At 52.8% G+C, this 68,210-nt stretch overlaps 4 protein-coding genes and 4 non-coding genes across 10 annotated transcripts; 2 read left to right on the top strand and 6 right to left on the bottom strand.

Annotated features, from left to right (window-relative positions):
- Nucleotides 1–1,462: 1,462 nt before the first annotated feature.
- NEK8 (NIMA related kinase 8) lies at nucleotides 1,463–10,554 on the bottom strand. Of its 2 annotated transcripts, none has more exons than XM_038759645.1 (15): nucleotides 10,473–10,554; nucleotides 8,585–8,790; nucleotides 7,470–7,702; nucleotides 6,593–6,724; nucleotides 6,300–6,508; nucleotides 6,001–6,080; nucleotides 5,669–5,850; nucleotides 5,396–5,546; nucleotides 5,037–5,113; nucleotides 4,601–4,718; nucleotides 4,346–4,496; nucleotides 3,983–4,146; nucleotides 3,709–3,867; nucleotides 3,450–3,608; nucleotides 1,463–3,041 (listed from the first exon to the last, which is right to left on the bottom strand). In XM_038759645.1, exons 1-15 carry the CDS (start codon nucleotides 10,517–10,519, stop codon nucleotides 3,013–3,015), a joined length of 2,097 nt encoding a protein of 698 aa, XP_038615573.1. In that variant the 5' UTR covers nucleotides 10,520–10,554; the 3' UTR covers nucleotides 1,463–3,012. The 2 variants fall into 2 exon arrangements, with proteins under 2 accessions (XP_038615573.1, XP_038615574.1); XM_038759646.1 differs by lacking the exon at nucleotides 10,473–10,554 and adding an exon at nucleotides 10,248–10,317.
- An 18,382-nt stretch (nucleotides 10,555–28,936) lies between these two features.
- TLCD1 (TLC domain containing 1) lies at nucleotides 28,937–35,737 on the top strand. Its single transcript, XM_038759738.1, has 4 exons — nucleotides 28,937–29,243; nucleotides 33,687–33,769; nucleotides 34,844–34,926; nucleotides 35,187–35,737. Exons 1-4 carry the CDS (start codon nucleotides 29,008–29,010, stop codon nucleotides 35,574–35,576), a joined length of 792 nt encoding a protein of 263 aa, XP_038615666.1. The 5' UTR covers nucleotides 28,937–29,007; the 3' UTR covers nucleotides 35,577–35,737.
- A 791-nt stretch (nucleotides 35,738–36,528) lies between these two features.
- On the bottom strand, nucleotides 36,529–44,315 carry RPL23A (ribosomal protein L23a). Its single transcript, XM_038759736.1, has 5 exons — nucleotides 44,221–44,315; nucleotides 40,894–41,077; nucleotides 38,116–38,292; nucleotides 37,272–37,341; nucleotides 36,529–36,593 (listed from the first exon to the last, which is right to left on the bottom strand). Exons 1-5 carry the CDS (start codon nucleotides 44,243–44,245, stop codon nucleotides 36,579–36,581), a joined length of 471 nt encoding a protein of 156 aa, XP_038615664.1. The 5' UTR covers nucleotides 44,246–44,315; the 3' UTR covers nucleotides 36,529–36,578.
- Nucleotides 37,106–37,175, bottom strand: LOC119939891. Its single transcript, XR_005454845.1, has one exon. It is a non-coding gene; the product is annotated as a small nucleolar RNA Z17 (small nucleolar RNA).
- On the bottom strand, nucleotides 37,432–37,496 carry LOC119939887. The gene has a single exon (XR_005454841.1). It is a non-coding gene; the product is annotated as a small nucleolar RNA SNORD42 (small nucleolar RNA).
- Nucleotides 38,393–38,461, bottom strand: LOC119939890. The gene has a single exon (XR_005454844.1). It is a non-coding gene; the product is annotated as a small nucleolar RNA Z17 (small nucleolar RNA).
- On the bottom strand, nucleotides 41,165–41,229 carry LOC119939888. The gene has a single exon (XR_005454842.1). It is a non-coding gene; the product is annotated as a small nucleolar RNA SNORD42 (small nucleolar RNA).
- Nucleotides 44,316–52,213: 7,898 nt separating the features above from the next.
- Nucleotides 52,214–60,667, top strand: RAB34 (RAB34, member RAS oncogene family). 2 transcript variants are annotated; one of them, XM_038759282.1, is made up of 11 exons: nucleotides 52,214–52,275; nucleotides 54,990–55,138; nucleotides 55,526–55,617; nucleotides 56,376–56,441; nucleotides 57,845–57,946; nucleotides 58,439–58,503; nucleotides 58,629–58,680; nucleotides 58,961–59,042; nucleotides 59,136–59,226; nucleotides 59,573–59,680; nucleotides 59,801–60,667. In XM_038759282.1, exons 2-11 carry the CDS (start codon nucleotides 55,085–55,087, stop codon nucleotides 59,866–59,868), a joined length of 780 nt encoding a protein of 259 aa, XP_038615210.1. In that variant the 5' UTR covers nucleotides 52,214–52,275; nucleotides 54,990–55,084; the 3' UTR covers nucleotides 59,869–60,667. The 2 variants fall into 2 exon arrangements, with proteins under 2 accessions (XP_038615210.1, XP_038615209.1); XM_038759281.1 differs by having other exon boundaries at nucleotides 56,373–56,441.
- Nucleotides 60,668–68,210: the final 7,543 nt, after the last annotated feature.

The raw sequence follows: 68,210 nt of genomic DNA, 5'->3' as shown, positions 1-68,210 counted from the left end.
CACTCTGTGGGCACTGCCCGGGCCCAGGCCGGGCTCTGAGGACCTTGCCCTGCTGTCGCCCCACCTCCAGGCCGAGAGCAGGCCTTCTCATTTACCCCACGCGCTGCTCTCGAGGCCCAGGCCTCCTCCTAGAGAGGGAGGCAGGCGGGAGAGACGGGTGCCCCGCCAACCACGCCAGGACTCCCGGGGGGATTGGGTTGACCCAGCCGGCTGGCAGAGGTGGGAGCGAGAGCCCCCTGGGTGAGCGGGACCCGGTGGTAAACGTACTGGCCCACCCACCCAGCGGCAGGGCGGTGCCTCCGGGCCCAGGGACCGAGGCCAGCAGGGACCCAGCCGGGTGCCTACTCTGGGCCCGGTGAGCCCCGCGGGTCTGGCCGCGTGGCAGACACCATGGCAGCGAGTGCCCCAGGGACCCCTCTTCTCAGAGCTGGCCCGGGGCGGGCGAGCAGCAATGGGGGAAAGGCGGCGGGTGGGGCCGGGCACGGTGCCAGGGGAGCGCTCAGCCCCGGGCCGCCCAGTTGCACCCACATTCCTCCGGGGCTGCCTGGCAACCAGGGCCCAAGGGCATCTGTGGCCACGGGCCTGTGCCCTTTTCCCCCACATACCCCCAGCCTGGACAGATGACAGGGTTGTACCCTCAGTTACCTCATCTGCATCTTATGTTGCCAACTTCTACTTCCCAAGCGCTTAGTACAGTGCTCTGCACACAGTAAGCGCTCGATAAATACGATTGATGATGATGATGATGATAAATACAATTGAATGAGTGAATGAACCTGCAAAATGGGGATTAAGAGTGTGAGCCCCACGTGGGGCACACTTGATCACCTTGTATTCCCCCCCACTACCCAGCGCTTAGAACAGTGCTCAGCACATAGCAAGCGCTCAATAAATACGATTGAATGAATGAATGAATGAATGAATGAATCTGCAAAATGGGGATTAAGATTGTGAGCCCCACGTATTCCCCCCCAGCACTTAGAACAGTACTCTGCACATAGTAAACGCTTAACAAATGCCATCATTATTATTATTACCCGCTGCTGGGCCTGCCTCGGCCCCCTCCCCACGGCCGGCCGGTCCCCCAGGCTCTGGCCAACCCCACCCAGGGGGAGAGGGGAGGTAATAATAATAATAATAATGGCATTTGTTAAGCGCTTACTATGTGCAGAGCACTGTTCTAAGCGCTGGTGGGGATACAAGGTGATCAAGTTGCCCCACGTGGGGCTCACAGTCTAAATCCCCATTTTGCAGATGAGGTAACTGAGGCTCAGAGAAGTGAAGTGACTTGCCCCAGGTCACACAGCAGACATGTGGATGAGTCGGGATTCGAACCCATGACCCCTGACGCCAAAAGCCCGTGCTCTGGAGGGTGGTGGAAGGGGCTCGCCCTGCAGGGTGATCCCACACCTGTCTCCACTTCCTGGGGGGAAGGGAGGCCCAGAGGCAGCGACTGCGGCAATAATAGCAAAGGTATTTATTAAGTGCTTCCTTTGTGGGGGGCTGTACTGAGCACTGAGAAAGCAACGCCGAGTGGAAATCAGTCACTGGCCTGGGTCTGTTGGGGGGGCGGAGCGGTGCTCACAATCTTCTAGACTGTGAGCCCGCTGTTGGGTAGGGACCGTCCCTATATGTTGCCAACTTGGACTTCCCAAGCGCTTAGTCCAGTGCTCTGCACACAGTAAGCGCTCAATAAACGCGATTGAATCCAAGAATGTGGGCTGTGGACTTACACACAGGGTGAGATGAAACAATAAAACCGGGGAGAGGACAAACACAGAGTTCAGAGTCCAGCAGTCACAGCTGCGACCGTTACAGCGACCGCCTCAGCCCTGCTCAGCTGTGCCCGCCTGTCCAGGGAGGGCCAGCCCTGCCCGGCTCGTTTTGAGGTGTGGGGTGGCATTCCCGGGGTCCCCAGCCTAAGCCCCCCGGTTCCTTGGGGTCCCCTCTTTCCCCGGACCTCAGCCTTCAGCCGGACTGGTGCTGGGTCGGAGGGTCAGACCGTGGGGTAGAGAAGAGACGAGGAGAGTGGCGGAGGAAGAGACAGATCCCAATCCCCTGCCTTCTCCCCGCGTGGTCGAACCCCTGCTCCTTGGCCTCTCCGCTCTCACTCTCCCCCTCTAGACTGTAAGTTCACTGTGGGCAGGGAATGTTTCTGTTTATTGTTAGGGCTTCGTACAGTGCTCTGCACACAGTAAGCGCTCAATAGAGGCAATCGACAGTGACGGAACGGAAAAATGCCTCTGCCCCAGTGGCCCGCCGTCCCCTCCCGGGCTGGGGGCAGGGGGGCATCGCTGACCACCGTGCTACCCGGGAGGCTCAAGAGGAGGGGCTGAGGCCCTAAGGGGCAGGCCTGCCTGGCCTCCTCTGGGCCCGGACCACCTCCCCGTCCTATTCAGCCTGGCTCATCCAGAGTGGCGATGCCCGCCCGCCACCTCCGAGGGGGCCTTGGGACTGGAGCTGTGGGCGAGGGCCACGGGCCCAGGGGGCAGGGCTGCGCTCGCCTCCCCCATCCCACAGTCCCAGCGTGAGGAGTCCCTCCCCGGCCGCTTCCTGCCGTGGCCTTGCAGGTGGCTGGGAGCTACTGAGATTGCCGTCTCTTTCACCCAAGACACAGCTGCCTCGGGCCAGGCGGGGGTGGCCGGGCCGCCGGCCTGGCGTAGCGGGTTTGGCCCGGGCACGAGCCAGGAAGGGGAGCCGGGGGGCGCCAGGCTCCTGCGGGCAGGGGAGTGAGGGGATGAGTAACCGGGAAGGGAGAAGGGCCAGAGTTGAGGGGGAGCCAGGGGGGGATGCATAGGGCAGCTGGGCCCTCCCTGTGCCAACACTGTGCCCGAGGAGTGCCAGGAGCCCAGGCTGCTGGAGCCCACGGCTGCCCTCCCCGGTGCCCCAGGATATGGTCGGACCCCGCAGAGGGGGTTGCTCTAGGAGGAGGCTGGGGCCGGAAGCAGACAGAGAAGGAGATGAGGGGCAGGGTGAGTCAGTGGAGGCTGCGGGGGGCCTGGGTCGAGCTCCTCAGGGCGGGGCGGGCTCCTCCGTGGCAGCTGAAAAGAGCACAGAGCCTGGCTGAGCCCCGGGGCACCCAGGGCAGTGGAGAGGGGCTGTATGGCGGGGGTCCAGGGCTTCCCTCCCTGCCACCCGCTGCTGCTCGACTCGACAGTGCTCCCCGGAGGGCCGCCCGCCTGCCCGCCCGCCCTCCCGCCACCCCCACCTGCCGGCCTCCCGACCTTCAAAAGGGAGGCCTCGGGCCAGGCAAGCCAAGGCTTCTGCTGCCGCTTCCCAACTCATCTGAGCTTCGGGGCGGTGGGGTGGGGTGGGGGGCGTGAGGCGGGCAGAGCCTGGGCAGGGGGCCGGGGAGCTCTGCCCCTCGGCCGGCAGGGCCCACTCCCCACCCGGGGAGCTCCGGCCAAGCTGGCGCTGGGGGGCCGGAGGGATTCTGGGGGGGCACTCACGCCGGGTGGCCAGCAGGGTGTTTCCGTGGCAACAGGATACAGAGGTGACCACGTAAGGGTGGGGCTCATCCAGCCGCACCGGCCTGGGGACTCCGCTGTCCTCGTCCCTCCGGCCCAGCCGGCCCCGGGCCCCCTTGCCCCACGTGTACACCTCGCCGTCTGCCGGGACACGGGGCGTAAGCGGGAGGTGGCGGCTGGCACCCCCAGGGGGGAGGCGGGCACCCGAGGGGCCTTCCCCCGCCGTGGTCCCCGCTCTCACCCGCTCCGACGGCCACCGTGAAGGCATCCCCGCAGGCCACCATTGTCACCCGGATGCCCTGCAGCCCCCCGACCAGGCAGGGTGCCCGGCTGCCGTGGCGGGCCCCGGAGCCCAGCTGCCCGTGTTGGTTGCTGCCAAAAGTGTAGCACTGGCCAGAGGCTGGAGGGGCAGAGACGGAGAGGGGAGAGACAAGGAGGGATTGTTGGAGGGCTGGAGAGGCGGACCGGGCGTCTACTTCCCCTCCCGGGCCCGGGGCCCCGCTGGGCCGGCTCACCTGTGACGGCGGCGGAGTGGGCAGTGCCCACGTCGGCGCTCACCAGGGCTGCTAGGTTCAGGGGAGCGGAGCGGAGGGGTGTGAAGCTCAGAGCTTCCTCTACCTGGTCGCGGGGAGCGGGCTCTTCCCCGGGGGCTAGCGAGTCCAGGCCCAGCTTGTTATACCTGCAGGGAAGAGCGGCACCGAAGCGTCTGGGGGCGAGGAGGAAGCAGAGTGGAAAGGATCGGGAGCCCCAGGAGGCAGGTACTCCGGACCCCCCCGACCCGAGAGATGACAGTCACGCTAGGCTGCCGGACCGGCGGGCGGCTCCCCGGCCCGGGCTGTGGGGGCAGGGGCCCACGGCGGCCCGCCGGCTTCTCTCACCGATTGCTCCCACAGGCCAGGGCCTGGCCGGGCACCGTGAGGATCATGGAAGAGTCGATGCCACACAGGACCCGCTGGGCCTCCAGCTCGGGGGGCACAGGGACCGGCTGGGGGCAGCTGTGTGATTCCCGGGTGCCCAGGCCTAAGCGTCCTGTGGCGGGAGGAGGGAAGGGTGAGGCCCTGGCCCCGGGACTTGGGGAGCGAAGAGGAGGAGGAGGAGGAGGATGCAGGGGAGGATGGGGAGGGGAGTCTCACCGCTGTCGCCTCGGCCCCAGGCGAACACCTCTCGCTCTGCGGACAGGGCCAACACGTGGGACGCCCCGCAGGCCACCTGCACCATCTCGTAGCCCAGCAGGGCCTCCACGATCCTGGGCTGCGGACACGGAGACCCGAGGCAGACTCCCTTGGGAAAGCCCCTCTTTCCCCGCTCCGGGAAGGTCCCACCGGGACCGGGAAATCCCCCGGCGAGCACCGGGGCCTTTCAACACCCCCCCCGCCCCGTCCCCCACTGCCCCGTGGGGCCCGGCGGCAGGGGCCCTGGGCTTCCCCTTTGCATCAGGAGGCAGGTGCAGCCTAGCAGGGGCCGGGATTTCCCCGCAGCCCCTGTCCCGCCCTCCCTCCCCCAACCCGCAGGCAGGCAGGCAGCACCCCCCCGTTCCAAAGCCCCCACGCCCGGCCCCCGGGGTTGCACCTGGCCGACATCAGTGAAGTTGCCGTGGCCCAGGGAGCCGCTGCTGCCGCTGCCAAACGTCATGATGATGCCCCGGTCTGCGGCGGAGACGGGCCAGGGGAACCGACAGGGTCACTGGGGCGGCCCACCGGCCCGGTCACTGGTGCCGCCCACCCCCTGACACCCGGCAGGAGTCAAGCTCAGGCCTTCGTGTGGCGGGGGGTGGATGGGGATGGGCGTGCTGAGGGCCGGGGCCAAGGAGAGTGGGCAGCTGCCCCTCCGCCGCCCGGGGAAAGGAGAAACACGCAGCTGTGCCACCCGTGGACGCCCCCCCCCGTCCCCCATCCCCCGCCCTCATCCTTCGCCCCCCGGCTCCGCACCTGAGAGACAGGCCGCGAACAGGTCCCCGCAGGCCACATGCTTGATGGTGACGCCCGACTGGCCCTCCAGGAAGCGGGAGACGAACTGCGGCTGCAGTGGCTCCAGAGCGCCGGGCAACACGGGGCCCCCGCCGGACCCCACAGGGGCAGCCTAGGGCAGACACGGCCCCCTCAGCCCGCTGCCCATTGAGGGCAAGACGCGCAACTCCCCCCCGCCCCCCGCCCCGCATCTTCTAACAGCCCACCCGGCCCCTCTCCGGGCCCCTCACCCACCTCCCAGATGATGAGACGTCCTGACTTGGTGACCCCGGCTCTCTGGGTGCGTCCGGCCGCCACCTGCCCCACCTCGGTGTGGAGCAGGGGGAGACGCAGGGGGGTGCTGAGCCCCCCGCCCCAGGTGTACACGGAGCACAGCGGGGGAGGGATGGGCGGCCTGGCCGGCCCCCCGGGGGCACCTAGGAGGAGAGCGTGGGCAGCGCCCTGAGCCCTGGGGCCGACTCTGGGCCGCACCGGCGGGGCTGGGGCCCAGGGGCCCCATGCCATCCTGGGCAACCGCAGCGGCCCGGGGCCCCGGCCTCCCTCCCCCACTCAGGGTGGAGACTCACCCCTGGTCCTGGCACTGCCCACTCTGCTACCCCCACGGCCGTGGGCCACCGGGGGCACGGTGGCCAGGGGCTTCTCTGCCCTGTTGGGAAACGGGCAGGCCTCAGAGGCAGACTCCAGCTCTCGGCCCTCCTGCCCACCTCCAAGCCCCCTCCCGTTCCTCCGCCGCGCCCCTGCCACGCGGACCCGGGTTGCCCGTGTGCTCGGGTACGCGGGTAGGTGTGCTACCCTCCAAGGGGGCCGCCGGCAGCTCCCTCCGAGCCCCGAGTCCGCCCGGCCCCCCGCCCGGCGGCCCCCTCGCCTCCTCATCTTGACGCTGCCCACGTCGGTGTAGAGATTGAGCAGGGTGCGGACGCAGAGGGGCTGGGCCATGATCTCGCTGAGCTGGGGCCTCTGCGAGGGGTCCAGGCGGAGCAGGCTGAGCACAAGCTGGCGCAGCTCCGCGCTGTAGCGGTCCGACACGGGCGCGAAGGTGCCGCTCATGATCTTCAGCACCAGGGCCGGCAGGTTCTGCGGGCCGCAGGCGGGGAGGCGTCAGGGGGGGTGCCCCCGGGCGGACGCGGCTGCCGGGCCCACCGCCCCGCCCCGGCTCACCGCCGCCTCGAAGGCCCGCTTGAGGCTGGCCAGCTCGTAGAGGACACAGCCCAGGGCCCAGATGTCACTCTTCTGGTTGTAGGGTTTGCCCTCGCACAGCTCGGGGGAGATGTAGCACGGGGTGCCAACCACCTGGAGGCCAGAAAGGCGACAGGGCGGGTCGTCATGGGGCCGTCGGGAGAACCTCCGCCTCCTCGCCCCCGGCCCCCAGGGTAGGGTTGTGAGGGTTGGACGGGGAAGCAGCGTGGCTCGGTGGAAAGAGCCCGGGCTTTGGAGTCGGAGGTCATGGGTTCAAATCCCAGCTCTGCCAATTGTCAGCTGGGTGACTTTGGGCAAATCGCTTCATTTCTCCGTGCCTCAGTTACCTCATCTGTCAAATGGGGATGAAGACTGTGACCCCCCCCTGCCCCGTGGGACAACCTGATCGCCGTGTTACCTTCCCAGCGGTTAGAACGGTGCTTTGCAAATAGTAGGCGCTTAATAAATGCCATCGTCGTTATTATTAAGCCCCGAGCCAGGCCGTAGAAGGTCAGGATGGGCGGCCCAGCGCCTCAAGGCCCCAGTCCCGCCTCGATTTCCCCTCGGACCACGGGCACCGGAGAGGCAGGGAGGTTCGCGCTTAGTACAGTGCTCTGCACACAGTAAGCGCTCAATAAATACGATTGATTGATTGATCCCAGCGGCCAAGGGGGGGTGATTGGGGGGATTCTGGGTCTGCCTGTGATCCTGGGGTGGCTGCCAGCAAGGGGTCCCTCCCCCAGCAAGCGTCCCCGACACCCCCTGGATCTCTGGCCACCGAGAGAGAGATGGTCAGCCGCCAGGTCGCCGCAGCCCGGGCCTGCCCACCCTCGCCAACACCGCGCTGAACCCCACATGCCGTGTAGGCCTTGCTCTTGCTGCTGAGGATCTTGGAGATGCCGAAGTCGCCGATCTTGACGATCATGCGGTGCTTGTCGAGCAGGATGTTCTGCGTCTTGAGGTCCCGGTGGAGGATGAGGTGAGTGTGGACGTGGTGCAGGGCCAGGAGGATCTGCACAAAGAAGTGCAGGATGGTGTCCTCGTCCAGGAGCGAGTTGCAGCGCTTCTGGATGTACTCCGCCAGCGTGCCGCCTGCAGGCAATCGGACCGGTTGGGAGCCGGGAGGACGGGAAGGGGCGGCCCGACGCGGTAACCCGCCCACATCAGTCTGAGACACGCCTCGGGAGCGGGGAGGAGAAGCAGAGTGGCCACCGTGGGGGGAGGTGAAAATAATAATAATAATTACGGTGTTTGTTCAGTGCTATGCGCCAGGCACTGTACTAAGGACTGGGGTGGATACAAGTCAGTTGGGTTGGACACAGTCCCTGTCTCACATGGGGTTCACGGTATTAAGTGGGAGGGAGACGGGGTATTAAATGCCCATTTTACAGCTTTGCATTTTACGACAGGCACACAGAAGTTAAGTGACTTGCCCAAGGTCACACAGTTAGCATCTGGCAGAGCCGGGATTAGAACCCAGGTCCTTTGACTCTCGGGCCCATGCTCCTTCCACCAGGCCACGCGGCCTACGGCCTCCTCTGCCCCCAGTTGTGTGCCACAAGGGAGAAGGGCAAAGAGATCCTGGATGGGGGAAAGGGGAAGGCCGACATCTTTGGGAGACGGCCTGGTGTTCTCGGGCCCGGTGAGGGCCAGGCTGGTAAAGGGACTCAAACTTAGAGCACGGGCCTGGGAATCAGAGGGACCTGGGTTCTAGTCCTGGCTCCTCCGTTGGTCTTCTGAGTGACCCTGGGCAAGTGGCTTCACTTCTCCGTGCCCCGGCGACCTCATCTGTAAAATGGCGATGAAGACCGTGAGCCCCACGCGGGACGGGGACGGCGTCCGACCCGATTAGCTTGCATCTACCCCGGCGCTTAGGGCGGTGCTTGGCGCATAGTAAGCGCTCAGCAGACACCATCGTCATTCAGCCCGTCCCCGGCTGGCGGGGGGCCGGGTGGGTGCGGGGAGGGCGCCCACCTGGCGCGTACTCCATGGCGATCATGAGGGCCTTGTCCTCCAGGAAGTTCTCGTAGTACTCGATGACGTTGGGGTGGTTGAGCAGCTTGAGGACTTGACACTCGTTCTGGGCGGCCAGCCGCTCATCCTTGCTCATCTGCTCCACCGGGATCTGCTTGATGATCACCGGCTTCTGGTCCGCCTTGCGCAGGCACAGGTGAACGATCCTGAGGGATGAAGCAAAAACTCCTCACCCTGGGCTTCAAGGCTGTCCATCCCCTCGCCCCCTCCTACCTCCCATCCCTTCTCTCCTTCTCCAGCCCAGCCCGCGCCCTCTGCTCCTCTGCCGCCACTCACCTCCTCACCAGGCCTCGTTCTCACCCATCCCACCGTCGACCCCCGGCCCGCGTCCTCCCCCCAGCCGGGAATACCCTCCCTCCGCACATCTGCCAAACTAGCTCTCTTCCTCCCTTCAAAGCCCTACTGAGAGCTCACCTCCTCCAGGAGGCCTTCCCACACTGAGCCCCCTCTTTCCCTCTGCCCCTCTTCCCTCCCTCTGCCCTGCCCCCTTCCCCTCCCCACCGCACTTGTGTATATTTGTCCATATTTATTACTCTATTTTATTAATGATGTGTATATACCTATAATTCTATTTATCTCTTCTGATGCTATTGATGCCTGTCTCTTTGTTTTGTTTTTTTTGTCAGTCTCCCCGCTTGAAGACTGCAAGCCCATTGTTGGGTGGGGATTGTCTCTATCTGCTGCCGACTTGTATTTCCCAAGTGCTTAGTCCAGTGCTCTGCACACAGTAAGCGCTCAATAAATACGACTGAGCGTGGCTTAGTGGAAAGAGCCCAGGCTTGAGAGTCAGATGCTGTGGGTTCGAATTCTGGCTCCGCCACTTCATTCATTCGTATTTATTGAGTGCTCACTGTGTGCACAGCACTGTACTAAGCACTTGGGAAGTACAAGTGGGCAACATATAGAGACAGTCCCGACCCAACAACGGGCTCACAGTCTAGAGGGGGGAGACTGGGGGACTCTAGGCAAGTCACTTCACTTCTCTGGGCCTCAGTTCCCTCATCTGTCCAATGGGGATGAAGCCTGTAGGCCCCACGTGGGACAGCCTGCTGACCTTGTATCTCCCCCAGCGCTTAGAACAGTGCTTGGCACATAGTAAGCGCTTAACCAATACCATCATTATTATGATGATGAAGGGTAGGGACCGTCTCTGTTGCTGATTTGTACTTTCCAAGCGCTTAGTCCAGTGCTCTGCACACAGTAAGCGCTCAATAAATACGACTGAGCGTGGCTTAGTGGAAAGAGCCCGGGCTTGAGAGTCCGAGGTTGTGGGTTCGAATCCCGGCTCCGCCACTTGTCAGCTGTGTGACTTTGGGCAAGTCACCTGACTTCTCTGTGCCTCAGTGGCCGCATCTGTGAAATGGGGGTGAAGCCTGTAGGCCCCACGTGGGACAGCCTGCTGACCTTGTATCTCCCCCAGCGCTTAGAACAGTGCTTGGCACATCGTAAGCGCTTAACCAATACCATCACTATTATGATGATGAAGGGTAGGGACCGTCTCTATCTAATGCGCTCAATAAATACGATTGAATGAATGAATGAATGAATGAATGAATGGATGAATGAATGAATGAAGGGGACGTCGCACGCACGCTGTCCTCACTCGACGGGGGCGTGGCCATCAGGGGGCGTGATCATGGAAGGATGACGTCAGCGAAGGGGCGGGGCCGGAGCGCGCGGGCGGCGGGAGACCGGAAGGAGGGGGCGGGACTTCCGGGAGGGGACCGTTATGGGAAAGAAACGAGCAAGCCCGGAGGGCTTCCTGACAGAATAAAGGCGCCGAGAGCGTCCCCGCCCTTCCTTCTTCCCGGCCTCAAACTCATCTCACCCGAAGGCGCCTCTCCCCACCACCCGGATCCGCTCGTACTTCTCCATGGCGCCCGCCCGGGCCTCAAGGCCGGCCTCCGCGCATGCGCACAGGCTCAGGCCCGCTCCCGCGCCTGCGCACAGGCCCGCTCCCGCGCCTGCGCACAGACTCGGGCCCGCGCCTGCGCAGAGCCTCCCTCCGTGGCCCCGCCCCCTCCTTCCTGCCCCCTTCCTTGACGTTCCCCCCTCCTCTCATTCATTCATTCATTCATTATCATCATCATCATCATCAATCGTATTTATTGAGCGCTGACTGTGTGCAGAGCACTGTACTAAGCGCTTGGGAAGTACAAATTGGCAACATATAGAGACAGTCCCTACCCAACAGTGGGCTCACAGTCTAAAAGGGGGAGACAGAGAACAAAACCAAACATACTAACAAAATAAAATAAATAGAATAATAAAATAAATAGAATATTTATATTCATATAATATGATTAAATATGAATATTCATTCATTCATTCATTCATTCATGCCATCGTCCTTATTGAGTGCTTACTGTGTGCAGGGCACTGGACTAAGCGCTTGGGGAAAGTACAAATCGGCAACAGATAGAGCCGGTATATATGTTTATACATATTTATTCATATTTATTGAGTACCTACTGTGTACAGAGTACTGTGCTAAGTGCTTGGGAGAGCAATCAATCAACGTATTTATTGAGCGCTTACGGTGTGCAGAGCACTGGACTAAGCGCTTGGGAAGTCCAAGTTGGCAACATAGAGAGGCGGTCCCTACCCAACAGTGGGCTAACAGTCTAAAAGACTACTACTACTACTAATTACTACTACTATCAATCAATCAATCATATTTATTGAGTGCTTACTGTGTGCAGAGCACTGTACTAAGCGCTTGGGAAGTCCAAGTTGGCAACATAGAGAGGCGGTCCCTACCCAACAGTGGGCTCACAGTCTAAAAGGGGGAGACAGAGAACAAAACCAAACATACTAACAAAATAAAATAAATAGAATAGATATGTACAAGTAAAATAAATAAATAGAGTAATAAATATGTACAAACATATACACATATATACAGGTGCTGTGGGGAAGGGAAGGAGGTAAGATGGGGGGATGGAGAGGGGGATTCATTCATTCATGCCATCGTCTTTATTGAGCGCTTACTGTGTGCAGGGCACTTGGGAAAAGTACAAATCGGCAATAAATAGAGCCGGTATATATGTTTATACATATTTATTCATATTTATTGAGTACCTACTGTATGCAGAGTGCTGTACTAAGTGCTTGGGAGAGCAATCAATCAATCATATTTATTGAGCGCTTACTGTGTGCAGAGCACTGTACTAAGCGCTTGGGAAGTCCAAGTTGGCAACATCTAGAGACGGTCCCTACCCAACAGTGGGCTCACAGTGTAGAAGGGGGAGACAGAACAAAACAAAACATATTAACAAAATAAAATAAATAGGATATGTACAAGTAAAATAAATAGAGTAATAAATACGTACAAATATATACATATATACAGATGCTGTGGGGAAGGGAAGGAGGTATGGCGGGGGGATGGAGAGGGGAGGAGAGCATTCATTCATTCATTCAATCGTATTTATCGAGCGCTTACTGTGTGCAGAGCACCGGACTAAGCGCTTGGGAAGTCCAAGTTGGCAACATATAGGGACGGTCCCTACCCAACAGTGGGCTCAAAGTTTAGAAACAATACAACAATACTGGGGGGGCCCAGACTGAGCCCCCTCCTTCCTCTCCTCCTCATCCCCCCCATTTTACCTCCTTCCCCTCCCCACCGCACCTGTATATATGTTTGTACATACTTATTACTCTATTTATTTTACTTGTAATAATAATGATGGTATTTGTTAAGCGCTTACTATGTGCAAAGCACTGTTGTAAGCGCTGGGGGGATACAGGGTGATCAGGTTGTCCCACTTGGGGCTCACAGTCTTAATCCCCATTATACAGATGAGGGAAGTGAGGCCCAGAGAAGTTAAGTGATTTGCCCAAAGTCACACAGCTGACAATTGGCGGAGCGGAATTTGGACCCACGACCTCTGACTCTGAAGTCATGGGTTCTAATTCCGGCTCCGCCACTTGTCAGCTGGGTGACTTTGGGCAAGTCACTTCACTGCTCTGGGCCTCAGTTCCCTCATCTGTAAAATGGGGATTAAGACTGTGAGCCCCACGTGGGACAACCTTGTATCTATCTTGTATCTACCCCAGGGCTTAGTACAGTCGTTAGAGCCCGGGCTTGGGAGTCAGAAGTCATGGGTTCTAATCCCGGCTCTGCCACTTAATAATAATAATAATGATGGCATTTGTTAAGCGCTTGCTATGTGCAAAGCACTGTTCTAAGCGCTGGGGGGGGGATACAATGTGATCAAGTTGTCCCAAGTGGGGCTCACAGTCTTAATCCCCATTTTTACAGATGAGGTAACTGAGGCTCAGAGAAGTTAAGTGACTTGCCCAAGGTCACACAGCAGACTTGTGGTGGAGCCGGGATTCGCTGCCACCTGTCAGCTGGGTGACTTTGGGCAAGTCACGTCACTTCTCTGGGCCTCAGTTCCCTCATCTGTAAAATGGGGATTAAGACTGTGAGCCCCACGTGGGACAACCTTGTATCTACCCCAGGGCGCAGTGCAGTGGTTGGCACACACTAGGTGCTTAACAAATACCACCATTATTATTTCTTTTGGGGGCATCTAACAAATTCGACCCAGTCCTTGTCAAAATAAAGAGGAGGGGCGGAGGGGCTAGAGGAGGCGCCTCACTCCCCGTTCACATGCTCACTTGGCTCACTTGGCTCCCGTGCTCTTCCCTGGAAACCAGTAATCAGTTGGCTACCCCAGTAGGCTAGGCAGGGAGCCAAGCTGGGTTAATGTGTAACCCCAGTTCTGGCCCAAGTTGGTTGAGGGTGACTATGGGAGAGGGCAAACTCGGGCTGGGGCTTGGGGCAGGTCAGGGGGAGCCGTGCCGCCTAGGGAAAGCTGGCACCCAGGACACGGGGTCAATTTAGACGCCTCCTGGGCCCTGGGCTGGGGAAAGGGACCGCTTAAGGGTGGGAGGTCGTTCCCAAGAAATAAGGCCCCTTAACTGGGCCTGGGAGGTGGAGGGGACGCCTGCCTTCTAAGCACTCAATAAATACGATTGAATGAATGAATGAATGCCTTCTAAGCACTCAATAAATACGATTGAATGAATGAATGAATGACTGAGCCCCCTTCCCCCCCCCCGCCTTACCTCCTTCCCCTCCCCACAGCACTTGTATATATGTTTGTACAGCTTTACTGCTCTATTTATTTTACTTGTACATATTTACTATTCTATTTATTTTGTTAATGATGTGCATCTAGCTTTAATTATTTGTTCTGATGACTTGACACCTGTCCACATATTTTGTTTTGTTGTCTGTCCCCCCCTTCTAGAGTGTGAGCCCGTGGTTGGGTAGGGACCGTCTCTATGTGTTGCCAACTTGGACTTCCCAAGCGCTTAGTCCAGTGCTCTGCACAGAGTAAGTGCTCAATAAATACGATTGAATGAATGAATGATGGGGGGATGGAGGGTGGGACAACACAATGGAAGCTAGGGAAATATCTGGGGGAACACCAACAGGGAAGAACATTCCAGGCCAGGCTGTGACCCCGGCTAGGCGAGCAGAGAAGCAGCGTGGCTTAGAGGAAAGGGCCTGGATTTGAGAGTCAGAGGACGTGGGTTCTAATCCCGGCTCCGCTACTTGCAAGCTGTGGGACTTTAGGCGAGTCACTTCACTTCTCTGGGCCTCAAGTCCCTCATCTGGAAAATGGGGATGAAGACTGTGAGCCCCACGTGGGACAACCTGATCACCTTGTAACCCCTCCCAATCAATGAATCAATCGTATTTATTGAGCGCTTACTGTGTGCAGAGCACTGGACTAAGCGCTTGGGAAGTCCAAGTTGGCAACATATAGAGACAGTCCCTACCCAACAGTGGGCTCACAGTCTAGAAGGGGGAGACAGAGAACAAAACCAAACATATTAACAAAATAAAATAAATAGAATAGATTTAAACTCCCAGCGCTTAGAGCAGTGCTTCGCACATAGTAAGCGCTTAACAAATACCCAAATTATTCTTATTATTAAAATGGGGATTAAGACCGTGAGCCCCACGTGGGACAACCTGATCATCTTGTATCCTCCCCCCAGCACTTAGAACAGTGCTCGGCACATAGTAAGCGCTTAACAAATACCATCATTATTACTGTCTGCTGCGTGACCTTGGGCAAGTCGCTTTTCTTCTCATGCGCCTCAGTTTCCTCATCTGTAAAATGGGGATTGGGACCGCGTCCAACTCGATTTGCTCGGCTCCTCCCCGGCGCTTAGTACGGGGACTCCTTCCTCTCCCACTCCTCCCCCTCTCCATCGCCCCTGCCTTAGATCCTTCCCTTCCCCACAGCACCTGTATATATATGTATATATGTTTGTACGTATTTATTACTCTATTTATTTTACTTGTACCTATCTATTTTATTTATTTTATTCTGTTAATATGTTTGGTTTTGTTCTCTGTCTCCCCCTTCTAGACTGTGAGCCCACTGCTGGGTAGGGACCGTCTCTATATGTTGCCAACTTGGACCTCTGCACACAGTAAGCGCTCAATAAATATGATTGATTGATTGGTGCCTAGCACACGGTAAGCGCTTAACAAGTACCATCATCATCATCACCACCGCGTCCCGGCCTTCCTCTCTCAGCCAAGGCAGGAAATGGAGGCAAGTTCAGTCTCCTACCCCTGTTCTCATCCCCTCCACCCTGCCATGCAAAACCAGGGGCCTCTAGGCCCTGGCCGGGCCCTGCGTGGGTCTGCGGGGAAAGCGTTATTCTTCTCCCTCCCACACAGTGCTTGGCACAGAGTAAGCTATTAACAAATACTATTTATTATTATTATTATTAATTATTAATTATTCCTCGGCGCGGAGCATCACGGGAGGGAAAATGGGGAACAAAAGCAGTAGGCCCAGGCGGATCTACACTCCCCCCTTGTGGCCAGAACAAGCAACAGCAGCCTGCCTCGACGCCCTTGGTTCAAAACAAAAAAAGGATCTGGGGTCATTCATTCAATCACATTTATTAATAATAATAATGATGATGGCATTTATTAAGCGCTTACTATGTCCAAAGCACCGTTCTAAGCGCTGGGAGGTCACAAAGTGATCAGGTTGCAGGGGGGCTAACAATCAATCAATCAATCGTATTTATTGAGCGCTTACTGGGCAGAGCACTGTACTAAGCACTTGGGAAGTACACGTTGGCAAGATGTAGAGACAGTCCCTACCCAACAGTGGGCTCACAGTCTAAAAGGGGGAGACAGAGAACAAAACCAAACATACTAACAAAATAAAATAAATAGAATAGATATGTACAAGTAAAATAAATAAATAGAGTAATAAATATGTACAAACATATATACATATATACAGGGGCTGTGGGGAAGGGAAGGAGGTGAGATGGGGGGACGGAGAGGGGGACGAGGGGAGAGGAAGGAAGGGGCTCAGTCTGGGAAGGCCTCCTGGAGGAGGTGAGCTCTCAGTAGGGCCTTGAAGGGAGGAAGAGAGCTAGCTTCATCCCCATTTTTAATCCCCATTTTACAGTCTTCATCCCCATTTTCCATCTGAGGGAACTGAGGCCCGGAGAAGTGACTTGCCCAAAGTCAAACAGCTGACAACTGGCGGAGCGGAGATTTGAACCCATGACCTCTGACTCCAAAGCCGGGGCTCTTTCCACTGAGCCACAAGGTGAGCGCTTCCTGTGTGCACAGCACTGGACTAGGCGCTTGGAAAGTCCAATTCGGCAACAGATGGAGACGGGCCCTACCCAACAACGGGCTCGCAGTCTAGAAGGGGGAAGACGGACAACAAAGCTAGTAGATGGGTGTTAATCTCAAAATAAATAATAATAATGATGCTACTTGTTAGGCGCTTACTATGTGCTTGTGACTCCCAGGCCCGTGCCCTGTCCCCATGCGGCAGACAAATGGCAGCAAACCTTGTGACTCCCAGGCCCCTGCCCCAACGCCATGCGGCAGACAAATGGCAGCAAACCTTGTGACTCCCAGGCCCGTGCCCTGTCCCCATGCAGCGGACAAATGGCAGCAAACCTTGTGACTCCCAGGCCCCTGCCCCAACCCCATGCAGCAGACAAATGGCAGCAAACCTTGTGACTCCCAGGCCCGTGCCCCAACCCCATGCAGCAGACAAATGGCAGCAAGCCTTGTGACTCCCAGGCCCCTGCCTTGTCCCCATGCAGCGGACAAATGGCAGCAAACCTTGTGACTCCCAGGCCCCTGCCCTGTCCCCATGCAGCAGACAAATGGCAGCAAACCTTGTGACTCCCAGGCCCCTGACCTGTCCCCATGCGGCAGACAAATGGCAGCAAACCTTGTGACTCTGTGGCCCGTGCCCTGTCCCCATGCGGCAGACAAATGGCAGCAAGCCTTGTGACTCCCAGGCCCCTGCCTTGTCCCCATGCAGCGGACAAATGGCAGCAAACCTTGTGACTCCCAGGCCCCTGCCCTAACCCTATGCAGCAGACAAATGGCAGCAAACCTTGTGACTCCCAGGCCCTTGCCCTGTCCCTCTGCAGCAGACAAATGGCAGCAAACCTCGTGACTCCGTGGCCCGTGCCCTGTCCCCATGCAGCAGACAAATGGCAGCAAACCTTGTGACTCCGTGGCCCGTGCCCTAACCCTATGCAGTAGACAAATGGCAGCAAACCTTGTGACTCCCAGGCCTGTGCCCTAACCCCATGCAGCAGACAAATGGCAGCAAACCTTGTGACTCCCAGGCCCCTGCCCCAACCCTATGCAGCAGAAAAATGGCCGCAAGCCTTGTGACTCCCAGGCCCCTGCCCTAACCCCATGCATCAGACAAATGGCAGCAAACTTTGTGACTCCGAGGCCCGTGCCCTGTCCCCATGCAGCAGACAAATGGCAGCAAACCTTGTGACTCCCAGGCCCCTGCCTTGTCCCCATGCGGCAGACAAATGGCAGCAAACCTTGTGACTCCCAGGCCCGTGCCCTGTCCCCATGCGGCAGACAAATGGCAGCAAGCCTTGTGACACCCAGGCCCGTGCCCTGTCCCCATGCGGCGGACAAATGGCAGCAAACCTTGTGACTCCCAGGCCCCTGCCCTAACCCTATGCAGCAGACAAATGGCAGCAAACCTTGTGACTCCCAGGCCCCTGCCCTGTCCCCATGCAGCAGACAAATGGGAGCAAACCTTGTGACTCCCAGGCCCGTGCCCTGTCCCCATGCAGCGGACAAATGGAAGCAAACCTTGTGACTCCCAGACCCGTGTCCTATCCCTATGCAGCAGACAAATGGCAGCAAACCTTGTGACTCCCAGGCCCGTACCCTATCATCGTCATCATCAATCGTATTTATTGAGCGCTTACTGTGTGCAGAGCACTGCACGAAGCGCTTGGGAAGTACAAGTTGGCAACATATAGAGACAGTCCCTACCCCATGCAGCAGACACATGGCAGCAAACCTTGTGACTCCCAGGCCCCTGCCCTAACCCCATGCAGCAGACAAATGGCAGCAAACCTTGTGACTCCCAGGCCCGTGTCCTATCCTTATGCAGCAGACAAATGGCAGCAAACCTTGTGACTCCCAGGCCCGTGTCCTATCCTTATGCAGCAGACAAATGGCAGCAAACCTTGTGACTCCCAGGCCCCTGCCCTATCATCATCATCATCAATCGTATTTATTGAGTGCTTACTGTGTGCAGAGCACTGTAGTAAGCGCTTGGGAAGTACAAATTGGCAACATATAGAGACAGTCCCTACCCCATGCAGCAGACAAATGGCAGCCAACCTTGTGACTCCCAGGCCCGTGCCCTATCATCATCATCATCAATCGTATTTATTGAGCGCTTACTGTGTGCAGAGCACTGTACTAAGTGATTGGGAAGTACAAGTTGGCAACATATGGAGACAGCCCCTACCCCATGTAGCAGACAAATGGCAGCAAACCTTGTGACTCCCAGGCCCGTGCCCTATCATCATCATCATCATCAATCGTATTTATTGAGCGCTTACTGTGTGCAGAGCACTGTACTAAGCGCTTGGGAAGTACAAGTTGGCAACATATAGAGACAGTCCCTACCCCATGCCGCAGACAAATGGCAGCAAACCTTGTGACTCCCAGGCCCGTGCCCTGTCCCTATGCAGCAGACAAACGGCAGCCAACCTTGTGACTCCCAAGCCCATGCCCCAACCCTATGCAGCAGACAAATGGCAGCAAACCTTGTGACTCCCAGGCCCGTGCCCTATCATCATCATCATCAATCGTATTTATTGAGCACTTACTGTGTGCAGAGCACTGTACTGAGCGCTTGGGAAGTACAAGTTGGCAACATATAGAGAAAGTCCCTACCCCATGCAGCAGACAAATGGCAGCAAACCTTGTGACTCCCAGGCCCGTGTCCTATCCCTATGCAGCAGACAAATGGCAGCAAACCTTGTGACTCCCAGGCCCGTGCCCTATCATCATCATCATCAATCGTATTTATTGAGTGCTTACTGTGTGCAGAGCACTGTACTAAGCGCTTGGGAAATACAAGTTGGCAACATATAGAGACAGTCCCTACCCCATGCAGCAGACAAATGGCAACAAACCTTGTGACTCCCAGGCCCGTGCCCTGTCCCTATGCAGCAGACAAATGGCAGCAAACCTTGTGACTCCCAGGCCCATGCCCTGTCCCCATGCAGTAGACAAATGGCAGCAATCCTTGTGACTCCCAGGCCCATGCCCTGTCCCCATGCAGCAGGCAAATGGCAGCAAACCTTGTGACTCCCAGGCCCGTGACCTAACCCCATGCAGCAGACAAATGGCAGCCAACCTTGTTACTCCCAGGCCCCTGCCCCAACCCCATGCAGCAGACAAATGGCAGCAAATCTTGTGACTCCCAGGCCCGTGCCCTAACCCCATGCAGCAGACAAATGGCAGCAAACCTTGTGCTCCCAGGCCCGTGCCCCAACCCCATGCAGCAGACAAATGGCAGCCAACCTTGTGACTCCCAGGCCCGTGCCCTGTCCCCATGCGGCAGACAAATGGCAGCAAACCTTGTGACTCCGTGGCCCGTGCCCTAACCCCATGCAGCAGACAAATGGCAGCAAACCTTGTGAATCCCAGGCCCGTGCCCTGTCCCTATGCAGCAGACAAATGGCAGCCAACCTTGTGACTCCCAGGCCCCTGCCCCAACCCTATGCAGCAGACAAATGGCAGCAAACCTTGTGACTCCCAGGCCCGTGCCCTATCATCATCACCATCATCATCATCAATCGTATTCATTGAGCGCTTACTGTGTGCAGAGCACTGTACTAAGCGCTTGGGAAGTACAAGTTGGCGACATATAGAGACAGTCCCTACCCCATGCAGCAGACAAATGGCAGCAAACCTTGTGACTCCCAGGCCTGTGCCCTGTCCCCATGCAGCACACAAATGGCAGCAAACCTTGTGACTCCCAGGCCCGTGCCCTATCATCATAATCATCAATCGTATTTATTGAGCGCTTACTGTGTGCAGAGCACTGTAATAAGCGCTTGGGAAGTACAAGTTGGCAACATATAGAGACAGTCCCTACCCCATGCAGCAGACAAATGGCAGCAAACCTTGTGACTCCCAGGCCCCTGCCCTATCATCATCATCATCAATCGTATTTATTGAGTGCTTACTGTGAGCAGAGCACTGTATTAAGCGCTTGGGAAGTACAAGTTGGCAACATATAGAGACAGTCCCTACCCCATGCAGCAGACAAATGGCAGCAAACCTTGTGACTACCAGGCCCGTGGCCTATCCCTATGCAGCAGACAAATGGCAGCAAACCTTGTGACTCCCAGGCCCGTACCCTATCATCATCATCATCAATCGTATTTATTGAGCGCTTACTGTGTGCAGAGCACTGCACTAAGCGCTTGGGAAGTACAAGTTGGCAACATATAGAGACAGTCCCTACCCCATGCAGCAGACAAATGGGAGCAAACCTTGTGACTCCCAGGCCCGTGCCCTATCATCATCATCATCAATCGTATTTATTGAGCGCTTACTGTGTGCAGAGCACTGTAGTAAGCGCTTGGGAAGTTCAAGTTGGCAATATATAGAGACAGTCCCTACCCCATGCAGCAGACAAATGGCAGCAAACCTTGTGACTCCCAGACCCGTGCCCTAACCCCATGCAGCAGAAAAATGGCAGCAAACCTCGTGACTCCCAGGCCCGGGCCCCAACCCCATGCCATACTGCTTATCTGTCGATGGCTATCGATTGATCCCCGGTATGTACTAAGCGCTCGCTTGCTTTGCGGAGAGCCCCGCACAAAACGCTCGGGAGGGTCCAGTCCACCAGAGTCGGTCGATGGGACCCCCGCCCACAAGGAGTTTAGAGGAGGAGTTGGGCGGTAAAAACAGATGATTGGATGGGTTTCATCACACCCCACAGACAAACGTTATCAGTCGATGCCTGCCAATGACAAAGGAAGAAATCATCTTTAGGAGGCGTGAAGATGGAGCCATCTAGTCTCGGCTTGCTACCGCTTCGGCAGAACCCTTTCATTTTGGCCTCGTGATGGCTTCTGCTTAGTTACTCGGTTTGATGAAGAAAAATTGGATCTGGCAGCTGCAGTACTGGGGAACATCCAGCTCCTCAATTTTACTCGCTTTTGGCCCTCTACACATCCGCCATACACCCTCCCTCCCCACGTCCGCCAAGCTAGCTCTCTTCCTCCCTTCAAGGCCCTACTGAGAGCTCCCCTCCTCCAGGAGGCCTTCCCACACTGAGCTCCCCCTCCTCCCCCTCTCCATCCCCCCCGCCTTACCTCCTTCCCTTCACCACAGCACCTGTATATATGTATATATGTTTGTACGTATTTATTACTCTATTTATTTATTTATTTTACTTGTACATATCTATTCTATTAATTTTATTTTGTTAATATGTTTTGTTTTGTTCTCTGTCACCCCCTTCTAGACTGTGAGCCCACTGTTGGGTAGGGACCGTCTCTATATGTTGCCAACTTGGACTTCCCGAGTGCTTAGTCCAGTGCTCTGCACACAGTAAGCGCTCAATAAATATGATTGATTGATTGATTGATTGATTGCAAAGCACTGTTCTAAGCATTGGGGGGATACAAGGTGATCAGGTTGTCCCACGTGGGGCTCACAGTCTTAATCCCCATTTTACAGATGAGGTAACTGAGGCCCAGAGAAGTGAAGTGCAGCATGGCTCAGTGGAAAGAGCCTGGGCTTTGGAGTCAGAGGTCATGGGTTCAAATCCCGGCTCCGCCAATTGTCAGCTGTGTGACTTTGGGCAAGTCACTTCACTTCTCTGGGCCTCAGTTACCTCAGCTGTAAAATGGGGATGAAGACTGTGAGCCCCCCGTGGCACAACCTGATCACCTTGTAAACTCCCCAGCGCTTAGAACAGCGCTTTTCACATCGTAAGTGCTTAATAAATGCCATTAAAAAAAAAAGTGACTTCCCCAAAGTCACACAGCTGACAACTGGCGGAGCCAGGATTAGAACCCACAACCTGTGACTCAATCAATCAATCAATCAATCGTATTTATTGAGCCCTTACTGTGTGCAGAGCACTGTACTAAGCGCTTGGGAAATACAAGTTGGCAACATATAGAGACGGTCCCTACCCAACAGTAGGCTCACAGTCTAGAAGGGGGAGACAGAGAACAAAACCAAACATATTAACAAACTAAAATAGAATAGATATGTACAAGTAAAATAAATAGAGTAATAAATATGTACAAACATATATACATATATACAGGTGCTGTGGGGAAGGGAAGGAGGTAAGGCAGGGGGATGGGGAGGGGAAGGACGGGGAGGGGAGACTCCAAAGCCCAGGCTCCTTCCACTGCGCCACGAATTATAGATTTATACGCATCATTTATAAAAGAAATAGAGAAATAAATACGGACAAATATACACAAGTGCTGTGGGGAGGGGAAGGAGGTAGGGCAGAGGGAGGGAGTGCGGGCGATGGGGAGAGGAGGAGGAGCAGAGGGAAAAGGGAGTCTTAGTCTGGGAAGGCCTCCTGGAGGAGGTGAGCTCTCTGTAGGGTCGGCTGGAGAAAGGGGACAAACAATTTTCCACAACCCCAACCCTTTGGGTGCGTCCCCCCGGCTCCTCAATTGCCCGTCATGGGCACTTGGGCCAAGTCACCTCATTTCTCTGGGCTTCAGGGTCCTCGTCTATAAAACGAGAGGGAAAAACTTGTTCTCCCTCTCCCGCTTAGACTGTGAGCCCTGGGAGGGCCGGGCACTGCGTCCTGTCTGCTTATATTGCATCTTCCCCAGCGCTTAGTACATTGCTTGGCATTTAGTGCCTCCCTTCAAGGCCCTACTGAGAGCTCACCTCCTCCAGGAGGCCTTCCCAGACCGAGCCCCTTCTAGACTGTGAGCCCATTGTTGGGTAGGAATTGTCTCTATCTGTGGCCGAATTGTACTTTCCAAGCACTTAGTACAGTGCTCTGCACACAGTAAGCGCTCAATAAATACAAATGAATGAATGAATGAATGAGCCCCCTCCTTGCTCTCCCCCTCCTCCCCCTCCCCATCCCCCCAGCACCTGTATATATGTATATATGTTTGTACGGATTTATTACTCTATTTTATTTGTACATGTTCATTCTAATTATTTTATTTTGTTAATATGTTTTGTTTTGTTCTCTGTCTCCCCCTTCTAGACTGTAAGCCCTCTGTTGGGTAGGGACCGTCTCTATATGTTGCCAACTTGGCTTTCCCAAGTGCTTAGTACAGTGCTCTGCACACAGTAAGCGCTCAATAAATACGATTGAATGAATAAGCTTCGCACATAGGAAGCGCTTAACAAATACCATCATTATCATAGATATGGAGAAGCAGTGTGGCTTAAAGGAAAGAGCCTGGGCTTTGGAGTCAGAGGTCATGGGTTCGAATCCCCGCTCTGCCACTTGTCAGCTGGGTGACTTTGGGCAAGTCACTTAACTTCTCTGTGCCTCAGTTACCTCATCTGTTGATAATAATTATCATCTTCATCAATCGTATTTATTGAGCACTTACTGTGTGCAGAGCACTGTACTAAGCGCTTGGGAAGTACAAGTTGGCAACATATAGAGACAGTCCCTACCCAATAATAATAATGATGGTATTTGTTAAGCGCGTACTATGTGCAAAGCACTGTTCTAAGCGCTGGGGAGGTTACAAGGTGACCTCTGTTAAATGGGGACTAAGACTGTGAGCCCCACGTGGGACAGCCTGATAACCTTGTATCTACCCCAGCGCTTTGCACATAGTAAGCACTTAACAAATACCATTATTATTATTATAATTATTATTAAGCGGGGTATCTGGGACACCACAATGGGTCCCCAGAGACCCCACGTGGGGCAGAGGCCTCTTTAAGAGGCCGGACTCCAGGTTCCATGGCAGTTGGCTGGACGCTGGCATGAAAGGAGGCAGATGTGGTCAGTGGGGCGGCATTGGGAAGCAGGCAAGGGCCTGGGCGGGGGGCACAACACTTAGAGCTGGAGTGGGGGAAGGCTTGGCCCCCTCCCCATAAGGCGCCTCCCGGCCCCAGGATGACCGGAAGGGCGTGGGGTGGTCATCATCATCATCATCATCATCATCATCATCATCAATCGTATTTATTGAGCGCTTACTATGTGCAGAGCACTGTACTAAGCGCTTGGGAAGTACAAATTGGCAACATATAGAGACAATCCCTACCCAACAGTGGGCTAACAGTCTAAAAGAGGGAGACAGAGAACAAAACCAAACATACCAACAAAATAAAATAAATAGGATAGATATGTACAAGTAAAATAAATAAATAAGTAAATATCAATCAATCAATCAATCAATCGTATTTATTGAGCGCTTACTATGTGCAGAGCACTGTACTAAGCGCTTGGGAAGTACAGATTGGCATCACATAGAGACAGTCCCTACCCAACAGTGGGCTCACAGTCTAAAAGGGGGAGACAGAGAACAGAACCAAACATACCAACAAAATAAAATAAGTAGGATAGAAATGTACAAGTAAAATAAATAAATAAATAAATAAATAGAGTAATAAATATGTACAACCATATATACATATATACAGGTGCTGTGGGGAAGGGAAGGAGGTAAGACGGGGGGATGGAGAGGGGGACGAGGGGGAGAGGAAAGAAGGGGCTCAGTCTGGGAAGGCCTCCTGGAGGAGGTGAGCTCTCAGCAGGGCCTTGAAGGGAGGAAGAGAGCTAGCTTGGCGGATGGGCAGAGGGAGGGCATTCCAGGCCCGGGGGATGACGTGGGCCGGGGGTCGATGGCGGGACAGGCGAGAGCGAGGTACAGTGAGGAGAGCGAGGTACAGTGATCATCATCATCATCATCATCATCATGGTGGGATTCGTTAAGCGCTGGCTAATCATAATCATTCATTCATTCAATCGTATTTATTGAGTGCTTACTGTGTGCAGAGCACTGTACTAAGCGCTTGGGAAGTACAAGTTGGCAACATCTAGAGACGGTCCCTACCCAACAGCGGGCTCACAGTCTAGAATAATAATAATAATGATGGTACTTGTAAAGCGCTTACTCTGTGCAAAGCACTGTTCTAAGCACTTGGGGGGGATACAAGGCGATCAGGTTGCCCCACGTGGGGCTCACAATCTTCATCCCCATTTTCCAGATGAGGGAACCGAGGCCCGGAGAAGTGAAGTGACTGGCCCAGTCACCCAGCTGACAATTGGCGGAGTTCGGGATTTGAACCCATGACCTCTGACTCCCAAGCCCGGGCTCTTTCCACTGAGCCATGCTGCTTCTCTGTGTGCCAAGCAGTTGGGGATGGATGACGTGATGTGCTGAGCGAGGCCCTTGGCCAGGCACGGAAGGTCAGCGGGGGAGCGGGGCCCTTGGCCGGGCATCATTCATTCATTCATTCATTCAACCTGTATATATGTATATACCTGTATATATGTATGTACGTATTTATTACCCTATTTATTTTACTTGTACATATTTATTCTATTTATTTTATTTTGTTAATATGTTTTGTTTTGTCGTCTGTCTCCCCCTTCTAGACTGTGAACCCACTGTTGGGTAGAGACCATCTCCGTATGTTGCCAAACTTGGACTTCCCAAGCGCTTAGTCCAGTGCTCTGCACACAGTAAGATTGTGAGTCCAATAAATACGATTGAATGAGTGAATGAAGCCCGGGTGCTTGCCAAGGTAGGGAGACCTGGCTATGGGAGGGGGCTTAAGGGGAATAGTAGTGTGTGCGGCAGGATGGGGGAGGGTAATTTATTTTAATAAGCGCCTCCCTCTCTAATCTATAAAAACTTCTTGTGTGCAGGGATTGTCTCTACCTCCCGTTTGTGTCGTACCCTCCCTGGTGCTTAGAACAGTATTCTGTGCATAGTGAATGCTCAGTAAATTCCATTGATGATGATAATAATGGTAAGTGCTGTGACAAGCACTGCTTTAAGCACTGGGGGAGACAGCAGATAGATAAGCTGTAGATATGTATATATGTTTGTACATATTTATTACTCTATTTATTTTACTTGTACATATTTATTCTATTTATTTTATTTTGTTAATATGTTTTGTTTTGTCGTCTATCTCCCCCTACTAGACTGTGAGCCCGCTGTTGGGAAGGGAACGTCTCTGTATGTTGCCAATTTGGACTTCCCAAGTGCTTAGTGAGGTGCTCTGCACACAGTACGTGCTCAATAAATACGATTGAGTTTGGCAACATACAGAGACGGTCCCTACCCAACAGCGGGTTCACAGTCTAGAAGGGGGAGACAGACAACAAAACAAAACATATTAACAAAATAAAATGAGTAGAATAAATAGGTACAAGTAAAATAGAGTGATAAATATGCACAAACATATTTGTACATACATGTATATACATGTTTGTATGTTGTACATACAAACAAAAATATGTAAAAACAGGTATATCCCTATAGAGACGTTCCCTACCCATCAATGGGCATCAGCAAGGCCTGAGGCCGTGGGGCCTCAAGAAACTTGGGGGGGGGGGGAGGAGGAGGAGGAGGAGGAGAAAAAGAAGAAGAGGAGGAGGAGGAGAAGAAGAAGAAGAAGAAGAAGAAGAAGAAGAAGAAGAAGAAGAAGAAAAGAAGAAGAAGAAGAAGAAGAAGAACAGGAGGAGGAGGAGGAGAAGGAGAAAGAAGAAGAAGAAGAAGAAGAAGAAGAAGAAGAAGAAGAAGAAGAAGAACAGGAGGAGGAGGAGGAGAAGGAGGAGGAAGAAGAAGAAGAAGAAGAAGAAGAAGAAGAAGAAGAAGAAGAAGAAGAAGGAGAGGAAGAGGAAGAGGAGAAGGAGGAGAAGGAGAAGAAGAACAGGAGGAGGAGGGGAAGAAGAAAGAAGAAGAAGAAGAAGAGAAGAAGAAAGAAGAAGAAGAAAGAAGAAGAGGAAAAGGAAGAGAAGGAGGAGGAGAAGAAGAAGAAGAGGAGGGGGAGGAGGAGGAGAAGAGGAAGAAGGGGAGGAGGAGAAGAAGAAGAAAGAAGAAGAAGAAGAAGAGGAGAAGGAGGAGGAGGAGAAGAAGAAGAAAGGAAGAAGAAAGAAAGAAGAAGAAGAAGAAAGAAGAAGAGGAGGAGAAGAAGAAGAAGAAGAACAGGAGGAGGAGGAGGAGAAAGAAGGAAGAAGAAGAAGAAGAAGAGGAGAATCAATCAATCAATCAATCGTATTTATTGAGCGCTTACTATGTGCAGAGCACTGTACTAAGCGTTTGGGAAGTACAAATTGGCAACACATAGAGGCAGTCCCTACCCAACAGTGGGCTCACAGTCTAAAAGGGGGGAGACAGAGAACAGAACCAAACATACCAACAAAATAAAATAAATAGGATAGAAATGTACAAGTAAAATAAATAAATAAATAAATAAATAGAGTAATAAATATGTACAACCATATATACATATATACAGGTGCTGTGGGGAAGGGAAGGAGGTAAGATGGGGGGATGGAGAGGGGGACGAGGGGGAGAGGAGGGAAGGGGCTCAGTCTGGGAAGGCCTCCTGGAGGAGGTGAGCTCTCAGCAGGGCCTTGAAGGGAGGAAGAGAGCTAGCTTGGCGGAGGGGCAGAGGGAGGGCATTCCAGGCCCGGGGGATGACGTGGGCCGGGGGTCGACGGCGGGACATGCGAGAACGAGGTACAGTGAGGAGATTAGCGGTGGAGGAGCGGAGGTTGCGGGCTGGGCAGTAGAAGGAGAGAAGGGAGGTGAGGTAGGAGGGGGCGAGGTGATGGACAGCCTTGAAGCCCAGGGTGAGGAGTTTCTGCCTGATGCGCAGATTGATCGGTAGCCACTGGAGATTTTTGAGGAGGGGAGTAAAATGCCCAGAGCGTTTCTGGACAAAGATAATCCGGGCAGCAGCATGAAGTATGGATTGAAGTGGAGAGAGACACGAGGATGGGAGATCAGAGAGAAGGCTGGTGCAGTAGTCCAGACGGGATAGGATGAGAGCTTGAATGAGCAGGGTAGCGGTTTGGATGGAGAGGAAAGGGCGGATCTTGGCAATGTTGCGGAGCTGAGACCGGCAGGTTTTGGTGACGGCTTGGATGTGAGGGGTGAATGAGAGAGCGGAGTCGAGGATGACACCAAGGTTGCGGGCTTGTGAGACGGGAAGGATGGTAGTGCCGTCAACAGAGATGGGAAAGTCAGGGAGAGGACAAGGTTTGGGAGGGAAGACAAGGAGCTCAGTCTTCGACATGTTGAGCTTTAGGTGGCGGGAGGACATCCAGATGGAGATGTCCTGAAGGCAGGAGGAGATGCGAGCCCGGAGGGAGGGGGAGAGAGCAGGGGCAGAGATGTAGATCTGGGTGTCATCAGCGTAGAGATGATAGTTGAAGCCGTGGGAGCGAATGAGGTCACCAAGGGAGTGAGTGTAGATTGAGAACAGAAGGGGACCAAGCACTGAACCTTGGGGAACCCCCACAGTAAGAGGATGGGAGGGGGAAGGAGGAGGAGGAGAAGAAGAAGAAGGAGGAGAAGAAGAAGAACCGGAGGAGGAGGGGAAGGAGAAAGAAGAAGAAGAAGAAAGAAGAAGAAGAAAGAAGAAGAGGAAGAGGAAGAGAAGGAGGAGGAGGAGAAGAAAGAAGAAGAGGAGGAGGAGAAGAAAAAAAGGAGGAGGAGGAGAAGAAGAAGAAAAGGAGGAGGAGAAGGAGGAGGAGGAGGAGGAGAAGAAGAAGAAGAAGAAGAAAGGAAGAAGAAAGAAAGAAGAAGAAAGAAGAAGAAGGTGGGGGTGAAAACTTTGTGGCGTCCCAGCGGTCCTGGGGGCGTGGGCCCAGGCCGGAGGCGGGGCCGGCGGGCAGAGGGCGGGGAAATGACCCAGAGTTGGCAGAGGCAGGGGAGGAGTGGAGGCCGGACCGCTCCCTCCCTCCCTCCGTGTCTCTCTCCGTCTCTCTCTCCCTCCCTCCGTCCCTCCGTCCGTGTGTCCGTCCCCGTTTGTTCCGGGCCCCCAGTCCGGAGTGGGGTCGGTGCCCCCGGGTGGCATGGAGCCTCCGGGCCGGCCCTCCGACCCGCTGCTGCTGCTGCTGGTGCTGGGCACCGCGCTCGGCTTCGGGGGGCTGCAGCGCCTGCTGAGACGGCTGGCCCGGACCCTGCCCCGGATCCTGCCCACCCACCTGCCCACCCACCTGCAACGGGACCCCCTGCGCACCTGGCGTTGGCACAACCTCCTCGTCTCCCTGGCCCACTCGCTCTGCTCGGGCCTCTGGGCGCTGCTCTGGTGAGTGACTGAGCCCCCTCCTTCCCCTCCCCACACCACCTGCAGACGCAGGCACATACAGACAGAGATACAGAGAAATCCGTACAAACAGCTATCTACATCAATCAATCAATCAATCAATCGTATTGAGCGCTTACTGTGTGCGGAGCACTGGACTAAGCGCTTGGGAAGTCCAAGTTGGCAACATATGGAGACGGTCCCTACCCAACAGTGGGCTCACAGTCTAGAAGGGGGAGACAGACAACAAAACAAAACATATTAACAAAATAAAATAAATAGAATAGATATGTACAAGTAAAATAAATAAATCAATAGAGTAATAAATACGTACAGACATGTATACATATATACAGGTGCTGTGGGGAAGGGAAGGAGGTAAGGCGGGGGGATTACTGTGTGTGTATATGTTTTTTACTGTGTGCAGAGCACTGGACTAAGCGCTTGGGAAGTACAAGTTGGCAACATCTAGAGACGGTCCCTACCCGACAGCGGGCTCACAGTCTAGAAAGGGGAGACGGACAACAAAACAACACATATCAACAAAATAAAATAAACAGAATAAATATGTGTCTTCTTGTGTGTATATGTATATATATACATATAGCTGTTTCTACGGATTTATTACTCTATTACTCCACCTGTATATATGTATTTATTCATTCAATCGTATTTATTGAGCGCTTACTGTGTGCAGAGCACTGGACTAAGCGCTTGGGAAGTCCAAGTTGGCAACATTAATTCAATCATTCAATCGTATTTGAGCGCTTACTGCGTGCAGAGCACTGCACTAAGCGCTTGGGAAGTCCAAGTGGGCAACATCTAGAGCCGGTCCCTACCCAACAGCGGGCTCACGGTCTAGAAGGGGGAGACGGACAACAAAACAAAACCTATTAACAAAATAAAATAATTACAATAAATATGTAGAAATAAAATAGAGTAATAAATACGTACAAACATATATCCATATATACAGGTGAGCCCACTGTTGGGTAGGGACTGTCTCTATATGTTGCCAATTTGTACTTCCCAAGCGCTTAGTACAGTGCTCTGCACATAGTAAGCGCTCAATAAATACGATTGATGATGATGATACAGGTACTGTGAGGGGGGGGGAGAGGAAGGAGGGGGCTTAGTTCATTCATTCAGTCGTATTGATTGAGCGCTTACTGTGTGCAGAGCACCGGACTAAGCGCTTGGGAAGTCCAAGTTGTCAACATGTAGAGACGGTCCCTACCCAACAGCGGGCTCACAGTCTAGAAGGGGGAGACGGACAACAAAACGTATTAACCAAATAAAATAAATAGAATAAATATGTACAAGTAAAATAAATAAATAGAGTAATAAATCCGTACAAACATATATCCATATATGCAGCTGCTGTGGGGAGGGGAAGGAGGTAAGGTGGGGGGGGATGAGGAGGGGGAGAGGAAGGAGGGGGCTGAGTGTGGGAAGGCCTCCTGGAGGAGGTGAGCTCTCAGTAGGGCTTTGAAGGGAGGAAGAGAGCTAGCTTGGCGGATGTATGTCACCTGTATATATTCATTCAATCGTATTTATTGAGCGCTGACTGTGTGCAGAGCACTGTATTAAGCGCTTGGGAAGTCCAAGTCGGCAACACTGAGAGACGGTCCCTACCCGACAGCGGGCTCCCAGTCTAGAAGGGAGAGACGGACAACAAAACAACACATATTAACAAAATAAAATAAATGGAATAAATATGTGTCTTCTTGTATATATGTACATATTTATTACTCTATTACTCTACCTGTATATATGTATATCACTTGTATATATGCATATATGGTTGCATGTATTTATTACTCTATTACTCTACTTGTATATATGTATATCACTTGTATATGTTTGCATGCATTTATTACTCTATTACTCTACCTGTATATATGTGTATCACCTGTATATATGTTTGTACGTATTTATTACTCTACCTGTATACATGCATAGCATCTGTATATATGTTTGTACATATATTTATTACTCTATTACTCTACCTGTATATATGTATATCACCTGTATATGTTTGTACGTATTTATCACTCTATTACTCTATCTGTATATATGTATATCACCTGTATATGTGTATATATGTTTGTACATATTTATTACTCTATTTTATTTGTACATATTGATTCTATTTATTTTATTTTGTTAATGTTTTGTTTTGTTGTCTGTCTCCCCCTTCTAGACTGTGAGCCCGCTGTTGGGTAGGGACTGTCTCTGTGTGTTGCCAAACTTGTACTTTCCGAGCGCTTAGTACAGTGCTCCGCACACAGTAAGTGCTCAATAAATACGATTGAATGGATGAACTAAGCCCCCTGCTTCCTCTACCCCTCCTCCCCCTCCCCATCCCCCCCACCTTACCTCCCTCCCCTCCCCACAACACCTGTATACCTGTATATATGTTTGTGCGGATTTATTACTCTCTATTGATTTATTTTACTTGTACATATTTATTCTATTTATTTTATTTTGTTAATATGTTTTGTTTTGTTCTGTCTCCCCCTTCTAGACTGTGAGCCCGCCGTTGGGCAGGGGCCATCTCTATATGTTGCCAACTTGTACTTCCCAAGGGCTTAGTCCAGTGCTCTGCACACAGTAAGCGCTCAATAAATACGAATGAATGAATGAATGAATGACTCTACTTTACTTGTACATATTTACTATTCTGTTTATTTTATTTTGTTAATATGTTTTGTTTTGTTCTCTGTCTCCCCCTTCTTGACTGTGAGCCCACTCTTGGGTAGGAACCATCTCGAGATGTTGCCAACTTGGACTTCTCAAGCGCTTAGTACAGTGCTCTGCTCACAGTAAGCGCTCAATAAATACGATATGAATGAATGAATGAATTACTCTATTTTATTTGTACATATTTATTCTATTTATTTTATTTTGTTAATATGTTTTGTTTTGTTGTCTGTCTCGCCTTTCTAGACTGTGAGCCCGCTGTTGGGTAGGGACCATCTCTATATGTTGCCAACTTGGACTTCCCAAGCACATAGTATGGTGCTCTGCATGCAGTAAGCGCTCAATAAATACGATTGAATGAATGAATGAATTACTCTATTTTACTTGTACATATTTATTATATTTATTTTATTTTGTTAATATGTTTTGTTTGTTGTCTGTCTCCCCTTTCTACACTGTGAGCCCGCTGTTGGGTAGGGACCGTCTCTGTATGTTGCCAACTTGTACTTCCCAAGCGCTTAGTACAGTGCTCTGCGCACAGTAAGTGCTCAATAAATACGATTGAATGAATGTGCATAGAGCTATAATTCTATTTGTTCTGAGGTCTTCACACCTGCTCATACGTTTTGCTTTGTTGTCTGTCTCCCCCTTCTAGACTGTGAGCCCGTTGTTGGGTAGGGACTGTCTCTATATGTTGCCCACTTGGACTTCCCAAGAGCTTAGTACAGTGCTCTGCTCACAGTAAGCGCTCAATAAATACGATATGAATGAATGAATGAATTACTCTATTTTATTTGTACATATTTATTCTATTTATTTTATTTTGTTAATATGTTTTGTTTTGTTGTCTGTCTCGCCTTTCTAGACTGTGAGCCCGCTGTTGGGTAGGGACCATCTCTATTGTTGCCAACTTGGACTTCCCAAGCACATAGTATGGTGCTCTGCATGCAGTAAGCGCTCAATAAATACGATTGAATGAATGAATGAATTACTCTATTTTACTTGTACATATTTATTATATTTATTTTATTTTGTTAATATGTTTTGTTTGTTGTCTGTCTCCCCTTTCTACACTGTGAGCCCGCTGTTGGGTAGGGACCGTCTCTGTATGTTGCCAACTTGTACTTCCCAAGCGCTTAGTACAGTGCTCTGCGCACAGTAAGTGCTCAATAAATACGATTGAATGAATGTGCATAGAGCTATAATTCTATTTGTTCTGAGGTCTTCACACCTGCTCATACGTTTTGCTTTGTTGTCTGTCTCCCCCTTCTAGACTGTGAGCCCGTTGTTGGGTAGGGACTGCCTCTATATGTTGCCCACTTGGACTTCCCAAGTGCTTAGTACAGTGTTCTGCACACAGTAAGCGCTCAATAAATAGGATTGAATGAATGAATCTGTTCTATTTATTCTGATGAGTTGGCACCTGTCCACATGTTTTGTTTCGTTGTCTGTCTCCCCCTTCTAGACTGTGGGCCAGCTGTTGGGTAGGGACTGCCTCTATATGTTGCCCACTTGGACTTCCCAAGTGCTTAGTACAGTGTTCTGCACACAGTAAGCGCTCAATAAATCCGATTGAATGAATGGATGGATGGATGGATGAATGGGGGGGCCGGGTCCGGCCCTGCCCACCTCACCTGATGCCCCGCTCCGCTCACCTGGGGCCCGGGGCAGCCAATCAGAGGTCGGGGCTGGGGGCTCCCTCAGGTGACCCTCCTCTCTTGTCCCCTCTCCCCTCCCCGGCAGTGTGTGGCAGACGCCGGAGATGCTGGTGGACATCGAGATGGCCTCGTCGCCCTCGGGCTACTTGCTGGTCTGCTTCTCCACAGGTAGGCCGCATGGCCGGGGTGGGACCGAGGGGCAAGTGAGAACAATAATGATGCCATTTGTTAAGCGCTTACTATGAGCTAAGCACTGGGGAGGATCCAAGGGGATCAGTTTGTCCCACGGGGGTGCTCACAGGCTTCATCCCCATTTTCCAGCGTGGCTCAGTGGTAAGAGCCCGGGCTTTGGAGTCAGAGGTCATGGGTTCAAATCCCAGCTCCGCCACTTGTCAGCTGGGTGACTCTGGGCCTCTGTTACCTCATCTGGAAAATGGGGATAAAATCCGCAAGCCCCACATGGGACAACTTGATTACCTTGTAACTACCCCAGGGCTTAGAACAGTGCTTTGCATATAGTAAGCGCTTAATAAATGCCATCATTATTATTATCATTATTATTTTCCAGCTGAGGGAACTGAGGCATAGAGAAGTGAAGTGACTTGCCCAGTGGAAAAGATCCCGGGCTTTGGAGTCAGAGGTCATGGGTTCAAATTCTGGCTCCGCCAATTGTCAGCTGGGTGACTTTGGGCAAGTCGCTTAACTTCTCTGTGCCTCAGTTCCCTCATCTGTCAAATGGAGATTAAGACTGTGAGCCCCCCGTGGGACAACCTGATCACCTTCTAACCTTCCCAGCGCTTAGACCAGTGCTTTGCATAGTAAGCGCTTAATAAATGCCGCTGCCATCATCATCATCATCAAAGTCACACAGCTGATAACTGGAGGAGCCAGGATTAGAACCCATGACCTCTGGCTCCAAAGCCCATGCTCTTTCCACTGAGCCACGCTGCTTCCTGAATAATAATGATGGCATTTGTTAAGCGCCGACTATGTGCAAAGCACTGGGGAGGATACAAGGGCATCAGGTTGTCCCACAGGGGGCTCACCGCCTTCATCCCCATTTTTCAGATGAGGGAACTGAGGCACAGAGAAGCGAAGTGACTTGCCCACACAGCTGACAGTTGGCAGAGCAGGGATTTGAACCCATGACCTCTGACTCCCAAGCCCGGGCTCTTTCCACTGAGTCACGCTGTTTCTCTCAAGTGTGTGTAGGGTCTGACGGTGCCCGTCCTCCCTCCTCAGGCTACTTCATTCACGACACGATGGACATCGTGGTCAGCCGACAGGCCAGGGCCTCCTGGGAATACCTGCTGCACCACGTCCTGGTGAGTGAGGGGCGGCCCTATTGATCCAAAGTTTGGGAACGGGCACGGTCACCCTCGAGGGAGAGCCGTCTGTCCGTAAGCCACGGGAAGAAGGTGGGAGGTTGTTAGCGGCCCTGCCCAGGACCCCCATAATAATAATGGTATTTGTTAAGCGCTTACTATGTGCAAAGCACTGTTCTATACTCTCCTGCCGCCCCCTTTCACCTCTCCCCGAGCCGCAACCTCGGTTTCCCCATCCTTGGCCTTTCCTCGTCGCCTAGGCCATGGGCGCCTTCTTCTCCGGCATCTTCAAGGGCCGCTTTGTGGCCGGAGGGGTCCTGACCCTGTGGGTGGAGGTGAGCAACATCTTCCTGACCCTGCGCATGATGATGAAGCTCAACAACGCCCAAGGCCACCCCCTGTACCGCATCATCAAGTACGCCAACCTGGTGGTGTACTTCCTGTTCCGCCTGGCTCCCCAGGCTTACCTCACCTGGTACTTCCTGCGCTACGCGGGCGAGCGGACGCTGGGCACCTTCCTCATGGTCATCCTGCTGCTGCTGGACCTCATGATCCTCACCTACTTCTCCCGCCTGCTGCGCTCGGACTTCTGCCCGCAGCGGGCGCGGGGCCGGCCGGGCAAGGAGAGCGACAAGTTCCTGACGGACTGAGCGGGCGCGGGTACGTGGGCCCCCTTCTCGGTGAAGACCCCACGGGAGTCGAGGTCCAGAGGGTGTCAGGGTGACCCCTTTGGGGTTAAGCCCCAGGATGAGCCACCTCCTATTGAAAAGACGACTCCAACCCAGGCCGAGGCCTCGCGTGCTTCTGTTGGGAGGCGCAGGGAGGGCACCCGGGTGGGCAAACCCATCTAAGGAGAGGGGTGAGGGTGGAAGCGGGGGCCGGGCTGCTGGTCCGCACCCCCCTTCAAGGCCACTGAGGATGGGGGCTGTTTTCCGGCCGGAGCCAATGTGGCCCACGCCTTCATCATCTCACCCCTGAGGTTTCAGAGGTGATGCTGAGTCAAACCTGAGACTAGGGGAGGTCAGGGTGTTGCCCTGACTTGTTCCATCCAGCTCTGCCCCCTCCCCACCCCGAGATACCCGGGCCGGTTCAGGGCTTTGTCGGCAATGGGCCCCGGAGGGCGGAGGCATAAGTTCCTTCTCCTGCTGCAGGACAGAACTTCCTTTTTCCATTTCATATTTGGGGCAGAGCAGGAGGGGGGTCCAGCTCGTGGACTTTGGCCAGCCAACTTCCCAGGGGTCACAGCAGCCATTCCTCCTGCGATTGGGTGGTGCCCAACTTCAAAAGCGGTGTGGGTACACTAAAGCCGAGTCAAAAACTACGTCTGTGTGGTTTATTGTGCTTCTCCCCTAAGATAAAAGCAGCACTGCTGCAAGAGCCCGGATTCCAATCCCACTCTGCCACTATGAGCAAGTCACACCACTTCTCTGTGCCTCAGTTCCCTCCTTTGCAACATGTGAGGTCAATTCCTGTTCTTCCTGTTTAAGACCGTGAGCCCCAGGTGGGGCGTGACCATCTTGTATCTACCCCGATGCTTAGAAGAGGGTTTGGCACAGGGTAAGTGCGGGATGTGTCTGATCCCCCTGCTCAATACAAGAGCCATAACAAGTCAAATAGTTTATTGCGCTCTGTACAGTCCTGGCAGTGATGGTTTAGATGATCCCAATCTAAAATGGGGGGAGGAAAAAAAAAGGAGGGTTACAGGGAGTAAGAAGCCCTTGCTTCACTTCTACCCTCTAAACCCACACTGGCATGTCTGTAGCCTATCACGAGCAAGTCCGATGTGGCTCGAGGGTCCGGCCCCTCTCCCTCAGCTCTGCTTCATGCAGTCTAAGAACCTGGGCATCGAGGGAGGTCTAGCTCATCAATGCCCGGGGTGGGGACTTCAAAGAAAACATACCCCCCCCACCCCACCATGGTGGTCCCCTCCAGTGGTGCCCCGCTGCCCCATCCCCACCCACCCCTTGCTGGCAGCAATCGTGGGTGTACATGCGATGAACTGTGTCTGGCTCTTTGCGAAGCTGCTCCAAAGCAAGGTTGGCAATCGGTAGTAGAGGCGAAGTCAGATTCTGCAGGCCCAGGCTGCTCCAGAGAGTAGGTAGGAGCGGTGGTCTGTGGGTGTGTGTGGGGGGGAACTACCTAGTTGCCCTAGCATTCACATTGCAAGCCCTAGATCCCAGATGCATCACGTGGTCAAGCGTCATCACCAAGGTTTCAGGCTTTGGTCACTACAGCTCATCATTTGCATCCAGAATCCAGGCCATCCCCTCCCTGACTGCCGGTTCCCCCACCAAGAGCCCCATCCCTAGAAGGACCAGTGGGGAGAAGGGAGAAAGAGTCCTCACCTTGTTGGCAACATCCAAGGCGTCATAGTCAGGGGCCAACCGGACATAGGCTTTCTTCTCACCGTCAGGCCTAGGCCAAGCAGAGGGTGTTATCAAAACAACGCAGGCCAGTTGGCCCGTCCTCCTCCCCGCCCCTACCCTTCCTATAACAAAGATCAACGTGCATCAGCGGTTCCTTTGTTAACATCACTTTTATCAGCAAAAAAACTTTTCCATCATCTGCACGGCAGTGGGGGTGGAACAAGGAGAAACAGAGCCCTAAGCCCCTGGAGGGGTTTTCCTCCTGGATCGTGTCACCAGGGACTCTCGGGACCTAGGCTGGGAGCAGCCCCTATGCAGAAATAGGACCCACAGGGGACAGGACCGTCTGATCCAATTATCTTGTATCGTCCTTGGTGCTCAGCAGGGTTTGGCGGCTTGTAAGCGTTTAATAAATACCATCTTTATTAGACCCTTCCTGTCCCTGCTTCATCTCGAGTCCCAAGATGAGTGAGAGGCGCATCCTCGCTTTGGGAGGTGGTGGGGAAGAGGGGAGTAAAGGTGGCCCAGAATACAGGGTCTGCCTTGGGAGACTGGGTTTGGACCTGGCATTTCAGTCCCAAGGTTTCACATCCGTCACGGCGATGGCTTTAAAGGCTCGGACGTCTATGCTGCGCCATTAGCTTCATTAGGCCACGGCTCCCTCACTTTGCAAAAACCCTTAGTTTGGGGGGGGAGGGAGGGGCAAAAAGCCCAGGAGTTTATTTGGCCACCCTGGGAACATCTCCCCCATTCCCCCTCCTCCTCAGGAAAGCCGTCCGGGGCTCTCCCTCCCTCCCTCCGTGAACCATCCACTTCCGCTCACCGGATCAAAGTGTTGACTTTGGCCACGTCGATGTCGTACAGCTTCTTCACCGCCTGCTTAATCTGATGCTTGTTAGCCTTGACGTCCACAATGAACACCAGCGTGTTGTTGTCCTCAATCTTCTTCATGGCCGACTCGGTGGTCAGGGGGAACTTGATGATGGCGTAGTGGTCGAGCCTGCGGGGGCGGGGGGGGTGGGCACAGGGATTAGTGGGGCCGGGCAGGGGGGCATGGCTGCTTTTGGAGCCTCCGGGGAGGGAAAGAGTTGGGGCAGGAGGGTGCATCAGCCAGTGAGGTTGCAATCATTTACTCAGGCTTTGGTCGCTGTGATGTCATCATTTGCACCCTGAGGGGGAGGTCAATAGGAAGTGGAAAGAGTGGACATTGGGACTCTTTCCTCCCTAATACCCTGGATTTCTTTGCTCTTGCCCTGGAGTTTTGTCCTCAATCCCTCTGCGACACCAACGGGAGTTAACCAGCTCTCAGTAAACCACAAACTAGTAGGCCAAGTGGCAGAGTCAGCATGGGAAGCCAAGTCGACACTCTAACTGGCTACACAGACTAAAATCTGCTCAGGGTCCTGTCCGCACCACGGATGTTAGCTAAGTGACCGGTAACTAGGGTCGGAGAGTTGACACGCCTGTAGATGCGGTCCCGTCTCCACCAGCCATGCCAAACTCTAAATTACTCTGCAGCACTTAGACTACACCACATGCTCCCTAGGCTGGATGGTGAGTGCCACTGCCCTCCACTTCCAGTCTGGATGCATCCCTGAGGCAAAGTGGTTGCTACTGGCAACCTGGATAAAGTGTGGGTGGGGCCCTGTCTTTGCTTCAACATTTTCCCCCCCATCTCATTCCTTTTCAGGAGGCAGGAATTGACAATTGGGACTAGCAAGGAAAATTTCAACCCTCTCTAGGGCTTGACTTTTGATTACTCAGGATCCTAGGGACCCGGAAGAATGCTGAGCACTGAAATCCAGGTGATAATTCATTCACTCATTCAATCGTATTTATTGAGCGCTTAATGTGTGCAGAGCACTGGACTAAGCGCTTGGGAAGTACAAGCTGGCAACACAGAGACGGTCCCTACCCAACAACGGGCTCACAGTCTAGAAAGGGCAGACAACAAAACACGTGGACATGTGCCAAGTCGTCAGAACAAATAATTAAAGCTATATGCACATTAACAAAATGAATAGTAAATATGTACAAGTAAAATAAATAGAGCAATAAATCTGTACAAATATATATACAAGTGCTGTGGGGAGGGGAAGGAGGTAAGGCCGGGGGGATGGGGAGGAGAGGAAAAAGGGGGCTCCGTCACTCATTCATTCAATCGTATTTATTGAGCGACTTCATTCATTCATTCATATTTATTGAGCACTTACTGTGTACACAGCACTGTACTAAGCGCTTGGGAAGTACAAGTTGGCAACACATAGAGACAGTCCCTACCCAACAACAGGATAAACACTCTAGAAGGGGGAGACAGACAACAAAACAAAATATGTGGACAGGTGTCAAGTCATCAGAACAAATAATTAAAGCTAGATGCACATCATTAACAAAATAGAATAGTAAATATGTACAAGTAAAATAAATAGAGCAATAAATCTGTACAAACATATATACAAGTGCTGTGGGGAGGGGAAGGAGGTAAGGCAAGGGGGATGGGGAGGAGGAGAGGAAAAAGGGGGCTCAGTCAGTCATTCATTCATTCAATCGTATTTATTGAGTGCTTACTGTGTGCTGAGCACTGTACTAAGCACTTGGGAAGTACAAGTTAGCAACACATAGAGACGGTCCCTACCCAACAACGGGCTCACACTCTAGAAGGGGGAGACAGACAACAAAACATGTGGACAGGTGTCAAGTTGTCAGAACAAATAATTAACGCTATATGCACATCATTAACAAAAAATAGAATAGTAAATATGTACAAGTAAAATAGAGTAATAAATCTGTACAAATATAGATACAAGTGCTGTGGGGAGGGGAAGGAGGAGAGGAAAAAGGGGGCTCAGTCTGGGATCCATCTAAAATCTAAACACCTGGACAATTCCCAACTGGATCACGAGCCGTTGGACACCTGAGTAGCCTACAGTTATTGTCCTCTCCCTTCCAGTGAGAAGTCGTACAAGTGCCAACTTGGACTTCCCAAGCGCTCAGTACAGTGCTCTGCACACAGTAAGCGCTCAATAAATACGACTGAATGAATGAATGAAAGTCTAATCGCCAGGTTTCACTTTAAGTGGCTGGACAGAAAACCTGTTCTATTACAGTCCAGCCTCTGGTCTTGGGCAAGAAACACCACCTAATCTTCCTGTCCTCACAGCTCCTCAGGGAAGGAGAGGGGGGCTCCCTATTTCTCAATCAATCAATCAATCGTATTGTGTACAGTGCACAGTGTACAGTGTGCAGAGCACTGTACTAAGCGCTTGGGAAGTACAAGTTGGCAACATATAGAGACCAGCAACAAGCAGCTCAGTCCCACAAAGGTAGACCTGATCTACCTTTATACGCCCTCCCACCAGCCCTACAGCTTTGTACACATCTATAATTGACTTATATTAATGTCTGTCTCCCCCTCTAGACTGTAAGCTCGCTGTGGGCAGGGTGTGTGCCTGTTTATTGGTATATTGTACTCCCACAAGCTCTTTCTACAGTGTTCTGCCTACAGTAAGCGCTCAATAAATAGTACTGACTGATCTGGAGGAATCAGCTCCCACCCTGGGCCCTTCCCCGCCTTCCCGCGAATAAGAGGGGGCCACCGTACTTGTTTCTGCGGGGAGCGCTCTTCCGAGGGTACTTTGGTTGCCTGCGCAGCCGCAGGGTCTTGGGCCGTCGGAAGGTGGGCGAAGTCCTGATCTTCTTCTTCTTGTGGCTGTGGACGCCTTTCAGGACAGCCTTCTTGGCCTTCAAGGCCTTCGCCTTGGCCTCTGTCTTAGGCGGGGGGGCGACTAGTGGGGGCAACAAGGGAAGAATCAGAACCTGCACCCCCCAAGGGAGAGGATGCCAACCCCGGGCACCCCGCGGCCCCGCGGTCTGTGCATCAGTGGTTCCTTTGACAACATCACGGTTCTCAGCCAGAATCGTTTTCCATCATTCGCATGGGCCGGGGCTGGGAAAGAAGGCCAGGAAGCAGAAATGACACCTCGGCGGTCGAGGTCGGGGGGATCTCGCAGCCCTAAAATGGGCTCCGAACTCGGGTACAGGGTAGTATGGCCTAGTGGCACAATTCATTCATTCAATTGCATTTATTGAGCGCTTGCTGGGTGCAGAGCACTGGACTAAGCGCTTGGAAAGTCCAATTCGGCAACGAGAGCCCGGGCTTGGGAGTCAGAGGTCGTGGGTTCTAATCCCAGCTCCGCCACTTGTCAGCTGTGTGACTCTGGGCAAGTCCCTTCACTTCTCGGGGCCTCAGTTCCCTTATCTGTCAATTGAGGATGATGAAGACTGAGGCCCCCCGTGGGACAACCTGATCACCTTGTATCTCCCCCAGCGCTTAGCACACAGTGAGCACTTAATAGCTACCATCACTATTATTATTATTATTAGAAGGGGGAGACATTGATTGAATGATATGGATGAATGAACTGCCTTGTGTCTAGCCCAGTGCTTAGAAGGGTGCTTGGCACCTAGACTGTAAGCCCCCCTTCTAGACTGAGCCCGTTGTTGGGTAGGGACCGTCACTAGATGTTGCCAACTTGTACTTCCCAAGCGCTTAGTCCAGTGCTCTGCACACAGTAAGCGCTCAATAAATAATAATGGCATTTTATTAAGCGCTTACCATGTGCTGTTGTAAAGCGCTGGGGAGGTTACAATCAATCGTATTTATTGAGCACTTACTGTGTGCAGAGCACTGGACTAAGCGCTTGGGAAGGTAATCAGGTTGTCCGCGGTGGGGGGGGGTGGGGAGGGGCTCACTGTCTTAATCCCCATTTTACAGCTGAGGTCACAGAGAAGTCACACGGCTGACTATTCTCTCATCCTATCCCGGCTGGATTACTGCATCAACCTCCTCTCTGATCTCCCATTCTCCTGTCTCTCCCCTTTTCAGTCTATATTTCACGCTGCGGCCCGGATCATCTTTGTGCAGAAACGCTCTGGGCATGTTACTCCCCTCCTCAAAAATCTCCAGTGGCTACCAATCTGTGCATCAGGCAGAAACTCCTCACCCTGGGCTTCAAGGCTGTCCATCCATCCATCCCCTCGCCCCCTCCTACCTCACCTCCCTTCTCTCCTTCTCCATCCCAGCCCGCATCCTCCGCTCCTCTGCCACCACTCACCTCCTCACCGTTAGGCCTCGTTCTTGCCTGTCCCGCCGTCAACCCCCGGCCCCCGTCCTCCCCCTGGCCCGGAATGGCCTCCCTCTGCCCATCCACCAAGCTAGCTCTCTTCCTCCCTTCAAAGCCCTACTGAGAGCTCACCTCCTCCAGGAGGCCTTCCCACACTCAGCCCCCTCCTTCCCCTCCCCACAGCACCTGTATATATGTTTGTACAGATTTATTACTCTATTTACTTTACTTGTACATATTTACTATTTATTTTGTTAGTATGTTTCATTTTGTTCCCTGTCTCCCCCTTCTAGACTGTGAGCCCGCTGTTGGGTAGGGACCGTCTCTAGATGTTGCCAACTGGGACTTCCCAAGTGCTTAGTCCAGTGCTCTGCACACAGTAAGCGCTCAATAAATACGATTGAATGAACGAATGAATTTATTACTCTATTTTAGTTGTACATATTTATTCTGTTTATTTTGTTAATATGTTTTGTTTTGTTCTCCGTCTCCCCCTTCTAGACTGTGAGCCCGCTGTTGGGTAGGGACCGTCTCTAGATGTTGCCAACTTGGACTTCCCAAGCGCTTAGTCCAGTGCTCTGCACACAGTAAGCGTTCAATAAATACGACTGAATGAATTTATCTATTTATTTATTTTATTAATACGTTTTGCTCCCTGTCCCCCTTCTAGACTATGAGCCCGCTGTTGGGTAGGGCCCGTCTCTAGATGTTGCCAACTTGGACTTCCCAAGCGCTTAGCCCAGTGCTCTGCACATAGTAAGCGCCCAATAAATACGATTGAATGAATGAACGACTCCCAAGCCCGGGCTCTTTTCCACTGAGCCACGCTGAATGAATGAATGAATGGTGGTAATAATAATGATAATAATAATGACAGCAAAGCACTGTTCTAAGCGCTGGAGAGGTTACAAGATGATCAGGTTGTCCCACGGGGGGCTCACGGCCTTAATCCCCATTTCACAGATGAGGGAACAGAGGCGCAGAGAAGTGACTTGCCCAAAGTCACACAGCTGGCAATTGGCGGGGCCGGGATTTGAACCCATGACTTCTGGCTCCAAAGTCCGGGCTCTTTCCACTGAGCCACAATGCTTCTCAATGAGGTAATGAGGTGGCCCACGAGGTGGGCCACCCCATCTTACCTCCTTCCCTTCCCCACAGCACCTGTATATATGTATATATGTTTGTATAAATTTATTACTCTATTTATTTATCTTACTTGTACATATCTATTCTATTTATTTTATTTTGTTAGTATGGTTTTGTTCTGTCTCCCCGTTCTAGACTGTGAGCCCGCTGTTGGGTAGGGACCGCCTCTATGTGTTGCCGACTGGTACTTCCCAAGCGCTTAGTACAGTGCTCTGCACACAGTAAGCGCTCAATAAATACAATTGATTGATTGATGGGGCCGTTGGCCCCCGGCTTCCCTCCCTCCTCCAGGAGGCCTTCCCAGACTGAGCCCCTTCCTTCCTCTCCCCCTCGTCCCCCTCTCCATCCCATCTTACCTCTTTCCCTTCACCACAGCACCTGTATATATGTATGTACACATTTATTATTCTATTTATTTATTTTACTTGTACATATCTATTCTATTTATTTTATTTTGTTAGTATGTTTGGTTTTGTTGTCTGTCTCCCCCTTCTAGACTGTGAGCCCACTGTTGGGTAGGGACTGTCTGTAGCTGTTGCCAACTTGGACTTCCCAAGCGCTTAGTCCAGTGCTCTGCACACAGTAAACGCTCAATAAATACGATTGATTGATTGATTGATTCCCTGGCCAGTAGCACCCCATTGGGGCCCCTCACCCACCTGGCTTCTTCGGCTTGGGGGCCATCTTGGCGAAAGGGCAGGCCTCATGCAGGCAACAAGGCTTATACGGCCCAGCGGCCTACCAACTATCGCGAGACTTGGCCGGGCGCCCGGCGCGGAGGCGGATGGAGTCTACGCGGCGCGGAGGCTCACGGGAATTGTAGTTCTGGGCGGCCACGTGGGAGTCTTCGTTCGTTCGTTCGTTCGTTCGTTCGTTCGTTCGTTCGTTCGTTCGTTCGTTCGTTCGTTCGTTCGTTCGTTCGTTCGTTCGTTCGTTCGTTCGTTCGTTCGTTCGTTCGTTCGTTCGTTCGTTTTCATTGAGCGCTTACTGTGTGCACAGCACCGTCCTAAGCGCTTGGGAAGCACAAGCTGGCAGCAGCAGTCTAGAAGGGGGAGACCGACAACAAAACAAAACATATTAGCAAAATAAAATAAATAGAATAAGTATGTACAAATAAAATAAATAATAATAATAATAATGATGATGGCTTTTATTAAGCGCGTACTATGTGCAAAGCACGGTTCTAAGCGCTGGGGAGGTTACAAGGTGATCAAGGTGTCCCACAGGGGGCTCACAGTCTCAATCCCCATTTTACAGATGAGGTAACTGAGGCACAGAGAAGTTAAGTGACTTGCCCAAAGTCACACAGCTGACAATTGGCAGAGTCAATACTGAGAGCTCACCTCCTCCAGGAGGCTTTCCCAGACTGAGCCCCTTCCTTCCTCTCCCCCTCGTCCCCCTCTCCATCCCCCCCATCTTACCTCCTTCCCTTCCCCACAGCACCTGTATATATATATATATATATATATATATGGTTGTGCATATTTATTACTCTATTTATTTATTTATTTTATTTGTACCTATCTATTCTATTTATTTTATTTTGTTAGTATGTTTGGTTTTGTTCTCTGTCTCCCCTTTTAGACTGTGAGCCCACTGTTGTGTAGGGACTGTCTCTATATGTTGCCAACCTGTACTTACCAAGCGCTTAGTACAGTGCTCTGCACACAGTAAGCGCTCAATACGATTGATTGACTGATTGATTCCTCTCCCCCTCCTCCCCCTCCCCATCCCCCCCGCCTTACCTCCTTCCCCTCCCCACAGCACCTGCATATATGTACATATGTTTGTGCAGATTTATTACTCTATTTATTTATTTTTATTTGTACATATTCTATTTATTTTATTTGGTTAATATGTTTTGTTTTGTTGTCCCCCCCCCCCCGCGCCTTCTAGACTGTGGGCCTGCTGTTGGGTAGGGACCGTCTGTAGATGTTGCCAACTTGGACTTCCCGAGCGCTTAGTACAGAGCTCTGCACACAGTAAGCGCTCAATAAATACGATTGAATGAATGAATGAAATTAGAGCAATATATACGTACAAACATATATATATATATATATATATGTTTTGTTCTTTGTCTCCCCCTTCTAGACTGTGAGCCCACTGTTGGGTAGGGACTGCCTCTATATGTTGCCAACTTGTACTTCCCAAGCGCTTAGTACAGTGCTCTGCACACAGTAAGCGCTCAATAAATACGATTGCATGAATGAGTGAATGTTGGGTAGGGACCGTCTCTCTATGTTCATTCATTCATTCATTCAAACGTATTTATTGAGCGTTTACTGTGTGCAGAGCACTGAACTAAGCGCTTGGGAAGTACAAGTCAGTAACAGTGAGAGGCGGTCCCTACCCAACAGCGGGCTCACAGTCTAGAAGGGGGAGACAGACAACAAAACAAAGCATATTAACAAAATAAAATAAATAGAATAAATATGTCCAAATAAAATAAATAGTGTAATAAATATGTACAAACATATACATATATACAGGTGCTATGGGGAGGGGAAGGAGGTATGGCGGGCGGGATGGGGAGAGGAAGGAGGGGGCTCAGTCTGGGAAGGCCTCCTGGAGGAGGTGAGCTCAGTAGGGCTTTGAAGTATGTTGCCAACTTGTACTTCCCAAGCGCTTAGTACGGTACTCTGCACACAGCGCTCAATAAATACGATTGAATGAATGAATGAATGAATTTGTTAAGCACTTACTATGTGCAAAGCACTGTTCTGAGCGCTGCGGAGGTTACAAGGTGATCAGGTTGTCCCACCGGGGGCTCACAGTCTTAATCCCCATTTTACAGATGAGGGAACTGAGGCCCAGAGAAGTGAAGTGACTTGCCCAAAGTCACACAGCTGACAATTGGCAGAGCTGGGATGTGAACCCATGACCTCTGACTCCCAAGCCCATGCTCTTTCCATTGAGCCACGCTGCTTCTCCTGGTATTTATTAAGGGCTTACTATGTGCAAAGTTCTGTTCTAAGCGCTGGGGAGGTTACAAGGTGAGGGGAGGTGTTGGGAAGCAGCGTGGCTTAATGGAAAGAGCCCGGGCTTTGGAGTCAGAGGTCATCGGTTCAAATTCCGCCTCTGCCACTTGTCAGTGGAGTGACTTTGGGCAAGTCATTTCACTTCTCTGGGCCTCAGTTCCCTCATCTGTAAAATGGGGATCGGACTGTGAGCCCCTTGTGGGACAACCTGATCACCTTGTAAACTCCCCAGCGCTTAGAACAATGCTTTGCACATAGTAAGTGCTTAATAAATGCTATTATTATTATTATTATTACAAGGTGATGAGGTTGTCCCAAGGGGGGCTCACAGTCTTAATCCCCATTTTACAGATGAGGGAACTGAGGTACAGAGAAGTGAAGTGACTTGCCCAAAGTCACACTGCTGACAATTGGCGGAGTTGGGATTTGATCCCATGACCCTCTGACTCCAAAGCCCGGGCTCTTTCCACTGAGCCACGCTGCTTCGGCTGTGTGACTTTGGGCAAGTCACTTCACTTCTCTGGGCTTCAGTTCCCTCATCTGGAAAATGGGGATTAAAATTGTCCCACGTGGGACAACCTGATTACCTTGTATCTACCCCAGCGTTCAGAACGATGCTTCGCACATAATAAGCACTTAATAAATGCCATTATTATTATTATTCCCTCATCTGTAAAATGGGGATTAAAATTGTGAGCCCCACCTGGGACAACCTGATTACCCTGTATCTACCGCAGAGCTTAGAACGATGCTTCGCACATAATGAGCACTTAACAAATGCCACCATTATTATTATTATTATTATTATCCCCTCATCTGTAAAATGGGGATTAAAATTGTGAGCCCCACCTGGGACCACCTGTGTACCCTGTATCTACCCCAGCGCTTAGAACAGTGCTTTGCATAAAAGTACTCAACAAATGCCGCTATTATTATTATTATTATTATTATTATTATTATTATTATTATTATTCCCTCATTTGTAAAATGGGGATTAAAATTGTGAGCCCCACCTGGGACCACCTGTGTACCCCGTATCTACCCCAGCGCTTAGAACAGTGCTTCGCATAAAAGTACTCAACAAATGCCACTATTATTATTACTATTATTCCCTCATCTGTAAAATGGGGATTAAAATTGTGAGCCCCACCTGGGACCACTTGAGTACCCTGTATCTACCCCAGCGCTTAGAACAGTGCTTCACACAAAAGTACTCAACAAATGCCACCATTATTATTATTATTATTATTATTATTATTATTCCCTCATCTGTAAAATGGGGATTAAAATTGTAAGCCCCACGTGGGACCTGATTACCCTGTATCTATCCCAGTGCTTAGAACAGTGCTTGGCACATAGTAACCGCTTAACAAATACCATAATAATGAAAATAACTCTCGATTCGGACTCGATGCTCGGTCACTTTGGACCTCGTTATTCTTTCCTCTCCAGGGTTCCGAGAAGGGAATGCATGGAAAATAGGGGATACGCAAATAAGAGGCAGCTGAGATGCAAATATAATAATGATAATAATAATTGTGGCATTTGTTAAGCACTTACTTTGTGTCAGGCACTGTACTATAATGGTGGTATTTGTTAAATGATAATATGGTATTTGTTAAGCGCTTACTCTGTGCCAAGCACTGTTCTAAGCTCTGGGGTAGATACAAGGTGATCAGGTTGTCATTCATTCATTCATTCAATCGTATTGACTGAGTGCTTACTGTGTGCAGAGCACTGTACTAAGCGCTTGAGAAGTCCAAGTTGGCAACATACAGAGATGGTCCCTACCCACCAGTGGGCTCACACTCTAGAAGGGGGAGACAGAGAACAAAACAAAACATATTAACAAAATAAAATAAATAGAATAAATAGGTACAAATAAAATAAATTGTCCCACGTGGGGCTCCCAGTCTTAATCCACATTTTACCGATGAGGTAACTGAGGCACAGAGAAGTGAAGTGACTTGCCCAAAGTCACACAGCTGGCGAGTAGGGACTGTCTCTCTATGTTGCCAACTTGTACTTCCCAAGTGCTTAGTCCAGTGCTGTGCACACAGTAAGCGCTCAATAAATACGATTGATTGATTGATTGAGTGGCGGGGCCGGGATTAGAACCCACCCAGTGTGGCTTTCCACTAAGCCACACTGCTTCTCGTGACTCACTATGTGTCAAAACTGTGGTAGATTCATTCAGATAATACAGTTCTGGCCCTGCATGAGACTCAAAGTCGAAGTATAGGGTAGAACAGGTATTTAATCCCCAATTTACAAATGAGGAAACAAAGGCGCAGAGAAGTTAAGTCGCTTGCCCAAGGTTACACAGCAGGCTAGTGGCGGAGCAGGGATTCAAATCCAGGTCCTCTACTTATGAAGTCCATGCTCTTTCCACTAAACCACCGTGTTTCTACAGTTTTCTCTCCTTAAATTGCAATCTTAGTCGCTGCTCTCATACCCATCCCCACTCTTCCCTGGAGTTTTCTAGGAATAGCAGGAAAAGACGAGGGTTAGCATCTTGGGGTTTCATGTTGGGCCGCCCACTAGTGCTTTTATGTTATTATAGGATTGCTCCTTCTGGTGTGTTATTGAAGGGCTGTTTGTGTACAGATCGAGCTCTTTGCTTTACTTTGAATTGTTTCCAAGAATCCTACGATTAGCTGACACCAGTGAAAGGAGAGGTTCCTTTCCCCATCACCCCCTCACTTCCTTCTTTTCTCTTTCCCTCTCTCCCTCCCTCTCTCCTTTAATAATAATAATAATAATAATGATGGTATTTGTTAAGTGCTTACTATGTGCACTGTTCTAAGCGCTGGGGGGATACAATGGGATCAAGTTGTCCCACGCGGGGCTCACAGTCCTAATCCTCATTTTACAGATGAGGTAACTGAGGCTCTGAGAAGTTAAGCGACTTGCCCAAGGTCACACAGCAGACATGTGGTGGAGCCAGGATTTGAATCCATGACCTCTGACTCCAAAGCCCGTGCTCTTTCCACTGAGCCATGCTGCTTTCCTTCTTCCCTCCCTCCCTTTCCTCATTCTTCTTTCCTCCCTCCCAGTCTCCCTCCCTTCCTTCCACCACAAAATTTACCGAACTCTTCTGCATACTTGGCACTTGGGAGAGTACAAAAACAAGTAAGTTATGATTCCTGCCCTTGAGAAATTTGCAGTCTAGTAGGAGAGGCAGGCAGACTGAAGTGCTTACATACAGCGGTAGTAGGAGGAAAAATAGACATATAATCGGTCTACATGGAAAAATGAATAATTATTCAAACATCAACATATATATAAATGCCACCTACCCCATCCACATACCACATAAGGGCTAAGGACGGCATTTGGGATGACAAATGGTAACTGCAATCAATTAATCAAACGTATTTATTAACTGTTTGGTGCAGACGGAGGACTCTACTAAGCACTTGGGAAAGTACAACTCAACAAAGTTGATAGATGCCACCTCTGCCCAAAAGGAGCTTTCAGTCTAAAGGAAGAGGCAAACATTAAAATAAATTAGAGACAGGGGAATGGTAGGGTGTAAGTGCTCAATCCATTATGTTTATTGAGCAACTACTCTGTACAGGGCACTCTATTAAGAACATGGGAGAGTACGATAGAATTGAAAGAAGTGAACCCTACCTCTAACACTAAGCGCTTAATAAAAACCATTGATTGATTTAAAAGGTTTACCATTCAGCGTGGGGGATGACAGGCACACAATTCTTTGCAAATGGGAGAAGAAGGAGAGCTCTAACTCGTTCTACCAAGAGAATGGAAAGATGGGATGAGGAAACCAACAGATGCATTAAAAAGTAGATGAGATCGATGGATAGAAACGTAAATACAACCGGTGGCTGGTAACGCCCAAGTCCTAAGGTGGCTGATAGGACTTGGGGAGAAAGAAATGAATCAAGGAATGCCTCCCGGAGGAGGTGAGTTTTCATTGAGAGAGGTGAGAATTGAGTTGTGGAGGAGGCATCCCCCTGCCTCGCCACTGAGCATGGGGAAGGTGGAGATGGGAGGGGCTGCCCCTCTCCGGGGTTGTTACCCCTTGGCCTGGGACCGGTTTCTGGATGAAGCGAGGCTAGCCCCTGCCCCTCCTTAATAATTATGGTACTTGTTAAGCGCTTACTCTTTGCCAGGAACTGTTATAAGAGCCGGGGTAGATACAAGTTATTCAGGTCGGACACAGTCCCTGTCCCACGTGGGGCTCACCGTCTGAGTCCCCATTTCCCAGATGAGGTAACTGAGACCCAGAAAAGTGAAGCCACTTGCCCAAGGTCACACGGCATACATGTGGCGGAGCAGGGATTAGAACCCAGGCCTGTGCTCTATCCAGTAAGCCACGCTGCTTCTCTGTTCTCCTTGTTGGCCCCTTGTTGTCTGCGGACAGTGGGAGGGGAGGATCGTGGGCATCGGGGCATCATCACCGGGCACTGTCCCGCCCCTAACTCCCCCTGGTCCTGCCGCCTTCCCTTCTCTGTCTGCCCACGCAGGTGAGTCGGGCTGCCTCCCGTGGTCCCCACAGCAGCCCAAGATTCCACCTCAGTTCCTCCCATCCCTTGCCCCGGGATGGGACCCTTTCCACTTCCCCTGGCATCCCCCAAGCCCCTGCCCGGGGGCGGAGGGCTCTGAGTCCCCTCCGGAGAAGGAGAGCTGCCTCCTGGGCTCTGCCCCCCGCCCCCCTCCTGGCCTTCCTCCTCCTCCTGGCCTTCCTCCTCCTAGTCCTCCTCCTCATTCTCCTCCTGGTCCTCCTCCTCCTCCTGGTCTTCTTCCCTGACCTCCTCCCGCTCCTCCTCCTGATCCTCCTTCACATCCTCCTCCTCCTCCTCCTCCTCATAGTCCTCCTCCTAGTCCTCTTCCTCCTCCTCCTCTTGGTCCTCCTCCTGCTCCTCCTCTCCTCCTTCTCCTCCTCCTAGTCTTCCCCCTCCTCCTGGTCCTCTTCCTGCTCCTGCTCCTGCTCCTCCTCCTCCTCCTTCTCCTCTTCCTCCTCCTCTGCTTCTTCTCCCCCTCCTCCTTCTCCTCCTGCTCTTCCTTCTCCTCTGCTCCTTCTCCTCCTCCTGCTCTTCCTTCTCCTCTGCTCCTTCTCCTCCTCCTCCTCTTCCTTCTCCTCTGCTCCTTCTCCTCCTCCTCCTCCTGCTCTTCCTCCTGCTCCTCCTCCTCCTTCTCCTCTTCCTCCTCCTCTGCTTCTTTTCCCCCTCCTCCTACTCCTGCTCTTCCTTCTCCTCTGGTCCTTCTCCACCTCCTCCTCCTGGTCCTCTTCCTGCTCCTGCTCCTCCTCCTCTTCCTCCTCCTCTGCTTCTTCTCCCCCTCCTCCTCCTGCTCTTCCTCCTCCTCTGCTCCTTCTCCTCCTCTGCTCCTTCTCCTCCTCCTCCTCCTCCTGGTCCTCTTCCTGCTCCTCCTCCTTCTCCTCCTCCTCTGCTCCTTCTCCTCCCCCTCCTCCTTCTTCTCCTCCTCCTCCAGCTCCTTCTCCCCCTTCTCCTCTCCCCCTCCTCCTTCTCCTCTGCTCCTTCTCCTCCTCCTCCTGCTCTTTCTCCCCCTCCTCCTTCTCCTCTGCTCCTCCTCCTCTGCTCCTTCTCCTTCTCCTCCTCCTGCTCCTCCTCCTGCTCCTGCTCCTCCTCCTGGTCCTGGTCCAGCCTCCCTCCCTCCCTCTTTCCCGCGCCCCTCTCCCCTCTCCCCTCTCGGACGGACGGACGGACGACCCCCACGGCCCCCAGCCCGGGCCCGGCCTCGTCGGTAAGGGTCGCACGTGGGCGGAGAAGTTTGGGGGCAGAGGGGTTGGAGGGGTCCATCCCCCCCCCCCCCTTCAGGGACCCCAGGGAGAGCTGGCAGGGGAGCGGGCTCCCCACCCGTCGGGTGGTCGAGGCGGGCCGGAGAGGGGGCCGGAGAGGGGGCTCGGTGGGACCCCTGGGATTGGATGCGGGGCCTGTGGGTGGGGGGAGGTTGGGGATGGTTGCGGGCGGGAGGGTCCCTGGTCCCGGCCACTGGAATTTCCGGGGATCAGGTTACGGCCGGGCCCGGGGAGGCGCCCAATACACACACACACACACACACACACACACACAGGCACAGACACAGACACAGAGACCTCCCCTCTCGCCCCCCTCCCTTTCCCCCTCTGTTCCCCACTCGGAGTTGGTTTGGGTTTTTGAATGGTTATCAGCTGTGTGACTTTGATGATGATGATGATGATGGCATTTATTAAGCGCTTACTATGTGCCAAGCACTGTTCTCAGCGCTGGGGAGGTTACAAGGTGATCCGGTTGTCCCACGGGGGGCTCACAGCTTTAATCCCCATTTGACAGGTGAGGTAACTGAGGCCCGGAGAAGTGAAGTGACTTGCCCAAAGTCACACAGCTGACCATTTATTTTGTTAATGATGTGCATATAGCTTTAATTATTTGTCCTGACAACTTGGCACCTGTCCACATGTTTTGTTTCGTTGTCTCTCTCCCCCTTCTAGAGTGTGAGCCCGTCGTTGGGTAGGGACCGTCTCTATGTGTTGCCAACTTGGACTTCCCAAGCGCTTAGTACAGTGCTCTGCACACAGTAAGCGCTCAATAAATACAATTGAAGGAATGACTGTTGGCGGAGCTAGGATTTGAACCCATGACCACTGACTCCAAAGCCCGGGCTCTTTCCACTGAGCCACGCTGCAGTTGGGCCATTAGCAACGGGTTCCTGGTCCCACCTATTTTAGGGTCTCCCCCAATCCTTGTGTTTTCAATAGTACTCATGATGGTATTTGTTAAGCGCTTACTATGTGCCAAGCACTGTCCTAAACACTGGGGTAGATACAGGGTAATCAGGTTGTCCCATGTGGGGCTCACAGTCTTCATCCCCCTTTTACAGATGGGGGAACTGAGGCCCAGGGAAGTTTAAGAGACTTGCTCAAAGTCACACAGGTGATAAGTGCTCAGTGGGAAGAACCCGGGCTTTGGAGTCAGAGGTCATGGGTTCGAATCCCGGCTCCGCCAATTGGCAGCTGTGTGACTTTGGGCAAGTCACTTCACTTCTCTGGGCCTTAGTTCCCTCATCTGGAAAATGGGGATGAAGACTGTGAGCCCCACGTGGGACAACCTGATCGCCTTGTAGCCTCCCCAGTGCTTAGAACAGTGCTTTGCACATAGTAAGCGCTTAATAAATGCCATTATAAAAAAAAAGTGGTGGGGCGGGATTAGAACCCACAACCTCTGACTCCCAAGCCCGGGCTCCTGCCACTAAACCACACTGCTTCTCATGCTGCTGGTTTTGCAGGGTCTCCCCTAGTCTCTGAGCTATAGTGGGGTTGCTTCTACTCTTTGGGCTATTGTAGGGTTGCCCCGAGTCTCAGGACTGTTCATTCATTCATTCATTCATTCATTCAATCGTATTACTGTGTGCAGAGCACTGTACTAAGCGCTTGGGAAGTCCAAGTTGGCAACATATAGAGACGGTCCCTACCCAACAGTGGGCTCACAGTCTAGAATTGTAGGGGTGCCTCTAGTCTCCCAGCTACTGTAGGGACTTCCCTAGTCTCTGGGCTGTCGTAGTGTCTCTGAGCGTCTCTTAGGGTCTCTGAGCGTGGCATACTGGCAAGAACACGGGCTTGGGAGTCGGAGGTTGTGGGTTCTAATCCCAGCTCCGCCACTTTCCAGCTGTGTGTGTGACCTTGGACAAGTCACTTCTCTGGGCCTCAGTTCCCTCATCTGTAAAATGGAGATTAAGACCGTGAGGCCCCCGTGGGACAACCTGATCACCTTGTATCTCCCCCAGCTCTTAGAACAGTGCTTGGCATATAGTAAGCGCTTAACCAATACCATTATTATTATTATTATTATTATTCAATCATTCATTCAGTCGTATTTATTGAGTGCCGGCAGGGTGCAGAGCAGTGTGGCTTAGTGGAAAGAGCGCAGGCTTGCAAGTCAGAGGTTGTGGGTTCTAATCCCACCTCCACCACTTTTCAGCTGCGTGACTTTGGGCAAGTTATTTCACTTCTCTGGGCCTCGGTTACCTCATCTGAAAATGGGGATTAAGGCTGGGAGCCCCATGTGGGACAACCTGATCACCTTATATCTCCCCCAGCTCTTAGAACAGTGCTTGGCACAGAGTAATCAATCAATCGTATTTATTGAGCGCTTACTGTGTGCAGAGCACTGTACAAAGCGCTTGGGAAGTACAAGTTGGCAACATATAGAGACGGTCCCTACCCACCAGTGGGCTCAGTAAGCGCTTAACCAATACCATCATTATTATTAGTAGTAGTAATAGTAGTCTCTGAGCAATTGTAGTGTTTCCCCTAATCTCTGGACTATTTTAGGGTCACCCCCAGTCCCTGGGCTGTTGTAGGGTGGCCCCCAGACTCTGGGTTGTGGTAGGGTCTCCCGGGATCCCCGTGGTTTTGTAAGGTCTCCCCGAGTCCCTGAGTTATTGTTGCATCTCCCCAAGTTCCTTGGTTTCTTTGCCAGGGTGGATCTCTCGGCTGGGCAGCTGGGTGGTGAGGGCACAGAGCTGAGTGGCTGCCAAGTCCGTGCCCCCCAACACCCCCCAGCACCCCCGGAGGATGAACATCCTGGCACCAGTGCGGAGGGACCGCATCCTGGCGGGGCTGCCCCAGGTAGGGGCAGCTCTCGGACTCCCATCGGATCAGATCGGATCGGATCGGATGGGGAGTCCCTTCCCGGAGGCTCGCTCCGTGGGAGACGAGGTCTGGGGTGGAGATCGGGGGGCAGGGGAGGGTTGTCCGGCTTGGGGATGTGGCACAGTCAGCCTCTGAGAGGGGTGGGGAGAGAAGGGCTGGGAAATTTTGGTTGGGGCGAAGGCGCTCCCCCTTACCCCAAGAAAAGGCTTCCAGTTCGGCGGCTGGGATGCTTGTGGGTGGTTGGGCCGGGACCCAAGCCCAGGGGCCGGGGGTGGGGATGGGGTGGCCAAGCAGGCCGATCCCTGCCCCTCTTCCTCCCTTCCTCCCTCCTTCCCGCCTTCCCGCTCCTCTCGCCCGCTGCAGTGCATGCGGCAGGAGGCCGCCCTGCACACCCACGGAGACTTCCACCCTCGCGTCAGCAATGCCTGCCAGGAGCAGAGAACGGGCACCGTGGGGTAAGTGTGGACCGGGGGGTCGAGGGGGCCGCAGACCCCTCCCCGGTTGCTCCTAGAGCCCAAGTCGGGGCTCAGGATGGAGAGGCCGTCTGACTCGGGCACACACAGGGGCAACAGCCAGACAGACGCCCCCTCCTCCGCTGGGACGGAGATTCAAACCCCTGGCAGACACGCTCACTACAACCCCTGCCCACTCAGAAATTTACACAGGTACCCCTACACTCTCCTGTTCACGGGCTCTCAGACGAAACCGTGCCCAGCCCGATTTGCTTGCATCCACCCTAACGCTTAGCAGGGTGCCTGGCACACAGTAAGCTCATAACAAATGCCACAGTTATTATTATTATTAAATGCAGACCCACAGATACACTCGGGGACACACACACACACACACTCATACAGCCCTCCCCACTAGAATAGCTTTCCCTGACTCTTTTTTTCCTGGGAGAATGTGTGTAGGGTGGGGTGTGGTGTTTGTGTATGTGTTTGTGTGTGGTCTGGTGATGGCATCGTGGATGGGGCTGGGCCTGAGCCTTGGAATGAGCCTGGGGAGACATCCGCACCTGGGTGGCTTCCACGGTGTCAGAGCTCGGGCAGGGTGGGGTGGCGGGGCTTCCAAAACTGGCACCGTGCCCCGGACCGGGCGGAGAAACTGAGGTCCGGGCTCTGGGGAACGGAGGGACAGGAGGAGGAGGGCCCGGGAGGAAGAGCCGGCGGGAAGAACGCGGTAGAGTCTCCGCTCCGTCCTCCTTCAGCAGGTTTAAGATCTCCAAAGTCATTGTGGTGGGGGACCTGTCTGTGGGGAAGACTTGCCTGATAAACAGGTACAACAGCGGACGTGCGCGGGCGCCGAGGGGAATCGGCCCTTCTGTGGGGCGGCGGGGAGGGGGACGATCCCGGCCCCGGAAGAAGGGTCAGGGGACAGGGATGGGGAGGAGAGGAGGGATGGGACCGGGGTTGAAGGGAGAAGGAGGAATGAGGCCCTGGCTGGAAGAAGGAGGAGGGATGGGGCCAGGGCTGGAAGGAGGAGGAGGGATGAGGCCAGGGCCAGAAGCAGGGCTTCCTGAAGAGCTGGGCCTCTCTCAATTAATTCATTCATTCAGTCGTATTTATTCATTAATTCATTCAATCGTATTTATTGAGCGCTTACTTTTTGTATATATGTTTGTACGTATTTATTACTCTATTTATTTATTTTACTTGTACATATCCACTCTATTTTATTTTGTTAGTATGTTTGGTTTTGTTCTCTGTCTCCCCCTTCTAGACTGTGAGCCCACTGTTGGGTAGGGACTGTCTCTATATGTTGCCAACTTGTATTTCCCAAGCGCTTAGTACAGTGCTCTGCACACAGTAAGCGGTCAATAAATACGATTGATTGATTGATTGATTGATTTTTCCTCTCCTCCTCCCCATCCCCCCGCCTTACCTCCTTCCCCTCCCCACAGCACTTGTGTATATATTTATACAGATTTATTGCTCTATTTATTTTACTTGTACATATTTACTATTCTATTTATTTTGTTAATGATGTGCATCTAGCTTTAATTACTTGTTCTGATGACTTGACACCTGTCCACATATTTTGTTTTGTTGTCTGTCTCCCCCTTCTAGAGTGTGAGCCCGTTGTGGGGTAGGGACCGTCTCTATGTGTTGCCAACTTGTACTTCCCAAGCGCTTAGTCCAGTGCTCTGCACACAGTTAAGCGCTCAATAAATACGATTGAATGAATGAATGCAGAGCACCATACTAAGCGCTTGGGAAGTCCAAGTTGGCAACATATAGAGACGGGTCCCTACCCAACGGCGGGCTCACGGTCTAGAAGGGGGAGACAGACAACAGGACAAAACATATTAACAAAATAAAATAAACAGAATAAATATGTACAAATGAAATGGAGTAATAAATACGTACATACATATATACAGGTGCTGTGGGGAGGGGAAGGAGGTAAGACGGGGGGGATGGGGAGGGGGAGGAGAGGAAGGAGGGGGCTCAGTCTGGGCCCCCAGACTATTGAGCGCTTACTGTGTGCAGAGCACCGTACTAAGCGCTTGGGAAGTCCAAGTCGGCAACATCTAGAGACGGCCCCTACCCAACAGCGGGCTAACAGTCTAGAAGGGGGAGACGGACGACAAAACAAAACGTATTAACAGAATAAAATAAATAGAATAGTAGATATGTACAAGAGCATAGTAAATATGGACAAATCCCGGCCCCGCCACAGGTTCTGCAAGGACACCTTTGACAAGAATTACAAGGCCACCATCGGGGTGGACTTCGAAATGGAGAGATTTGAGGTGTTGGGTGTCCCCTTCAGCCTGCAGCTGTGAGTGTCTTTGGGACCCCCATTCCCAGGGTCCCCGGGCCCCGGGTCCCCCAGGCCCCTTCCTGTTCCCCTCCGCAGCCCCACCCGCCCATCCCGTGTCTCCAACCCTCAAACACAGAAGCAGCGTGGCTCAGTGGATAGAGCCCGGGCTGTGGACTCAGAGGGCACGGGTTCAAATACCGGCTCCGCCGCTTGTCCGCTGTGTGACTTTGGGCAAGTCACTTCACTTCTCTGGGCCTCAGTTCCCTCATCTGGAAAATGGGGATTAAGACAGTGAACCCCCCCGTGGGACAACCTGAGCACCTTGTAACCTCCCCTGCGCTTAAAAAAGTGCTTTGCACGTAGTAAGCGCTTAATAAATGCCATTATTATCATTATTATTATTATTCCTTCCCTCCCCACCCTAAGGCTCTGAGGCTGTATCCCCTGCTGCCCCCCACCCTCAGCCTCCGCTGATGCTGCCCCCCAACCCCCCAACTCTGTCTCCCGCAGCTGGGACACCGCGGGACAGGAGCGATTCAAGTGTATCGCGTCCACTTACTACCGCGGGGCCCAAGGTGAGGACTGCCCTGGAGGGGCAGGGGTGGGACTCAGGGTGGGCCCCCACAGTGGCTGGGGCAGGGGGGCTCAATAAGGAGCACCCCGGCACCCCCCAGTCACCCCTACAATTTGCCCTCCCCAGCCATCGTCATTGTGTTTGATGTGAACAACGTTGCCTCTCTGGAACACACCAAGTATGAACCAGGCTGGGGGCAAGGCGGAGTGGGGAGAGGAAACGGGGCAGGGGAGAAAAAAGGGGTGGTGGGGAACAGGGAGGGGGACGGGAGTCCCAGGTGGGACAGGGACTGTGTCCAACCCGATTGGGACGGTGGCTGGCACCTAGTAAGTGCTCAACAAGTACCGCAGTTAGAATGACGCAGGCAGGAGCGGAGGGATTGGCAGAGGGTGGGGGCTTTCAGATGGGTAGGGGGTCCCCGTTCTCAGGAGGAGCTCACATCCTTCTGCCCGCTCCAGGCAGTGGCTGGCCGATGCCCTGAAGGAGAACGATTCCTCCAACGTGCTGCTCTTCCTCGTGGGCTCCAAGAAGGATCTGAGTGTGAGCGGAGGGAGAGGAGGAGGGTGGGACAGGAGGGGGCCACGGAAGGCCGTCCTAACCCCTTCCCCAACCTGTCCCCACCGTCTCCCTCAGACACCGGCCCAGTATGGGCTCATCGAGAAGGATGCTGTCCGCGTGGCCCGGGAGATGAAAGCGGAGTACTGGGCTGTCTCCTCTCTCTCTGGTGAGTCTCGCCCGCGAGCCCCAGAGACAACTCTTCTATTTATTTTATTTTGTTAATATGTTTTGTTGTCTGTCTCCCCCTTCTAGACTGTGAGCTCACTGTTCGGTAGGGACCGTCTCTCTGTGTTGCCAACTTGGACTTCCCAAGCGCTTAGTCCAGTGCTCTGCACACAGTAAGCGCTCAATAAATACGATTGAATGAATGAATGAACTCTTCCACCACCCAGTTCCCTCAGTCCCTTCTCGTGTGCCCACTGGGCACGGCAGCAGGGCCCAGGCTTCCTGACCGGCCTGTGGCCCCCACCCCCCCGGTGCCCGCCCCACTGAGTGCCCGCCCTCTGTGCCAGGGGAGAACGTGCGTGAGTTTTTCTTCCGCGTGGCGGCCCTGACCTTTGAGGCCAACGTGCTGGCAGAGCTGGAGAAGAGCAGTGCCCGGCGCATCGGGGAGGTTATCCGTGAGTGCCCGGAGGGTGCAGCAGTTGGTCGGGTGGGGAGGGGGAGATGGGGATGGGAATGGTCCCACCCCATCCCCTGAGACCCTGCCCTGGGCCTCTCCACCCCACACTCCTCTCCAGGAATCAACAGCAATGACAGGGACCTGTATCAGACGACGGGCAAGAAGAAAGCCAAGTGTTGCCAGTGAGCAGCAGGTCCCCAGGATCCCTCAGGGCCCGGACCAGCCCGGAGTGGAGTTCTGCAATGGCCCCGGCCCTGCCCCCACTAGCCACCCTCAACCCTCCAGAGCCTGGTTGGACTTGGGTCAGCACAAAGCCATCCTGACCAGGTCGGGGAAGAATCCGGGTGGACTCTCAGGCCCCGGCAGTTCCCCGTTTGGGACGGAAGTGAGCCGGGCCCAGGTGGGAAAAGTCTGGAACTACCCTACTGGGGGGCCGCTCTGGAGCCTGGCAGCTGACCCAAGGGCTTCTAGATCCTCAAGGCAACTTTATGCAACAAGCACCACTCCGCTCACCTCCGGCGTGGCTCCCAATCGCTTCCAGTTTGACCGCGCCCCGGTTGCCTCTCCAACTCACGGTTGGCGTGGGCAGCCTCCGGTGCCAGACTGGACAGGGGAGGGGCAGCTCTGGGCCTAGCTTGGCCCTGGATTCCTAGCAAACCCAGAGCTCTGAGGCTGGAGCCAGGGTGCCTGCCCCGGGCTGGACTGATCAATATTTGCACTGTACTTTTTTGCAGACCAAAGAGCTGACCCTTCTGCCAGGGGAAAGCACCTGCTGGGCATTGGCACTGCCATGGCGTTGTTCCTCCTTCTCTGCCCCGTTCCCCCCCCACCCCACCCGGGGTACAGCTCAGCAGGCCAAACTATGGGGCCGGAGGGGTCACTGAGCTTGGCTGAGTCCCCAGGCACCATCAAGCTATGGCAGAACTGCCCCGGAAACCACCCTCCCCCTGCCTCTCTCATGCAATAAAATCCTGTTTGTACTCAGTGTGCGGGAGCCAGAGACCTTTATTGGAAGGGGAAGGACCACTTGGGGAAGGTATTCACCACCAAGAGGGCAGTTGCTCTCGGCCCACGGGGTGCTGGTATTGAGTAGCCACTGGTGCCAAGGCAGGGAGGAGGAATTAGCCGGGGGAACTCCTACCTCAGCCCTGAGGGGTGTGGGGAAAGCGAGTGGCAGGGATCTAGGCACACAGTGGGCACCCGTAGATGGCCGCTGGGTAGGGACCGTCTCCATATGTTGCCAACTTGTACTTCCCAAGCGCTTAGTACAGTGTTCTGCACCCAGTAAGCGCTCAATACTGAATGAATGAATGAATGAATGAATGGCCACTAGTCTGTCATTCAGAGTCCTTGGCTTGATAGCTGCCTGTGTGTCTATCGGGTTTCCCGTCCAGCTGCTCCCTGGGGCTCCCGCACTGAATCGCTCACATCCCTGACGGAGATCTGGGGAGTCACTTCGGCTTCTTCCCACCTTCTGTTCGCTTTTTCTCTCCTCCCCTTCTCCTATTGCTTCTCTTGCTCCTCCTCCTCCACCACCGCCATAGAGGGGAGCGGACCCAGACACCTAGACCTCCGATTCCCCCACCACCGCCTTCTTCCTCCCCAGCCGCTTTTCACCCCAAAATTCCCCTCTCCCCCAGCCCCTTTTCACACCCCCAGTCCCCTCTCCCCCAGCCCCTTTTCACACCCCTATTCCCCTCTTTCCCCAGCCCCTTTTCACACCCCTATTCCCCTTTCCCCAGCCCCTTTTCACACCCCCAGTCCCCTCTCCCCCCAGCCGCTTTACACCCCAACATTCCCCTCTCCCCCAGCCCCTTTTCACACCCCCAGTCCCCTCTCCCCAGCCCGCTTTACACCCCAACATTCCCCTCTCCCCCAGCCCCTTTTCACACCCCCAGTCCCCTCTCCCCAGCCCTCTTTCACACCCCTATTCTCCTCTTTCCCCAGGCCCTTTTCACCCTCCAGGCCCCTTTTCACACCCCCATTCTCCTCTTTCCCCAGCCCCTTTTCACACCCCCATTCTCCTCTTTCCCCAGCCCCTTTTCACCCTCCCCCAGTCCCCTCTCCCCCAGCCCATTTTCACCCTCCAGGCCCCTTTTAACACCCCCATTCCTCTCTTTCTGCAGCCCCTTTTCACACCCCCATTCCCCTCTCCCCCAGCTCCTTTCCACACCCCTATTCCTCCCTCCTCAACCCCTTTTCACACCCCCATTTCCCTCTCCCCCAGCTCCTCTTCACACCCTCTTCTCAGTTTTTTAACACCCCATTATTCTTTCTCCTCTCCCAGACCTTCTTTACCCCCTTCCTCCCGCCCCTTTTTCACACCCCCATTCTCCTCCCCTCATCCCTCTAGACTGTGAGCCCGTTGTTGGGTAGGGACCGTCTCTATATGTCGCCAACTTGGACTTCCCAAGCGCTTAGTACAGTGCTCTGCACACAGGAAGCGCTCAATAAATACAATTGAATGAATGAATGAATGAAAGGAAGTCCCGGCCCACCTGGAGTTAGAGGGGCTGCCTGGTCCCAGATCCAGGCCGAGCTCTGGGACCAACGATCCCGGCCGTGAGAGGACGGCAGCATTGGACTCCCCTCCTGCCTGCCTCCTGCCCATTTCTGGCTCGGTCACTTCAGGCTGGCATTGTGCCATCCCAGGATGCCAAGAGAGGCAGCCGGGTCCAGCTAGGGACTGGTGAGAGCTGGCAGGGTCTTTAGGCTACAAGGGATTTTGCTGCCTGGGGGAGGAGGACGGGGAACTGAACTGACTGGAATTGCAGCAAGTAGATTGGAGGTTACACGTAATAACAGTAATTGTGGTATTTGTTAAGCGCTTACTCTGTGCCAGGCGCTTTACTAAACACTGGGGTGGATACAGGCGAATCAGGTTGGCCACAAATCAGCCCATGTGGGGGCTCTCAGTCTCATTCATTCATTCATTCCTTCAATCGTATTTATTGAGCGCTTACTGTGTGCAGAGCACTGGACTAAGCGCTTGGGAAGTCCAAGTTGGCAACTTGGCAACTTTTAGACTGTGAGCCCACTGTTGGGTAGGGACTGTCTCTATATGTTGCCAACTTGTATTTCCCAAGCGCTTAGTACAGTGCTCTGTACAAAGTAAGTGTTCAATAAATACGATTGATTGATTGATTGAACATATAGAGCCGGTCCCTACCCAACAGCAGGCTCACAGTCTAGAAGGGGGAGACAGAGAACAAAACAAAGCATATTAACAAAATTAAATAAGTAGAATAAATATGTACAAGTAAAATAAATAAATAGAGTAATAAATACCTACAAACATATATACAGTCTCCATCCCCATTTTACAGATGAGGTGACTGAGGCACAGTGAAGGGACTTGCCCAAGGTCACACAGCAGGTAAGCAGCATTAGAACCCACGAGGAAGGGCTTCCCGACTGTGGTGATGCTGGATGGGGAATGGGAAGGGAGCAAGGGTGAGCCCGTTGTTGGGTAGGGACCATCTCTACATGTTGCCGACTTGGACTTCCCAAGCGCTTAGTACAGTGCTCTGCACACAGTAAGCGCTCAATAAATACGACTGAATGAATGAATGCAGAGGCAGACTGGGCAAATGGGCTCTGTGTGTGTTCGACTTTGTGTGCTCTGCACACAGCAAGCACTCAATAAATACTATCGATTGATTGACCTTCTCCCCTCTCGTTTTCCAAACCATGCCTCTCTATTTTACTTGTTCATATTTACTATTCTATTTATTTTATTTTCTTAATGATATGCATCTAGCTTTACTTCTATTTATTATGATGACAACACCCGTTCACATGTTTTGTTGTCTGTCTCCCCCTTCTAGACTGTGAGCCCGCTGTTGGGTAGGGACCGTCTCTATATGTTGCCAACCTGTACTTCCCAAGCGCTTAGTACAGTGCTGTGCACACAGTAAGCGCTCAATAAATACGACTCCAAAGCCTGTGCTGTTTCCACTGAGCCACGCTGCACGCTTACTATGTGCCAAGCACTGTTCTAAGCGCTGGGGAGGTTACAAAGTGATCAGGTTGTCCCACGGGGGGGCTCACAGCCTTAATCCCCATTTTAAGATGAGGTAGCTGAGGCCCAGAGAAGTGAAGTGACTTACCCAAAGTCACACAGCTGACAATTGGCAGAGCTGGGATTTGAACCCATGACCTCTGACTCCAAAGCCCGGGCTCTTTCCATGGAGCCACGCTGCTTCTCTAAGATGGAACATGGCCAATCGCTAGTGTTTCCGATCCCAAGTTACTGCGTGGGGTGGTTGTCATTCATTCATTCGTTCAATCCTATTTATTGAGCGCTTACAGTGTACAAAGCACTGGACTAAGCGCTTGGGAAGTACAAGTTGGCAACATATAGAGACAGTCCCTACCCAACAGCGGGCTCACAGTCTAGAAGGGGGAGACAGACAACAAAACAAAACAAAACCTAGCCAAGCTAGCTCTCTTCCTCCCTTCAAGGCCCTGCTGAGAGCTCACCTCCTCCAGGAGGCCTTCCCACACTGAGCCCCTTCCTTCCTCTCCCCCTCGTCCCCCCTCCATCCCCCCATCTTACCTCCTTCCCTTCCCCACAGCACCCGTATATATGTATATATGTTTGTACATATTTATTACTCTTTATTTTACTTGTACCTATCTATTCTATTTATTTTATTTTGTTAGTATGTTTGGTTTTGTTCTCTGTCTCCCCCTTTTAAACTGTGAGCCCACTGTTGGGTAGGGACTGTCTCTATATGTTGCCAATTTGTACTTCCCAAGCGCTTAGTACAGTGCTCCGCACATAGTAAGCGCTCAATAAATACGATTGATGATGATGATGATATTAACAAAATAAAATTAGCTGCCAGGATGTGAATCCCTATAATCCCGGTCCCCGGGGGCTCTGAGGACAGGAGCCAGGAGCAGCGGCTGGCTCCTACCCCAACGGGCTAATCTCCTGGGCCCAGCCTGCCCCAGTCCGGACCCCTTCCTGGGGACTCATTCTCCCTGTAAAACTCTTCTCAACAAAGGGAACAAAGAGCCATTGAGGGAGCCGAGGCAGACAAGGTCGGTTTTCCACTCAAACTCCTTCCGTCAGGATCTCCATCTCCCCAATTCTCACGCCCTGACACCTCTGGTTTGACCCCCCTCCTACCCCCACCACCAGGCTCCCTCCTGCCGATGTTTCTCAAACCGCCTGTTGCTAAAGTCCTATTTCCTCCTTCCACCCTAGGAAGGAACACTGCTTTTGGTCTTCCTGTCGTCTAGCCTCAATCCCTTCTGCTGTAGTTTCTGCTCATTTCATCGCGTTTCTGCCTCATTGCGGGAGAGGAGAAGGCCCCCCTCCTGGATCTAATAGCCTCTCTAGACCGTAAACTCATTGTGGGCAGGATATATGTCTACCGACTGTGTTATATTGTTATATCGTACTCTCCCAAGCGTTGAGTACAGTGCTGTGCACACAGTAAGTGCTCAATAAATGCGATCGCTCGATTCTCAGGGGCTGGAAGACCTTTACTCTGCCCCCCCCCCATCAGATCTCTTCTCTCCAGTCTGAACAATCCCACATCCCTCTCACGGAAGGCCCTGCTCTCAGCTGGGCGATTTGGGGAGTGTTGATCCAGGTGGGCTTCCTGGAGGAGGCCACCCGGATCCGGGTTTTCATCAGCAAGTTCGGTGAGCAGCTGCTGGTCTTGGACTCTGCGCCCACCTTTCTCAGGAAGGGCTACTTTCCTTACACTGGGAAACATCAGCACGCAGTAAGCGCTCAATAAATAGGACTGGGTGAATCAATCAATCAATCAATCGTATTTATTGAGCGCTTACTGTGTGCAGAGTGAATGTATGAATCTGATCCCGCGGTAAGGCCTGTGCTAGGTGGAGTGGGGCAGGAGCTGATGGAGAGAGAGCCCCTTCATCGATACTATAATGATTGATAAGGCCCTCGCTGTGAGGTAGGCACCGTTTGAAGGGGAAGGGTAGATCCAAGAGCAACCATGCCATGCTGGTTTTTGACAGTGCCCCCTTTTCTCCCTGAGCTCACGCCAGGGAGGCGGGTGAAAGAAGGAAAGTGGGGAGGGGAGGAAAGGGGGGGACCACTTACTTCCCTTAGTGAGGGGTACCCTGAAGAGTCGGGAGGAAACCGGCGCGGCCCCTGAAACCAGACCGGGAGACGGGCCACCTGGGACCTCCTTCTGGGACCTTGGGCCCCATGGGTCACCTGTGTCCCCCAGGGGAGAAAGGGGGTCCCCAGGGTGAGTGGAGCAGACTTTGGGCAAGTCACTTCACTTCTCTGGGCCTCAGTTACCTCAACTGTAAAATGGGGATGAAGACTGTGAGCCCCCCCGTGGGACAACCTGATCACCTTGTATCTCCTCCAGCTCGTAGAACAGTGCCTTGCATATAGTAGGCGCTTAGCAAATACCATAAAAAAAAAGTAGCCAGGAGATCCCCAGATGGATCCTCATTAGGAAGGAGTGGGGGCTGCCAGCTTGGACCCTGGCAGGGTAAGAATAATAATAATGGTATTTGTTAAGCGCTTACTATGTGCAAAGCACCGTTCTAAGCGCTGAGGGGGATACAAGGTTATCAGGTTGTCCCACAAGAGGCTCACAGTCTTCATCCCCATTTGACAGTGAGGGAACTGAGGCTCAGAGAAGTTAAGTGACTTGCCCAAGGTCACACAGCAGACATGTGGCAGAGCGGGATTCGAACCCATGACATCTGGTAAGGGGAAGCAGCGTGGCCCAGTGGAAAGAGCCTGGGTTTTGGAGTCAGAGGTCATCGGCTCTGCTACTTGTCAGCTATGTGACTTTGGGCTGGGCCTCAGTTCCCTCATCTGTAAAATGGGGATTAAGACCGTGAGTCCCCCGTGGGACAACCTGATCACCTTGTAACCTCCCCAGCGCTTAGAACAGTGCTTTGCACATAGTAAGCACTTAATAAATGCCATTATTATTATTATTATCTGACTCCAAAGCCCATGCTTTTTCCACTGAGCTATGCTGCTTCTCTAAGTTCAAAGGCTGGAGCTCACCCGGGAGAAGGGCCTAGATTTGGGCGTGAAAGAAGCCGTCCTTGATGGCATCTTGCAGAATGAACCCCCCTCCTTCCACTCCCCCTCCCCACAGCACCTGCATATATGTTTCTACATATTTATTACTCTATTTATTTGTACATGTTTATTTTATTTATTTTGTTAATATGTTTTGTTTTGTTCTCTGTCTTCCCCTTCTAGACTGTGAGCCCACTGTTGGGTAGGGACCGTCTATGTTGCCAACTTGGACTTCCCAAGCGCTTAGTCCAGTGCTCTGCACACAGTGAGCGCTCAATAAATACGATTGAATGAAGGAATAAATGAATGTCAGCCCTAGGCATGATGCCAACGCCGAGTCCCAGGGCGGACGAGGCGCTAAGGCACCGGCTGGAGAGGAAGCCGATGGCACCGGGGGTGGGAGAGGGCAGAAGTGCCCCCACCCACCAGTCCACAGACTGACACGAGGCCTGCCTCGGCCTGCAAGAAACCAGATTCTGCCCATAGCTGCCCTGCCATGGCCCTTTCTCTCCTCCGCTCTTGCTCCTGGCATGGCCCAGTAAAAGCTTGGCACAGGCGAAGTTTGGGGGCATACAAGCGTAACCCCACGGCCCACCGGTGAGCCGCAGCTGCTGCCGGAACCGACAGCGGTGTTGTTTCCGGTGGATGCCCCTGGGGCAAGGCCAGCTGAGAGGGCAGAAGTCCATACATTCATTCAATCATATTTATTGAGCGCTTACTGTGTGCAGAGCACTGTACTAAGAGCTTGGGAAGTCCAAGTTGGCAACATATAGAGATGGTTCCCTACTCCACAGTGGGCTCACACTTGGCAGGACACTGCGGGCAAGATGGCCATCTCCAGGAGGCCCAAGGCCACCGCTGGCACTTCAGCTCAAGCAGTGTACTCCAGATCTGGAGAACGCTATTGAGTCACGGGGGGCATAGCCCCACTTACAATTTCAATGCCCACTACCCACATAGGGTGGACCCTTCTCATCTGCTTCTGTGAGGTGAGAAAGGAGCTTGGGAGGTGCCCTGTCCAAGAAGATGGACTCGGAGTCAGGGAGAGGGGGATCGGGGGTAACTGCAACCATATAATAATCGCCACAGCAATAAAAGGGTCATCTCCTCCGCTACTTTGCTATGGCCAGTGTCTCTCAGCTGTGGGGACAATTGGAAGCCACTGGTGGAGAGGGTGGGGAAGGGAGATGGCAGAGAGGCCCCAAGCCTCGTCCTCCTTAGTGGAAATCGGGGCAGGCAGGTCCCCCCAAGCCAGCCCAACTGCAGCCAGTCAGGCCCTCGGGGGGCTACCAGAAGCCCCAGCTTGGGCCCCAGTCTCAGCCTTGAAAATTGCCATCCTCTAAGCAGAATACCTGTTTTGAGGGGCTCAGGCCTGCCCTTTGAGTGTGAATAGCATGGAGAGCAGTGGAAGAACAAGTAAGGTACTTGTTAAGCACTTACTATGTGCCCAACACTTTTCTAAGCACTGGGCTCACCTGGGTGGCGGAACCAG

The sequence above is a fragment of the Tachyglossus aculeatus genome, chromosome 17, assembly GCF_015852505.1.
Source record: "Tachyglossus aculeatus isolate mTacAcu1 chromosome 17, mTacAcu1.pri, whole genome shotgun sequence".
Lineage (NCBI taxonomy): Eukaryota > Metazoa > Chordata > Mammalia > Monotremata > Tachyglossidae > Tachyglossus > Tachyglossus aculeatus.
Note: the sequence above shows the minus strand (reverse complement) of the source record. Positions and strands in the feature narration are given on the sequence as shown.

What these genes read in the sequence shown, in the direction of transcription:
- NEK8 (XM_038759645.1), bottom strand. Translation starts at nt 10,519, where the DNA reads ATGGAGAAGTACGAGCGGATCCGGGTGGTGGGGAGAGGCGCCTTCGG. An exon ending in CTGGCCTGTGGGAGCAATCG is followed by an intron (nt 4,147 to 4,345) that starts GTGAGAGAAGCC and finishes TCTTCCCTGCAG; the next exon opens with GTATAACAAGCTGGGCCTGG. An exon ending in CCACTCCGCCGCCGTCACAG is followed by an intron (nt 3,868 to 3,982) that starts GTGAGCCGGCCC and finishes CTGCCCCTCCAG; the next exon opens with CCTCTGGCCAGTGCTACACT.
- TLCD1 (XM_038759738.1), top strand. Translation starts at nt 29,008, where the DNA reads ATGGAGCCTCCGGGCCGGCCCTCCGACCCGCTGCTGCTGCTGCTGGTG. An exon ending in GGCCTCTGGGCGCTGCTCTG is followed by an intron (nt 29,244 to 33,686) that starts GTGAGTGACTGA and finishes CCTCCCCGGCAG; the next exon opens with TGTGTGGCAGACGCCGGAGA. An exon ending in ACCTGCTGCACCACGTCCTG is followed by an intron (nt 34,927 to 35,186) that starts GTGAGTGAGGGG and finishes CTCGTCGCCTAG; the next exon opens with GCCATGGGCGCCTTCTTCTC.
- RPL23A (XM_038759736.1), bottom strand. Translation starts at nt 44,245, where the DNA reads ATGGCCCCCAAGCCGAAGAAGCCAG. An exon ending in CCCCAAGCCGAAGAAGCCAG is followed by an intron (nt 41,078 to 44,220) that starts GTGGGTGAGGGG and finishes TGCCCCCACTAG; the next exon opens with TCGCCCCCCCGCCTAAGACA. An exon ending in AAAGTCAACACTTTGATCCG is followed by an intron (nt 37,342 to 38,115) that starts GTGAGCGGAAGT and finishes TGCTTGGCCTAG; the next exon opens with GCCTGACGGTGAGAAGAAAG.
- RAB34 (XM_038759281.1), top strand. Translation starts at nt 55,085, where the DNA reads ATGAACATCCTGGCACCAGTGCGGAGGGACCGCATCCTGGCGGGGCTG. An exon ending in CAGAGAACGGGCACCGTGGG is followed by an intron (nt 55,618 to 56,372) that starts GTAAGTGTGGAC and finishes GTCCTCCTTCAG; the next exon opens with CAGGTTTAAGATCTCCAAAG. An exon ending in GGCTGTCTCCTCTCTCTCTG is followed by an intron (nt 59,227 to 59,572) that starts GTGAGTCTCGCC and finishes CCTCTGTGCCAG; the next exon opens with GGGAGAACGTGCGTGAGTTT.